Source organism: Scyliorhinus torazame, chromosome 5, assembly GCF_047496885.1.
Source record: "Scyliorhinus torazame isolate Kashiwa2021f chromosome 5, sScyTor2.1, whole genome shotgun sequence".
Taxonomy (NCBI): Eukaryota; Metazoa; Chordata; class Chondrichthyes; order Carcharhiniformes; family Scyliorhinidae; genus Scyliorhinus; species Scyliorhinus torazame.
The window spans coordinates 176,584,692-176,656,780 of NC_092711.1; the positions used below are offsets into that span (position 1 = coordinate 176,584,692).

At 49.3% G+C, this 72,089-nt stretch overlaps 3 protein-coding genes and 1 long non-coding RNA gene across 4 annotated transcripts in view; 1 reads left to right on the forward strand and 3 right to left on the reverse strand.

The window, feature by feature from the left end:
• LOC140422432 (uncharacterized) overlaps positions 1-1,316 on the reverse strand; it is a 5,646-nt gene extending 4,330 nt beyond the window's left edge. Inside the window, exon 1 of the mRNA XM_072507447.1 lies at positions 1,007-1,316. The gene's annotated coding sequence lies outside the window, so the exon portion shown is untranslated. The remainder of the gene's footprint in view (positions 1-1,006) is intronic.
• An 8,336-nt stretch (positions 1,317-9,652) lies between these two features.
• LOC140418061 (uncharacterized) lies at positions 9,653-10,802 on the forward strand (the record flags this gene model as incomplete). The annotated part of the gene is made up of 1 exon (XM_072501488.1): positions 9,653-10,802. A coding segment is annotated over one exon (903 nt), but the record flags the coding sequence as incomplete, so codon positions are not given.
• Positions 10,803-19,250: 8,448 nt separating this feature from the next.
• LOC140422462 (uncharacterized) lies at positions 19,251-43,300 on the reverse strand. Its single transcript, XR_011947478.1, has 2 exons — positions 43,132-43,300; positions 19,251-20,132 (listed from the first exon to the last, which is right to left on the reverse strand). It is a non-coding gene; the product is annotated as an uncharacterized lncRNA (long non-coding RNA).
• Positions 39,339-43,137, reverse strand: LOC140422427 (uncharacterized). The gene is made up of 2 exons (XM_072507442.1): positions 42,710-43,137; positions 39,339-41,835 (listed from the first exon to the last, which is right to left on the reverse strand). Exon 2 carries the CDS (start codon positions 41,479-41,481, stop codon positions 40,327-40,329), a length of 1,155 nt encoding a protein of 384 aa, XP_072363543.1. The 5' UTR covers positions 41,482-41,835; positions 42,710-43,137; the 3' UTR covers positions 39,339-40,326.
• Positions 43,301-72,089: the final 28,789 nt, after the last annotated feature.

Below are 72,089 nucleotides of genomic sequence, written 5' to 3' on the forward strand. Positions count from 1 at the left end.
GGATAAAGAACGTAGATATGTGACCATTAGAGGTTCGATGCATGGAGATGTTGTTTCAATAATGAATGTTTATGGACCCCAAATTGCTCCCGGAATTAATTACGAAGGCTTTTGTGAATTTTGCAGAGGTGGCTTCAACTCACATTTGGCGACTTCAACTGCCACTTAAATCCTCTGGTAGATAAGCTCCCAGTAACCAACCCCCCCACCCCTCCCCTCACTTCAAGCTAGGGTGTTGGCCTCAGCTTGTGAGGAGGTGTTATGTGGATGTTTGGAGGACTTTGCACCCGAGTGGTGGAGATTTAACCTTCTTTCCAGTCCCACAGCAATGCCGTACTAGAATCAATGACTTTTTTGTGCCGAGGACGATTCTACGGTATTCTCCTGCACCACAGGGAATATTTTCATTTTCACATCCCCCCCCCCCCCCCCCCCCCCCACCCCCACCCCTCACTACCCCCACACCGCCCTCCACCCCCCACCCCCACTGGAACTTTTACTCGAGAAAGTGGAGGTTTGGTGCCTTCCTGACAAGAGGTACTTCATTTACTACACATTTTAAGGAAGAGTTTGAGTTCTTCCTTTTCTTTAACTTGGCCCCTGGTATTTCCCCCTCCAGACGTGTGAAGTTCTTGAGCAAATACAAAGGCCAACTTTGGAGCGATTTTCTCTGTGTGGCTTGGTGGAAGGAAAAGGGCCATGAAGACGGAGGAAATAAACAAGAATTTCGGGAATTCTATGCAGGATTATACAAGTCTGAGCAGTCTGGTGATGTGTTGGCGGGTGTGGAGCATTATTTCTGTTCCTTGTGACCATCCTTTTAGCCAGACAAATAAATGTGTGAAGCTGAGGGAGCAAAAGATGTCAATGTCTTTGAGAGAGAGAGAGAGAGACCTGGGCCAAGCTTTGCAGAGTCTGCACCCTCCCTGGATTCTCTTCCTTTCCCTTCAGTTGCTGCAAGTGACCAATTGAAGGTGAGAACGAGAAAAGAAAGTGTTTTACTCACAGATGTTGGAGACAGGAAGAACTTGTGAAGTTCAATCCAGCAGTTATACAAAGCCCGCGCTGATCAGCTGGAGGACAAGAGTCCTTCCGGTCCTCCAACTCTTTCTTTCCATTGGTCAATAGCTCAGGAAAAAGGTCAGGAGGCGGGCTATCCTTCGCACATGCGCAGTTCCCCCTCCCTTGGACATGCGCAGTCGTGGGCAGGAGGCGATCACCGATTGGCATCTTGCTCTGGCCGTCAGCCGGTTGCCTGGAAACCTTGTTTCGAGGAGGTTCTGTTGTCGGTTTTTTTCTCCCTTGTTCAGGGGGCGGGCGAAGCAACGGGTGGGGGCGGGGAGCGCCGGGCCTGCGCACTGGAACCCGATGACGATAACGTGGAATAGAGTAATTCCTATTGGTTGATTCAGGCAGGGCGCCATTGTGATGTCACAGCGGAAGTGAAGGAAAAACCTTTCCTGTCGCCAACATCTGTGAGTAAAACACTTTCTTTTCTCATTCTGACCTTCAATGCGTCACTTGCAGCAACTGAAGGGAAAGGAAGTGAATCCCGGGAGGGTGCAGACTCTGGAAAGCTTGGCCCAGGTCTCTCTCTCTTTCTCTCTTAAACACATTGACACCCTTTGCTCCCTCAGCTTGACACATTTATTTGTCTGGCTAAAAGGGTGATTTCTTTCCCAATGTTCACAATTAAAGGGCTGATTTCCCCTGGAGATGGCTGACATTTAAGAGACAGTAAATTAATATCAGACAGAGATATGTCTGGTATTTTTAAATGGTACAGATTAGATATATTATTTATGGTTCTGTAATAAAATACATTTATTGTTATTTCTGGTTGTGTTATATTGTACTGTCGCTATTTATATATTTCCAGTCATCTCTTCCCTCAGAGGGTTGTTAGTCTCTGGACTTCTCTCTCACAGGGACCAGTGGAGTCGGAGTCACTGAATATATTCAAGGATGAGTTGGACAGATTTTTAATATATATATATTTTTTAAACCATTTTTTAAATAATGAATGCAACAGACGAACAGAAATATTGATGGAAAATGGGGATAGTGTAGCACAACTGATACTGCCGCATAAATACAAGCAACACATTGCAAAATTAATTTGTGCAGGATATTTTAGGGACTGGAGCTGCTATATGAAATGCCCGATTCATTGAACAACCAGTTAACAGGTTAACATCGTGAGTGGGGAAAGAGGGTAAGATTATATAAAAACAGAAGAATAACAATGCAGGGCGCATACCCCAAAATATTACAAAACAGACTAACAGCATAGTCAAATTAAAATAACATAGATGACACAGAATCTCGATAGTGCAGAAGGTTCTTCTTCAAGTCTGCACTGACCCTCAGAAAAAGCACTCCCTGAGGCATACACCCCACAATATTCCCATAATCTAGTGCATTGATCATCGTCAACCCACCTAACCTAACACCTTTAGACACGAAGGGGCAATTTAGCATGACCAAGCCACTTAACTGCACATCTTTGGACTGTGAGAGGAAACCAGAGCACCCATGCAGATATAGGAAGAATGTGCATCTCCACGCTGACAGCTACTCAAGGAGTCAAACCTAGTGCTAACCACTGTGCCTCACTGTGCCCTACTCTGGGCTCAGTTGAATTGAAAGCCCTGGAGGAGCAAGCCAGTCAAATTGGAGCACATGTATTTGAGCTAGGGGTCTCATAATTTAACAGATGCATCAGACTTAGAATGAAGTACAGACATTAAAAATTGCAATGGGATACATTCCGTAATCAGTCTATGCCAGTTTTGGATAGAGGGATAACTGGCTGGTCTGCTTCCATATCGAGCCTGATGGATATTGGGTCTATCCTAACCAAATTCCGGATGAACCTAAGATGAGAGGCCAATTGATAAAGCCTGATATTTGGGAGACACAAACCTCCCTTAGCTCCTGGTGATTGGAGCTTAACAAACTTGAGGTGAAGTTTATTTTTGTTCCAGATAAATGTACTAATCATTTCATTAATTTCCTTAATGACTCTGGTCGACAGCAGTATAGGCCACTTCTGCAGAGGGTAAAACAGTCTGGACAACACATTCATTTTAATGAAGGCGATCTTCCCTCACCATGAAATCGGAAGAGCCGACCACTGGGCAAGGTCCCACCTAATAGTCACTATCAGCTGTGGAAAATTAGTCCCTTATAGCTGTCTGAAAGAGGGGGACATCGACATTCCCAGACATTTAAATCCCAAGGCGGGGGCATCTGAAAGGGAACTTAGCAAGAGGAGGAGGCTTACCCTTCAACACCCCCCTCCTCCCACCAGCATGGCCTCTGACTCAGTAAAATTCATCTTCTCACCAGAGAAGTCACTACATCTATCCACAATCGGGTACAGCTGTTTAAGATGAACATTTTGCTGTGGTTTTTATTTTTATCTCCGTGCCTAATGGTCTTTTTGCTGAAATTGTTCTTTATGGGGGTGGATTGGTTGGTTTAATCGTTTGTATGGGCAGATAAGTTGGCAAGGATTAGGAAGACGGTGATTCAGAGAGGGCAACAGTCAGGGGCTTGGCCCTGCTGAACCTGTTATACTATTATTGGGCGGCGATCGCAGAGTAGGCGTGGGGTAGGGGCAGGGAGATGGAGCCTTTGTCGGCTTACATTAAAGGGTAGGTGGGGTTAATAGGTTACAGGGAGAGGGTGGAGACATGGGGTGCTCTTTCAAAGAGCTGGTGCAGACTCGATGGGCCGAATGGCCTCCTTCTGCACTGTAGGGATTCTATGTTCTATCATTTCAAGGAGCTGGTTATCGTCAACTGCTAGCGGGGAGGGAAGGGAGTGAGGTGGAGAGGTTGGTTCGGGAGTTGGGGTGGGTTTAGGGGTTTTGTGTTGGTTTTACTTTGTAATGTTATGTGTTGTAAATGTTAAAATCTGAATGAAAATACTTTTTAAAAATCTATCCACTACTCCAGGACTGAAACACTGGGGTTCAACACAAACTGCAGCCCGTCCTCTGCACACACAGTGATTTGTGCTGCCTCACCCCACCCTCCAGGCCCGATATCAGAGGATCCGATCTAATAGCCTCTGGCAAGGGCTCAGTGACCAACGCAAACAGCAAGGGGGACAGAGGGCAGCCCTGTCTAGTTCCTCTCTGAAGCTGAAACTTCGACACCCTTAAACCATTGGTGAACACCGCTGCTACCAGTCTGTGATATAACAATTGAATCCACTCAATATAATCCTCACCCAACCCGAAGCCTCGCAGCGGATACACCAGATAATTCCACTCAACTCGAGCAAAAGCTTTCTCTGCATCGAAGGAGATCACCAGCCCATCCAATGCATATTTCTGAAAAGTCTGAATCACATTCAGCAACCTTCCAACATTGTCACTGGAAAATCTTCTCCGTATAAACCCAGTCTGGTCCTCCCGCATGATTGTCGGAAGGATGTCCTCCAGCCTTATCGCCAAAACATAAGATCGCAGTTTCAAGTCAACATTCAAAAGAAAGGGAACTTGTGACGGGGATGTGCTGAGTAGTCACACATCAGGTGGCTCTCCTCCATACAACAGAAAAATAGGCACTGTCGGCCGAATTTAGCCGCAAAATCAGACTTAAACATCCCCTCACCCTCAACAATAGTGCGGACAACAAAATGCCAGAAAGCAACAGCTCGAAAGGCTGCAGGGTCACAGAAACTGCGGCAAGGGACAGGAGCGGCGAGCAAGCGGGTCGGCGGCCCCACGAGGCGAGGGGTCTCCAGTCTTCCCGACAGAGGGAGACCGGCGACCCAGAAAACAAGCCCCCCCCCTCCCCCCGACCAGGCGATGGATGGAGGATGTTCCTAACCAAGGAATTTAACGCAATGAAGGATGACATTAAGGCTGAGTTAAGGGTGACGGTCAAGCTGGCGGAGGTGCTAGCCGCGATGCAGAAGATGCTCAATGGCATGTTGAGGAAACTGGAAGCCCGGGGAGCACAGTTCGAGAGCTGGAAAAGATCGAGGACCAGTAGAATCGGTCAAGGAGATAGAACATTCAGATAGTGGGTCTGCCAGAGGGGATTGAGGGCAGGGACCCAATCGAATACGTGGCCCAAACGCTGGGCAACCTGATTGGGAGGGACAGCTTCCCCAAACCGCCAGAGATCGACAGGGCTCACAGGTCACTCCGACTGCGTCACCTCGCAATGAACAGGGGAGCCAGCTCATAGGAGGGAGGGGGCGAGGGCAGCAGAGCGCAGGAGATGGTGAGGAGGAGACAGCAGGGGCACAAGCAGAGCGGGCGTAGGAGGGGGTCAGATCGATCCTGGGGGGGGGCCACACACCAGCGGGAAAGCTAGTGCCAGGAAGTACGGGAGAGAGCGGGACTGCGGCACATCTCCCACTGGGAAGAGAGCATCTGGGAGGGGGGGGGGGAGCAGATAGAGGGGGGATACAGTGGGGTGGGGGGGGGGGGGGGCAGATAGGGAGGAATACGGTGGGGTGGGTGGGAGAATAGAAGAGGGGGGATACGGTGGGGTGGGGGGGGGGGGGGAGATGGAAGAGAGGGGATACGGTCTGATCATGAGAGGGGGAACTTCACAACTGTTCACAGGATCCATTGACTGACAGATCAGTCCCAGAACAGGGAAAATGACAGACATGGCGAGGGAACTGGGAACGTTCATGGGGCAGTGGATCCCTGGCGGTTCATGGAGCAGATGGGGCAGTGGATCCCTGGTGATTCTTACACCCGGATGAGAAGGAATTCCCGTTCTTCTCACCAGTACACAAGGTCTACACTCGCATCGGCTTCTTTGTTGTGGGGAAATCGGTGCTTCCAGAAATAGTCAGAGCGAAATAATCCATGATTGTAATCTCAGACCACACTCCACATTACATGGATGTGAGGTTGGAGATGGGCCAAGCCCAATGCCCCACATGGAGGTTGGACACGACCCTCTTGGCCGACAAGGTCTCCTGCCAGAAAACATCACCGGCCATCGGTAAGTACATCACTAACAGCCAGAACGGGGAAGTCTCACCTTCCACATTCTGGGAGGCACTGAAGGCTGTGATTCGGGGAGAAATAATCACCAAAAGGCTCGTAGAGACAGGGAAGAGAGAGCGGTTAGGCAGCAACTGATCAACTCCAGTCTGGAGGTTGACAGACGATACTCCGAGGCCCTGACCATAGAGCTTCTGCTGGAGAGGAAGAAGCTGCAAAAGAACTTTGACCTGCTCCCCACCAGGAAGGCAGTGCACCAACTCCGCCAGGCACGAGGGACCTTTTATGAGCACAGAGAGGGCTCGCCGCCTGCTGGTTCACCAGCTGAGAAAGAAGGCAGCCACGAGGGAAATATCCCAGGTAAAGGATAACAGAGGCAGACTGGTATAATAATCTTTATTATTGTCACATGTAGACTTACATTAACACTGCAATGAAGTTACTGTGAAAATCCCCTAGTCGCCACACTTCGGGTACACTGAGGGAGAATTCAGAATGTCCAAATTAACTAACAGTATGCCTTTCGGGACTTGTGGGAGGAAACCCGCGCAGACAAGGGGAGAATGTGCAGACTCCACACAGACAGTGACCCAAACCGGGAATCCAACCTGGGACCCTGGCGCTGTGAAGCAAAAATGCTGACCACTGTACTACCGTGCCGCCCAACCATAGCCGTCCTGTAGCCCAACCAAAAAAGGTCAACCAAGCATTTGAGGCCTTCGACAGGGGACTGTACACCTCCGAGACCCCCCTCCTCCCCGGAGAGAGTTCGGAATCATCTTGGGCTACAAACTCAACCTGGGCAAAAACAAAGATTTCCCGGTGAGGGGGAGGGGCAGAGCTGGAGGGCCTCCCAGTTAAAATAGCCCAAAACAAATCCCGCTACCTGGAGATCCAGGTTTCCCACGAGTGGACACGGATCCACAAGTGGAAGCTGACCAGTCTGGCGGAGGAAGTCAAAAATGACCCACAGAGATGGGATGGATTCCTGCTTTCCCTGGTGGGGAGGATGCAGATGATCAAGATGAACGTACTGCCCAGGTTCCTCTTCCTGTTTCGATCCTGACCGATCTACATCCTCAAGGCCTTTTTCCATTCAATAGATAAGGTGATTATGGCGTTTGTGCGGAGGGGCAAGAATTCAAAAATCCTTAAAACAGTACTACAATGGAGAAGAAACATGGGAGGCCTGGCCCTCCCGAACTTGCAATACTATCACTGGGCAGCCACGGCCGAAAGAGTGAGGAGATGGGTAAAGGACCCAGTCATAGAATGGTTGATGATGGACGAGTCCTCACGTACAGGAATGATCCTCCGGGCCCTCGCCACGGCAACACTCCCATCCCCGCCAGCACCAGTCCAGTGGTGGTAGCTACCCTGAGAACCTGGAACCAGATGTGGCAGCATTTCAGTCTGACCGATGTGTCCATCATGGCCCCCATCTGCAGCAACCATAGGTTTGCACCAGCCATTCTCAACACCACCTTCAAGAGGTGGAGACAGGATGGGGGAACACTGATGGTTAGGGACTTTTACACGGGAAATAGACTAGCGACCTTAGAGGAGCTGGCGGAGAGACTGGACCTACCAAACCGGGATGAGCTCCAGGTCAAAAACTTTCTCTGCAAGGAGACACCAGCACACCCAGGAACCCTGAGAAGTACAATGCAAGAGGAGTTACTGGACGCAGACAGTCTGGGGAAGGGAAACTGTGGGGACCTGTACGGACAACTCTTAATAAGGATACGCTCCTTACTTGACCAAAGCCAGGAAAAATGGGAGGAAGAGCGAGGGACGGAAATAGGGTGGGGACTCTGGAGCGAAGCACTGAACGGGACCAACAACACCTTCTCCTACGCAAGGCTAAGCTTCATGCAGCTGAATGTTGTGCACAGAGCGCACCTGACAAGAACCCGAATGAGCAGGTTCTTCCCGGAGATGGAGGACAAATGTGAATGGTGCCAGCGGGGCCCGGCAAACCATGCCCACATGTTCTGGGTATCTGGGTATGCCCCAGGCTAGTCGAATTCTGCACAGCCTATTTAGAGGCAATGTCCATGGTTATGAGGGTGGAGCCGGGCCCACAAATGGCAGTCTTCAGGGTATCGGATCAGCCAGAACTATTCATGGGGAAGAGGCTGGACGCCCTTGCCTTTGCTTCTCTAATCGGCCGCTGGAGAATCCTGCTCGGCTGGCGATCAGCAGCACCACCCACAGCTCAGACTGGCTGGCAGACCTATCGGAATTTCTCCACCTGGAGAAGATCAAGTTCACCGTCCGAGGGTCAGAGGATGGTTCCCACAAAGTGTGAAGGCCATTCACCAACTTGTTCCAGGACCTGTTTGAAGCCAGCGGCCAATGGAACACTGGGGAGGGAGGTGGGTGTACGGGAGCCAACGGGATCACAGGGAGCAGGCAGGAAAAGGGATGTGGGGGGGTGAGGCTACTGGGAAAAGGAGGGAGAGGCCAGAAACCAACTGACACAGAGACCAGAGAGCCGAGAACAAAAACACAAGAAGAGGAACCCCCAAGGGAAGGTTTAAAACAGGACAGGGAGTGCGCGGGGTGGAAGGGGGGAGGCCCATCAATGGGGGGGAAGGGAGGGCACCGTCCACTTGTAAATAGCAGATAACTCCCATTGTACAGTGAAGGGCCCAGGAAAGAACCCAGAAACGACGAGTGAAGGGGGCAGAGGGGAGGGACGGGAGATGGGGGGGACCGGCACAAAGGAAATTGACATGCACATTGTAATCGGCAGAGTTACCCTGACTGCTTGGATAGTGTATAATAAGGTTTGCCACAAGTCTGCGACTCAATGAAAAAGAGGTGATAAAATCTGCCCCATCCAATCCCGCCTCAATTTAAAGTGTTCCTCATCATCCAGATGTGTTTCCAGTAATAAAACTATATTGACTTTCTCCTTCAGAAAGGAGAGGCTCTTTTTCCTTCTGATAGGGTGATGGATGCCCCGTACATTCCCTGAGAAAATTTGCAGATTAACTGCCGCCATTAGTTAGGCGACAGAGAGAACAGGAACAGATTTTCACGCCACAATCGGGCGTGCGCCATTACCCCTCCTCCAACTCACTTTACACCAGAGGCACCAAAGTCTCCCCAAACTGCTCCTTTCACAGATAAAAGCTCCGTCTGTACCAGAGTAGGATAAAGTCAACAGCACATAAACCGTCCCAAAAGAACAAAAATACAAAAGAATCACCACCACAATAGATCCAAGGGGACATTCCTCAATAAGATTGAGGACCCGGAGGATTAACCCCACGGCCAGACTGTCGTTACCCTCAGGATACCTTCTCCAAAATGAGGAGAAGTAAAGTAACTTTTTATAAATTGTTTTTACAGGATATTAGAAGAGGAGGAATTACAGACAGAAATCTCAAACATCACGTCTCAATCTGACTGAATCTCTCAATTCCTTGGCACTGAATATCACTGGACTTTGAATCGAGAAGGAGAAATGTTTGTCTTTTCTGTCGGCTTCAAAACATCAGTGTGACTAGAAAAGCACCGAGACACACGCCCGAGTGAGGGTGTTCCAGAGCGTTGACTGTGGAAAGACTTTAACCAGTTACGCAGCCTCAAAAAACATCATACCATTCACAGCGGGAGAGACGTTACACGTGTTCTGTGTGTGGACGAGGCTTCAACTGATCGACAAACCTGGAGAGACACGAGGAGACCCCCACCCTGGAGAAACGGTGGAAATGTGTCGATTGTGGGAAGGGATTCAGGGCCCCATCTCAGCTGGAAGCTCATCGGCGCAGTCACACTGGGGAGAGGCCATTCACCTGCTCTGTGTGTGGGAAGGGATTCATTCGGTTATTCGCCCTGCAGAAACACCAGCGGGTTCACACTGGGGAGAGGCCGTTCACCTGCTCTCAATGTGAGAAGGGATTCGGTGATTCATCCACCCTGCGGATACATCAGCGAGTTCACACTGGGGTGAGGCCATTCACCTGCTCTCAGTGTGAGAAGGGATTCACTACTTCATCGAGCCTGCAGATCCACCAGCGAGTTCACACTGGGGAGAGGCCGTTCATCTGCTCTCAGTGTGAGAAGGGATTCACTCAATCATCGGACCTGCGGAGACATCAGCGAGTTCACACTGAGGAGAGGCCATTCACCTGCTCTCAATGTGAAAAGGGATTTACTCGGTTATCCAGCCTGCTGACACACCAGCGGGTTCACACTGGGGAGAGGCCGTTCACCTGCTCTCAGTGTGATAAGGGATTCACTAGTTCATCGAGCCTGCTGGCACACAAGCGAGTTCACACTGGGGAGAGGCCATTCACCTGCTCTCAGTGTGAGAAGGGATTCACTCAATCATCCGACCTGCGGAGACATCAGCAAGTTCACACTGAGGAGAGGCCGTTCACCTGCTCTCAGTGTGAGAAGGGATTCACTCAATCATCGGACCTGCGGAGACATCAGCGAGTTCACACTGAGGAGAGGCCGTTCACCTGCCCTCAGTGTGAAAAAGGATTCACTCAGTTATGTCACCTGCAGAGACACCAGCGAGTTCACACAGGGGAGAAGGCGTTAACCTGCTCTTAGTGAGAGAAGGTATTCAGATATCCATACACACTGCAGGAACACTAGCGAGTTCACACCTGGAAGAAGCCATTCACCTGCTCTGAGCAGGGGAGACATTCAATGAACCGTCCCAACTCCGGAGACACTAGCGAGTTAATTCTGGGGAGAGACCATTCATCTGCTCTCAATGTGGGGAAGGGTTTTGTGATTCATCACACCTGTTGTGACTCCAACAAGTTCACAATAAATTACAGATGTTGGCTCTGTTGTTATTGTTTCTGCTCTCACTGACATGCAGGACTGCATTTTGTTCATTCTGACATCTGGTGAATGGTGATGATTGGAGGGTTTCTTTCTGCTGGACTGGCCGGTCTAACACCTCTGCCTCCGGTGGGCTGACCATTTTTGAGCCTCGTTGCGATTACCTGGTTCCAAGTTTGACGAGGAGCACAGAATGAAAAGGTGTTTGCACGTTGGAAGATATTTAGTTCCCAAAGCAGCCACGTTGCCATGAAGATGGGGTCTGGTGGTTACAGGGTTCTTTTGTCTAATTTATCTGGGTGTTTCTCGCAGAAGGAAACTGTCATGGTATGAGGGGCAAGTTGTCTGTGATAGATTGGGAAATTACAAGAAACATATCACTGTAAGTGGCAACGCAGGTGGATAATGGTTGGGGCATAAAAATTGGCAAGTCATGCTGCAGCTGTACAGAACCTTAGTTAGGCCACACGTGGAATATTGCCTACAATTCTGCTCACCACATTACCTAAAGGATGTGGAGGCTTTGGAGAGAGTACAGAGGAGGTTTACCAGGATTTTGCCTGGCCTGGAGGGTATTAGCTATGAGGAGAGGTTGGATAAACTCGGATTGTTTTCACTAGAGCGACGGAGTTGAGGGACGACCTGATAAAAGTTTACAAAATTATGAGTGGCACGGACAGAGTGGATAGTCAGAAGCTTTTTCCCAGGTTGGAAAAGTCAATTACCAGGTGACATAGATTTAAGGTGCGAGGGGCAAAGTTTAGAGGAGATGTGCGAGGGACATTTTTTACACAGAGGGTGGTGAGTGCCTGGAACTCGCTGCCGGAGGTGGTGGTGGAAGCAGGTACGACAGTGACGTTTTAAGAGGCATCTTGACGAATCCATGAATAGGATGGGAATAGACGGATACAGACCCTGGAAGCACAGAAGGTTTTAGTTTAAACAGACATCATGATCCGAGCAGGCTTGGTGGGCCGAAGGGCCTGTTCCTGTGCTGTACTGTCCTTTGTTCTTTGTTGTTCTTTGTATGACGATAGACAATAGATAGGCAACCACTCGCATTTTATTTACATAAAATATAGATTCCTTTCAGAAGCAAAAGTGAAGCTATCGTGGCGAACAAGAAAAGTTAAAGATTCCATTAGATCAATGGAGGGGACAATATAGTAGGGAGCCTGAGGATTGGGAACTTGTTTTAGAATTCAGCAAAGGAGGACCAAGAATCTGATAAAGAGAAAATAGAATATGAGAGCAAATTGGGGAGAACTGGAAAAGTTCCTATTGGAAAAGATTAGCAAAGACAAAAGGGTCCATTCCAGGCAGAGACCGGAGAGTTTATAATGGGTAATAAGGAAATGGCAGAGAAAATAAACAACAGTGTGTCTGTCTTCACAGAGGAAGATACAGAAATTGTCCCAAAAACACGAGAGAACCAAGGGACTAGTGAACACGAGGAACTGAAAGAGATTAGTATTAGTGAAAAAGCAGGACTGGAGAAAATCATAGATTATCTTAGAATTTACAGTGCAGAAGGAGGCCATTCGGCCCATCGAGTCTGCACCGGCTCTTGGAAAGAGCACACTACCCAAGGTCAACACCTCCATCCTATCCCCATAACCCAGTAACCCCACCCAACACTAAGGGCAATTTTGGACACCAAGGGCAATTTATCATGGCCAATCCACCTCACCCGCACATGTTTGGACTGTGGGAGGAAACCGGAGCACCCAGAGGAAACCCACGCACACACGGGGAGGATGTGCAGACTCCGCACAGACAGTGACCCAAGCCGGAATCGAACCTGGGACCCTGGAGCTGTGAAGCAATTGTGCTATCCACAATGCTACCCTGCTGCCCATAATGGGATTGAAAGTTAATAAATCCCCAAAAGCTTCTCTCCATCCCAGAGTGTTGACAGAGGCGGCTGTAGTGGATACATTGGTTGTCATCTTTCAAAATTCTATAGATTCTGGAATGGTTCCTGCAGATTGGAAGGTGGTAAATGTAACCCCACTATTTAAGGAGAGAGAGAAAACGGGGAACCACAGACCCATTAGCCTGACATCAGTAGGAGGGAAAATGCTACAATCTATTATAAAGGATGTAATAACATACAAATTAGGAGCAGGAGTAGGCCACTCGGCCCCTCAAACCTGCTCCACCATTCAATAAGTTCCCGGCTGATCTGATTGAAACCTCAACTCCACAGAGGCTCCTTATAAAATAAATCTTGGGAGATCGTAATAATATTCTTTATTATAATCATCTTTATTATTGTCACAAGTAGGCTTACATTAACACGGCAATGAAGTTACTGTGAAAATCCGCTAGTCGCCACACTCCGGCACCTGTTCAGGTAACGGAGGGAGAATTCAGAATGTCCAATTCAACTGACAAGCACGTCTTTTGGGACATGTGGGAGGAAACCGGAGCACCCGGAGGAAACCCACTCAGTTTTGGGGAGAACGTGCAGACTCCGCACAGACAGTGACCCCAGCAGGGAATTGAACCCGGGTCCCTGGAGCTGTGAAGCAACAGTACTAACCACTGTGCCTCCATGTCACTGTGTCAGTTATGGGGAACAAGGAAATGGCAGAGGAGTTAAACAGATATTTTGCATCAGTCTTTACGGTGGAAGATACTTCGAATATCCCATTAATACTAAAGAATATGGCGGAAGCAATTAAATACCATCGTTGGAGAAGTTGTATTGGACAAACTCATCGAATAAGATTAGTCCCCTGGATGGCTGCATCCTAGGATCCTAAAAAAAATGGCTACAGAGATAGTGGGTGCATTGATTGTAATTTTCCCAAAATCCTTGGATTCTGTAGAAGTCCCAGAGGATTGGAAAACTGCCAATGTGACAGCCCCCCAATTCAAAATGGGAGGGAGGAAAACAACGAGACATTCTAGGACGAATAGCCTAACATTTATTATTGAAAAAATGTTGGAATCAATTATTAGGAAGTAACAGCAGCACATTGAGAAAATCATAATCTAATCAAGCAGAGTCAGCATGGCTTTGTGAAAGGGAAACCGTGTCTGATTAATTTATCAGAGTGTTTCAAGGAAGTCTCAACCAGAGTGGATAGAGGGGGACCAGTAGGTGTGTTGTATTTAAACGTCCAGAAGGCCTTTGACAAGGTATCTCAAAACGTTAAGGCATGAGATAAGAACCCATGGTGTTGGCATGGATAGAGAATTGGCTAATGAGCAGGAAACAGAGAGTGGGGATAAGGGGTTCTTTTTCAGGTTGGTGACCTGTAACCAGTGGGGTTCCACAGGGATCAGTCCTGGGATCGCAACTGTGTACAATTTATATTAATGACTTGGAGGAAGGAAGTGAATGTACTGTGCCCAAATTTGAAGACAAAAATAGGTGGAAAGGCAAGTTGCAAGGGGGATATAAACAGTTTGCAAAGAGATATTGAGAGGTTGAGCAAGTGGACAAAAAGTTGCCACATGGAGCATAATGTGGGAAAATGTGAAGTTCATTTTGGAAGGGAGAACAAAAGAACAGTATTACTTAAATGATGAAAAACTGCAGAAAGCTGCAACACAAAGCGACTTGGGAGAACTTCTGCACGAAACATAGAACTGCCTGCCTCTGAAGTTGATGGTAGCAGTGATTTAAAAATATGTTTCTGGAACATACCTCTTCATTCACCTGAGGAAGGAGCAGCGCTCCGAAAGCTAGTGACATCGAAACAAACCTGTTGGACTTTAACCTGGTGTTGTAAGACTTCTTACTGTGCTCACCCCAGTCCAACGCCGGCATCTCCACATCTTAAAAATGAAAAACATTCAGAGTATCCAGTTTTTTCCAATTAAGGGGCAAATTAGCATGGCCAATTTACCTACACTGCACATCTTTTTGGGTGTGGGGGTGAGACACACACAACATGGGGGGGAATGTGCAAACTTCATGCGGTCAATGACCCGGGTCCTTGGCGCCGTGAAGCAGCAGTGCTAACCACTATGCCGCCCTGACGGTAGCAGAGATGATTAACAATTTCAAAAGGAAATTAGATATGTACATGAAGTAAATAAACTTTCAGGGGAACAGGAATATCAAGGGGAAATGGTCCTGATTGTATCAGTCTACTGAGTCGGAATGGACAAGTTACTGAATGGACCTGTTCTGTGCCATAATGACTCTGGGCGGGATCCTCCATTTCGCTGGCAGCGCACTCACGCCCGCGGGTTACCCAATGGCATGGGGGTGCTCACAATGGGAAACCCCATTGGCCGTCTGCCCGGACAGAGCATCCCGCTGCCAGCGGGGGTGCACCACAGCAGAAAACGGGTGTAGCGGAACAGAGAATTCAGATTCTATGTCTGGAAATATATAACATAGCTACAGTACTATATTACAATACTAGAAATATTAATAAATATACTTTATTCCAGAATCCAAAAAGAATCTGTACCATAACAACACGAGACATATCTCTGTCCGACATTAATTTACTGCCCCTTAAATGTCAACTATCTCTTGGGGAAAGCAGCCCTTTAATTGTGAACATTGGGAAAGAAACCATCCTTTTAGCCAGACAAATAAATGTGTCAAGCTGAGGGAGCAAAGGATGTCAATGTCTTTGAGAGAGAGAGAGGGACCTGGGCCAAGCTTTGCAGAGTCTGCACCCTCCCTGGATTCACTTCCTTTCCCTTCAGTTGCTGCAAGTGACCAATTGAAGGTGAGAATGAGAAAAGAAATGGAAAGAGGGAGAAAATAAAGTGTTTTACTCACAGATGTTTGATACAGGAGGAGATTTCAGTTTGTGTGAAGGTCAAGATTTCAGTCGGAAGTCAGAAGGCGGGTTCTTTCTGCACATGCGCAGTTTCCCTCCTTTGAACATGCGCAGTACCGGGCCACAGGCCCGCGCAGCCGATAGAGCGGTTTCCAGGGCGCGGCAGATTATGGGAACGCCGGGCGCCATTACTCATCCAGAGCCCAGTCTCCAAACGCCTGGTACTGGGATGGAACGGGGGCGAGCGGAGTACCATGTGGGTAGTCCCCTCACCCCTTCCCAGAATCCCCCCCATCCATTTCCTCTTGCAAACACCTCACCCAGTATCGATCCCCTCCCCCCACCATTCACAACTCCCAGGTCCATTGAAACCTGTTTGACCAGGCTCCCATCACACTCCCGTTCACTAATCACCCTACATTTCCTATTGTGGTAATCCCTGCCAGAGCCCCCTCCTCGCCACCCCCTCCTCAGTAACCCAGCCCCACGTGCTCAAAACCCACCTCCCTGAAACCAAGAAACAATACAGAACCACACCCATAAGGAAAAAACCACAACCCCCTACCCCATTCAAGAGTCAGAAACAAAACCCCAATCAAATAGAAAACCCTCAATAAGAGAACACAATCCCCGTCCCACCAACCAAGCCCAAATCCCAACTCTCATCTCAGTCTCAGTCCTTCAGCCTTAACGAACGCCTCCGCCATCTCAAAATAAAAGTCCTTCGAGTTATGAGTGACTCTCAGCTTTGCTGGGTAGACCACTCCAAATCTCACTCTTCTGCCGTACAATGTCCCCTTCACCCGTCCAAAGGCCACCCCCTTCTCGTCAACTACTCCGTCAGATCTTGGTATCTGCATCTACCAACACCTTCCCACTTCATATCCGCTAACTAATGGCATTCTGCTCTTTTACTGCTCTGGTGGGGAATGCCACCCGAGGCTGCACTTCGCATTATTCCTGCACTGAGGATCTCCTCAGTGCAGGATGATATTGGGATGCCATTTTTAAATGGTGTCCCGAGCTCTTGACCACCTGACTCGACTCCTGGAACCCCCAATGTCCCAACTCACCTATAAGGGTTCCTCGGGCCTCCCCACACCACCGCACATGGGCAGTGCACACCCAGGCTTGATCCCCGGTGCGAGCAAAATGCCAGCCTGACACCTTGGCACTGCCCATGTGGTACCCTGGCAATACCCCTGCCAACCTGACAGTGCTACCTGGGAACTCCAGGGTGCCAGGGTGGAACCTGGGTGGCATTGCCAGGGTGCCTACATGGCATTGCTAGGGTGCGTAGCTCAAAACCTTCTCCTTCACGTGGTAGCTGTGGAAGCAGACTATAACCACCCTTGGTGACTCATTCACTCCAGACTTTAGCCTGAGTGGCCAATGTGACCTGTCCCACTCAGAGCGGAGGGTTCTCCCCCCTCCCCCATCAACACAGCAAAAATCTTTGCAAAGTACTCGGTTGGCCTCAGGCCCTCCGCCCCTCAAGCAGGCCCACCATTCCCAAAGATTGCCTCCTTGACCAGTTCTGCAGGTCCCCTACCTTAGCTCTGAGCCTTTTGTTGACCTCCGTCACCCTCCGTCACCGCTCCTCACCCATCGAGGTGACCTGGTCACTGTGTTGCGACAGTGTCCCCTCCACCCTCTTCAACTTCTGTCCTCGCTCCCGCACTTCGACAGACGTCTTCATCTCTGCCGTCTTTACCAGGGCAATCGCCTCCTTCACCCACTCTAAAGTGAAGCTGTCATCCCCCTCCGAAGCACCTTTAAATACTTGGCAAACAGCCTTTCCAACTCCACTGTAGCGATAAGACCCTGTTTGTGCTAAAATGACTGATTGCAGCCACGATGGGAAGCTTTTGGTCAATTTGAAATGAGGCCTGGTACCTTTTGACTGGTGACCTATTTAGAGTCTGCAATGCACTGATGGAAAAGATGGTGAAATGCCGAGCAGAACCTGAGTTGACACCTTTAACTACAATGTCTGAAGAATGGATCTATGGTTAGAAGAAAGATGTCATTCAACAGTTCGAAGTAGAGTAAATTTGACCTGTCTGGGACACGGGTCAGAAGGAGTATAAGGACCAAGCATCGAAGATTCCGTTTCAGCGACGACCGAGGATTGGTCGGGACAAATGGGTAATGGCTCAGAGAATAGAACAGACCTCCAAGAGGAATGTGGCCAATTCAGTTCAAAGGGGTAATATCTACTTATGTCTGAAGCTCTGACATCACCTTGGTCAGAGTTTCCACGGTGAGGGGAGCGGCCCCACCCGATGACCCAGTCCTGCCAGCTTCCTTCCTGCAGGACTCACAGCAGCACTCGCTGGTGGACCTTCACTCGCCCCCTTCTTTCCAGCACCTTTCCTCTGGGACTTCGACATTCGTCGGCATCCTTATGACTTCCCTCAACAACTCATCTAAAAACTGACCCAAAACTGGGCATAAACATCCAAAAATCAGAGACTCTCGCAGGAGCCACCTAATGTGCGACATCCACCAACGTGTTGTCACCGGAAGTCCCCGGAATGAACAATATCAATATGATACCAGCATCTCCATATTAATGACAGGCCATTCATCTGCTCTGTCTGTGGACAGAGCTTCTCTCAGTCAGGCAGCCTGCTGGCACTGGGGAGAGGACATTGGAAAATGTTCCAGGAGTGGGATGGAATTCAGCCAATCCTCCAGCCTGTTGACACACCAGTGAGTTCAAACTGGGGAGCTGCTGTTTCCATGTTCTTTGTGCAGATAGAGAGTCACTCACTCATCCCACTTCCTGACACACCAGCGACTTCATATTTGACTGCAGGGGTTGGACTCTGCTGAGGGAAATATTCACTCTATCTGAGCCCCTCAGAATTACACACAACTCAATTCAATCTCCCCTCAGCCTCCTCTGTTCCAATGAGAACAACCCCAGCCTCTCCAATCTTTCCTCATCATTAAAATTCTCCATCCTGGGTAACATCAGCCTCTCTCGTGTGATCACATCCTTCCTGTAATGTGGTGATCAGAAATGTCCACAGTGCTCCGGCTGTGGTCTAACTGGTGTTTGATCCAGTTCCAGCACAATCTCCCTGCTCTTATATTCTCGGCCCTCTGCTTCCAAAGGAAACTCTCCCACCTGCCTTCCTTCTTTTAAATACAAATGTCGAGTAACCAATCATTTTTTTCAATTAAGGGGCAATTTATTGTGGCCAATCCAGAACCCAGCGCATCTTTGGGTTGTGGGGCAAAACCCACGCAAACAAGAGTGAATTTCTATTAATTTCATTTCATTTTTCATTTTCATTTCATTTCATGCGCAAACTCCACACGGACAGTGGCCCAGAGCCGGGATCAAACCTGGAACATCGGTGCCGTGAGGCAGAAATGCTAACCACTGTGCCACCGTGCTGCCCCCACCTGCCTTCCTAAGCATTGAAGAGAGAGAGAGGCAGCTGAGAGAGACAGGGAGAGAGAGGCAGCAGAGGGAGAGAGAGGTACCAAAGAGAAGAGAGGAGCACCAAAGACTGAGACAGGAGGGAGAGAACAGAGAGACAGAGGGCAAGAGAGGCAGCAGAGGGAGAGAGGGGCACCAGAGAGAGGAGTGCCAGAGACTGAGAGAGGCAGGAGGGAGAGGAGAGAGAGAGTGGGAGAGACCCTAGTCAGTAACAAAAATAAGGAATGAAATTGAATTCAGACACATCTGCATGAACTGACACCACTTTATTCACAGATTAACAGAGTAATCACTGTACTTGAATCAATGTTATTCACTTTTGGAATTGAATGAATTAAGGGTCAGATTAACTATCACAATAACCCGTATCAGATAGGTCTGTTTAATACAGAACAGGGTTAAACCCAGTGTCCAATATTACAGGTCTCTGTGGCTGTTGGATGCCTGGTTTCACTGTACAGCTGACAAACCCACAGCTTCAGTTAACTTGTCTACCCAGGGTCTGTTTATAAACCCTCATCACAACATATTACCTGGTTAGCTATTGTATATATCATGGTCGGACAGCTCACTCAAAACTCAACCAGAAACTATGGTTCTTCTTTCTGCTGATTCCAGCTCCTACAAGGGGTCACAGCATCTCCAGCCCTCAGCTCTGTTACTGGGCTGTCATTGACATGAGCAATAGAGAGACAGAAGTTGCCTGAGGCTTAAATGGGAAGTTGAAACTTGTGACTCAAGACCAACTGTGTAAGATCTCTGAAAAGATCAGTAACTTCTAAAGATAAATTCTAAACAAGTGAACAAACCAAAGAATCATAAGACAAAAACTTCAAGTTTATGACTTTTACTGCAACATACAAACTAGAAGCAACAATGCCTAAACACTATTTTTATAGGGAACGTATCCCTTAAACTATAAATAGAATGTTGCCCTCTTACTTTTAACACAATCAAAAATCACACTCCATAGTTACATCGCTGAAGTTGTCACTCAATTCTCCTGGAACTAGTCCAATGTGATTCTTCGTTCCTGTGTTTACTTCCATTCTGTTCCTTCGCCTGACTGGCAATCCTTAACCCCAGAAGTATCTTTTGCAGTGATGGTTCTCCTGATGATATTCAGGTCCTGATAAATAATAATAATCTTTATTGTCACAAGTAGGCTTACATTAACACAGCAATGACATTACCGTGAAAAGCCCCTAGTCGCCACATCCTGGCGCCTGTTCGGGTACACTGAGGGAGAATTCAGAATGTCCAAATTACCTAACAGCACACATTTCGGGACTTGTGGGAGGAAACCGGAGCACCCGGAGGAACCCCACGCAGACACGAGGAGAACATGCAGACTCTGCACTGTGACCCAAGCTGGGATTCGAACCTGGCACCCTGGAGCTGTGAAGCAACAGTGCTAACCACCGTGCCACCATGCCGCCCAGCCTCGCATAACCAAGTGACTCTTCCAAATCCTGAAGTAAATCATCATCTAATATCCTGTAAAACAAATGGAAATTAAGAACAGACAATTCTAGTTCCTATGAAATATTCTTTCCTCTCTCATTCCTCAAAAGCTGTAAATCGCCATCCAACACACTCTCCCTCCATTCTCACTCTGCTGTAATATTCATCCTCCTAATTCTCTAAAGGTGCTGATTCAGGCTGACTGACAGATCCCTGCTCCCCGTCTTGGAGAGGCCTGAAAATCTCCATGCAGACTGCCAGACAGAAATATGTCTATATTACTGAACTCAAAATGTGTGCAACACACAGACTGGATTCACTTCCTTTCTCTTCAGTTGTTGCAAGTCACCAATGTCCCCCCAGAATGAGAAAATAAATGGAAAGATAAAGTAGACTTGGAGCGGCTGCTGCCTCTTTGTGCGGCCATCTTACGATAAGAGGCAGCAAATTCAAAACAGAGTTGAGGAGAAGCTGCTTCTTCAAAGGGCTGTGAATCTGTGGAATTCACTACCCCAGAGTGTGGTGGAGCTGGGACAGTGAACAAATTTAGGGAGGAGTTTGACTTTTAATCGGGTTGAAGGGTTATGGAGAACTGTCAGGACAGTGGAGTTAAGGCCAGGATGAGATCAGTGATGATCAAATGGCGGAGCAGACTCGATGGGCCAAATGGCCTAATTCTGCTCCTACTGATGAAAGGGGGAGACATTGATTTGCTCCCAGATGTTGCCCAGAGGAAGAAGTTTTCGTCTGACTCATTGTCCAACCTCCATATTGTGACATCACAAAGATGCTCGTCCTCTAAATCAGCCAATAGGAAATAAATCCGCTCCGCTGAGACGTCACTGCATTTGAGCGCAACCGCCCGGTGCGCGGATACGGAGCCCCTCCCCCGTCCATTTTTCCCCCTCCCCGACGCACCCTCGACACAAGGTTTCCAGGCAACCGGCTGACAGTTCCAACTATCGATGATTCCCTCTCCCCCGACCCGGGACTGCGCATGTCTCAGGAAGAGGGGACTTTGCGCATGTGCAGAGGGTGCTCACCTCCGCTGACACCGCTGAGTTGTGACCAATGGGAAGATTGGAGGACAGGAAGGACCCTGTTTCTCCGCCAATCAAAGCTCCTCCATTGTCTCAATGCGGAAGCTGGACATGGAGGTTTCTGCCCAGCAAAACTGTTGTTCCCCCAACCCTGAATGAGCTTGATATGCACACAGACTCCTGTCTCCAAAATCTGTGAGTAAAACACTTTCTTTTCTCCCCCTTTCCATTTCTTTTCTCATTCTCACCTTCAATTGGTCACTTGCAGCAACTGAAGGGAAAGGAAGTGAATCCAGGGAGGGTGCAGACTCTGGAAAGGTTGGCCCAGGTCTCTCTCTCTCTCTCTTAAAGACATTGACATCCTTTGCTCCCTCAGCTTGACACATTTATTTGTCTGGCTAAAAGGATCGTCTCTTTCCTCATGTTCATAATTAAAGGGCTGCTTTCCCATTCAGCTGCACTGTGTGTGATAAGGGATTCACTCAGTTGTCCACCCTGAAGCGACACCAGAGCGCTCACACCGGGGAGAGGCCATTCATCTGCACTGTGTGTGATAAGGGATTCACTCAGTTAACCAACCTGCAGACACACCAGCGACTTCACACTGGTGAGAGGCCATTCATCTGCACTGTGTGTGGGGATTTGCTCAATTATCCAGCCTGCTGAAACACAATGTCACTCACACCAAGAGCAGGCCCTTTAAATGCTCTGACTGCAGGAGGGGTTTCAACTCCTCACAGCTACTGATGTCCCACCAGTGCATTCACACGGAGGAGAGACCGTTCAGCTGCTCTCACTGCACAAAGAGGTTTAGATCCTCATCCAACCTGATGAAACACGAGCGCGGTCACACCGGGGAGAGCCCGTTCACCTCTCCGACTGGGAAAAGATTCACTCAGTCATCACTTGCTGAGCCACATTGTCACTCACACCAATGAGAGACCCTTTAAATGCTCCGACTGTGGGAGTGGGTTTAAAAGCTCACAGTTACTGATGTCCCATCAGCGCATTCACACTGAGGAGAAACTGTTCAACTGCTCTCACTGCACAAAGACGTTTAGAACATAACCACATTGCGGAGACACCAGCGAGTCCACACTGGGGAGAGTTGATACGCCTGCTCTGATTGTGGGGAGAGATTCCGTGGTTCATCTGCCCTGTTGACACACCAGTGAGTCCAGACTGGAAAGAAGCCATTCACCTGCTCTCACTGTGGGGAGGGATTCACTCAGTCATCCAACATGCTGAGACACCAAAGGCTTCACAAGTGATGACGGGTTAGATTTTGCTGTTATTCCTGCTGTTAATCACATCCAGGACTGAACCTGGAGTGGATGGAGGGGTTTGCCTCCTCGTCAACACCTCCTGGTGCTCGGATGTGGCGACTCTGGCGAATTATCGCTCGCCTGACCTGGAATACCCGACTGTGAAGTACCGTCCATACTACCTTCCACGGAGTTCACTTCTGCCATCATTACGGTGGTCTACATCCCACCCCAGGTGGAGGTGAAGAAGGCACTTGATGAATTGTACACCGCTATAAATAACAATGAAACAGAATACCTGGCGGCCTTGTTCATCGTGGCCGGGACTTTAACCAGGCCAACCTCAAGAGTGTACTGCAAAAATTCCACCAACGCATCTCCTCTTCAAAAGCTCACCGCTACTGATGTCCCACCAGCGCGTTCACACTGAGGAGAGACCGTTCAGCTGCTCTCACTGCACAAAGAGCTTTAGAACCTCATCCAACCTGATGAAACACGCGCGAGGTCACACCGGGGAGAGCCCGTTCACCTCTCCGACTGGGAAAAGATTCACTCAGTCATCACTTGCTGAGCCACAATGTCACTCACACCAATGAGAGACCCTTTAAATGCTCCGACTGTGGGAGTGGGTTTAAAAGCTCTCGGGTACTGATGATCCACCAGCGCATTCACACTGAGGAGAAACTGGACAGCGGCCCCACATCCCTGACCACTGCTACACAAACATCAAGGGCGCCTGATGATCCATCCCCGACCGCACTTCGGAAAATCGGACCACAAGACGGTGCTCCTTCTCCCGGCATACAAGCAGAAACTTAAGCGGAGAATCCGGTTAAGAAGGTCGTGCAGTGCTGGTCTGAGGCAACAGAAGAGCTCCTACGTGACTGCTTGGAGTCAGTGGACTGGCCCATATTCAAGAACTGAGCAGCCAACCTAAACGAGTATGCCAGCACCGTCACAGACTTCATCAGCAAGTGTGTAGAAGATTGTGTGTCAAAGAAGGTAGTACGTACATTACCCAACCAGAAACCGTGGTTTAATCGGGAGATTCACTCCCGACTGAAGGCCACGTCTGAGGTGTTCAAGGTAGGTAACCTTGACCTATACAAGAAATCTATATATGACCTCCGCAAAGCCATCAGGGACTCCAAGTGACGATACCAAACTAAGCTAGAGTCACAGACTAACGACCGGGACTGTCGTCGGTTGTGGCAGGGCTTAAACAACATAATGGGCTACAAAGCAAAGCCGAGTAGAATCTTCAGCAACAGTGCACCCCTTCCCGACAAACTCAATGCATTCGATGCTTGTTTCGAACAGAAAACCAACAAACTGTTGTCAACTGCCCCAGCAGCCTTGGACACACCCATACCCACCGTCACAGTCTCTGAAGTCAGAGTGGCCTTCTTGAAAGTGAACCCTGGGAAAGTGATGGGTCTTTTTAAAAAAATATATATTTTATTAAAGTTTTTCAATCACAATTTTTTCCCCTTACACATCAAACAAAAGAAAAATTAAAAGTACAAGTAACATGATAACTACAATCTAACAATGAGTAACTAACTAACATGGTAAACTAACCAAATAACATAAAATGAAACTCCCCCCCCTCCCAGAACCCAAACATCTTACCCCTCCCCCCCTCCCTCCCCCCCTCCCCCCTCCCTCCCTCCCCCCTCCCCTCCCTCCCCCCTCCCCCCTCCCCTCCCTCCCCCCTCCCTCCCCCTCCCCTCCCCTCCCTCCCCCTCCTCCCTCCCTCCCCCCCCTCCCTCTCCCTCCCCCTCCCTCCCCCCTCCCCCCCCCTCCCTCCCCCGGGTTGCTGTTGCTGGTCATCTATCTTCCCTCTAACGTTCCGCTAGGTAGTCGAGGAACGGTTGCCACCGTCTGGTGAACCCTTCAGCCGATCCTCTCAGCGCAAACTTAATCTGCCCCAGTTTTATGAACCCCGCCATATCGTTCATCCAGGCCTCCAGTCCGGGGGGTTTCGCTTCCTTCCACATGAGTAATATCCTACGTCGGGCTACTAGGGACGCAAAGGCCACAACATCGGCCTCTTTCGCCTCCTGCACTCCCGGCTCATCCGCAACTCCAAATAAAGCTAACCCCCAGCCTGGTTTGACCCGGACCTTCACCACCTTCGAGATCACTCCCGTCACTCCTCTCCAATACCCCTCCAGTGCCGGGCACAACCAAAACATATGTGTGTGGTTTGCCGGGCTTCCGCTGCACCTCCCACACTTGTCCTCCACTCCGAAGAACCTGCCCAACCTTGCTCCCGTTATGTGTGCTCTATGCAGCACCTTAAATTGGATCAGGCTAAGCCTGGCACACGAGGAAGAGGAATTTACCCTGCTTAGGGCATCAGCCCACAAACCCTCCTCAATCTCCTCCCCGAGCTCTTCTTCCCATTTTCCTTTCAGTTCGCCCACCATCTCCCGGTATATCTCTGACACCTTGCCCTCTCCGACCCACACCCCCGAAAGCACTCTATCCTGGATCCCCTGTGTCGGGAGCAACGGAAATTCCCTCACCTGTTGTCTTGTGAACGCCCTCACCTGCATATACCTAAAGAAATTTCCCCGGGGCAGATTATACTTTTCCTCCAGCGCTCCCAAGCTCGCAAACATCCCATCTATAAATAAATCTCCCAATCTCCTAATTCCCAACTGGTGCCAGCTCTGGAATCCTCCATCCAGCCTCCCTGGGGCAAACCTATGGTTGTTCCTAATTGGGAACCCCACCAAGGCACCCAGCACACCTCTCTGTCGCCTCCATTGCCCCCAGATACTTAATGTTGCCGCCACCACTGGGTTTGTGGTAAATTTTTTTGGTGAGAGCGGTAGTGGCGCCGTCACCAGCGCTTCTAGACTCGTCCCTTTACAGGACTTCATTTCTAGTCTTTTCCACGCCGCTCCCTCTCCCTCTATCATCCATTTACGAATCATCGCCACATTGGCGGCCCAGTAGTTGTCGCCCAAATTCAGCAGCGCCAGTCCCCCTCTGTCTCTACTACGTTGTAAGAACCCCCTCCTTACCCTCAGAACCTTCCCTGCCCACACGAAGCTCGTGATGCTCCTGTCTATTTTTTAAAAAAAGGCCTTAGTGATCAGTATAGGGAGACATTGGAACACAAATAGGAACCTCGGGAGGACCATCATCTTAATTGCCTGCACTCTGCCCGCCAGTGACAGCGGCTGCATGTCCCACCTCTTGAAGTCCTCTTCCATTTGTTCCACCAGTCGTGTCAGATTAAGTCTGTGTAAGGTTCCCCAGCTCCTGGCTATCTGAATCCTCAGGTATCAAAAGTTTCTTTCCACTCTCCTTAACGGTAGGCCATCTATCCCTCTACTCTGGTCCCCAGGGTGTATCACAAAAAGTTCACTCTTTCCCATGTTAAGCCTATATCCCGAGAAATCTCTGAACTCCCTCAATATCTGCATGACCTCTGTCATCCCCCCCACTGGGTCCGCTACATATAGCAGTAGGTCATCCGCGTAGAGTGACACTCGGTGTTCCTCTCCCCCTCTAATCACCCCTCTCCATTTTCTGGAGTCTCTCAGCGCCATGGCCAGTGGTTCAATTGCCAACGCGAACAGTAATGGAGATAGCGGGCATCCCTGTCTTGTTCCCCTGTATAGTCGAAAATACTCCGATCTTTGCCCACCCGTGACCACACTTGCCGTTGGGGCCCCATAGAGGAGTTTGACTCAGCTAATAAAACCCGTCCCCGAACCCGAACCTCCTCAGCACCTCCCATAGATACTCCCACTCCACCCTATCAAATGCCTTCTCTGCATCCATTGCCGCCACTATTTCTGCCTCCCCCTCTACTGGGGGTATCATTATCACCCCTAATAGCCGTCGCACGTTGACATTTAGTTGTCTCCCCTTTACGAATCCTGTCTGGTCTTCGTGCACCACCCCCGGGACACAATCCTCTATCCTCGTTGCCAGCACCTTTTACTAGCAATTTGGCGTCCACATTTAGCAGTGAGATAGGCCTATAGGACCCGCACTGCAGCGGATCTTTATCCCGCTTCAAAATTAGCGATATCGTCGCCTCCGACATTGTCGGGGGTAGAGTCCCCCCCTTCTCTGGCCTCGTTAAAAGTCCTTACCAACAGCGGGGCCAGCAAGTCCGCATATTTTCTATAAAATTCCACCGGGAACCCATCTGGTCCCGGGGCCTTCCCTGCCTGCATGTTCCCCAGCCCCTTGGTAACCTCGTCCACCCCAATTGGTGCCCCCAGGCCTTCCACCTCCTGCTCCTCCACCCTCGGGAACCTTAATTGGTCCAAAAACTGCCGCATCTCCTCTTTTCCCTCCGGGCGTTGGGACCTATAAAGTCTTTCGTAAAAGGTCTTAAACACCTCGTTTATCTTCCCTGCTTTCCGCACCGTAGCTCCCTTTTCATCTCTAATTCCCCCTATCTCCCTCGCCGATGTCCTCTTTCGCAGCTGATGGGCCAACAGGCGACTAGCCTTTTCCCCATATTCATATCTCATCCCCTGTGCCTTCCTCCACTGCGCCTCCGCCCTCCTAGTGGTCAGAAGGTCGAACTCCGTCTGGAGGAGTCGTCTCTCCCTGTATAGTCCTTCCTCCGGGGCCTCCGCGTATTCTATATCCACCCTTAAAATCTCCCCCAGTAATCTTTCCCTTTACTTGGCCTCTATTTTCCCTTTGTGGGCCCTGATGGAGATCAGCTCTCCTCTGACCACCGCCTTTAGTGCTTCCCATACTACTCCCACTCGGACCTCCCCGTCGTCATTGGCCTCCAGGTATCTCTCGATACATCCCCGCACCCTTCCACAGACTCCCTCATCCGCCAGCAATCCCACATCTAATCGCCAGAGTGCACACTACTCCCTCTCCTCTCCTAGTTCCAGGTCCACCGAATGTGGGGCATGATCTGAGACAGCTATGGCTGAATACTCAGTTTCTTCCACCCTCGAGATCAGCGACCTTCCCAAAACAAAGAAATCTATCCGGGAATACACCTTGTGAACATGGGAGAAGAAGGAGAACTCCTTGGCCTTCGGCCTAACAAATCGCCATGGATCCACTCCCCCCATTTGGTCCATAAACCCCTGAAGCACCTTGGCCGCTGCCGGCCTTCTTCCGGTCCTAGATCTAGATCTATCTAACCCTGGGTCCAACACGGTGTTGAAGTCTTCCCCCCATTATCAGGTTTCCTACCTCCAGGTCTGGGATACGTCCCAGCATCCGCTTCATGAATCCCGCATCATCCCAATTCGGGGCATATATGTTAACCAACACGACCTCCGTTCCCTCCAGTCTGCCACTCACCATCACATATCTGCCTCCGCTATCTGCTACAATGCTCCTAGCTTTGAATGATACCCGTTTCCCCACCAGTATAGCCACCCCTCTATTCTTTGCATCCAGCCCTGAGTGGAACACCTGTCCCACCCATCCTTTCCTTAACCTAACTTGGTCCGCCACCTTCAGGTGCGTCTCCTGAAGCATAGCCACGTCTGCCCTCAGTCCTTTCAAGTGCGCGAACGCTCGTGCCCTTTTAATCGGTCCATTTAGGCCTCTCACGTTCCACGTGATCAGCCGCACTGGGGGGCTACCTGCCCCCTTCCCGTGTCGACTAGCCATCACCCTCTCTAGGCCAGTCCCACGTCCCGGTTCCGCGCTCCCACCTGTTCCCCAGGTGGCGCATTCCAGCCCCGACCACCCTTTCTTTAACCAGTTCCTCTTTGATTTCTGCAGCAGCAACCCAGTTATCCTACCCCCCCCCACCCCGCTAGATCCCCATCTAGCGTGATTGCTCCCCCCATATTACTTCCGAAAGTCAGCTGACTTCAACTGACCCCGGCTTCTCCCGCTCACTCCTTGACCCCCCCGTGTGGGGAACTCCCATCAACAATGCGCCTATCTTCCTGCCATCACCTTTCTGGCGCGGGAACAAGGACAGTAAGCCCCGTATTCTCTATAGTTGTCCCGCCCCTTGTGGCGCAGCGCCCTCTACCGCCCCTCTCCCATTCCCCATCCCCCGCCTATGTCTCTTCTTTCCCCCCACCGGCGCCCACATTTCTTAGTGTCCCCCCCTTCCCAATTCACATCCCTATATACATTGACAGTGTCATTTCCCCTCTAACATCAGTCCCTCAGTTCCGATCCAGTTTCTCGTTTTTAATAAAGGTCCATGCTTCTTCCGCCGTTTCGAAGTAGTGATGTCTCTCCTGGTACGTGACCCATAGTCGCGCTGGCTGCAGCATCCCGAACTTCACCTTCTTGTGTAGCACCTCCTTGGCTCGATTAAAACTCGCCCTCCTTCTCGCCACCTCCGCACTCCAATCCTGGTACACCCGTACCACCGCATTCTCCCATCTACTACTTTGTACCTTTTTGGCCCATCTCAGAACCACTTCTCTACCATTGAAGCAATGAAATCGCACGATTGTCACCCTAGGTGGTTCTCCCGCCTTTGGTCTCCTCGCAGGGACCCGATGAGCCCCCTCCACTTCCAAGGGGCCCGAGGGGGCCTCAGCTCCCATCAGCGAGCTTAGCATCGTGCTCACGTAAGCCCCGCAGTCCGCTCCTTCCACTCCCTCGGGGATACCCAGGATCCGAAGGTTCTTTCTCCGTGCTCTATTTTCTAGGGCTTCAATTCTTTCAATGCACTTTTTGTGGAGCGCCTCGTGCGTCTGCATTTTGACCGCCAGGCCCAGGATCTCGTCTTTGTTATCCGTCACCTTCTGCTCCACCACGCGGAGCTCCGTCTCCTGGGTCTTTTGTGCCTCCTTAAGCCCCTCAATTGCCTGTAGCATTGGGGTCAGCACCTCCTTCTTAAGTAGCTCCACACACCGTCTTAAAAATTCGTCTTGGTCGGGCCCCATGTCGCCTAGGCTTTCTCCGCCGCCATCTTGCTCCTTTTTTCCTCCTGTCCCTATCCTCGAGGATTCTTCGCGATGTAGCCGCCGCCGACATTTTTCTCTTTCGTTGGGGGGGACTCCCTGTTATCTCACCCCACACCGGGTTCCGTCTTGAAAAAATTCCCCGCTGGGGCTCTTAAAAGAGCCCGAAGGTCCGTTTGAGCTGGAGCCGCCGAAACGTGCGGCTTAGCTGGGCATCGCCGCAACCGGAAGTCTCGAAAGTGATGGGTCTTGACGAGATCCCTGGTCGTACACCCAGATCCTGCACGGACCAACTGGCAGGTGTGTTCGCGGACATCCTCATCCTGTCCCTACTCCGTTCCGAGGTTCCCACCTGTTTCAAGACTACCATCCGGTGGCCTTGACATTGATCATTGTTAAGTGCTTCGAGATGCTGAATACATCAACTCCATACTCCCAGCATTCCTTGATCCACTGCAATTCGCATACCACCATAACCGGTCCGCAGCAGACACCATCTCCCTGGCCCTATACTCGCCCCTGGATCATCTTGACCACAAGGTCTCCTACGTCAGACTCCTATTCATTGACTACAGCTCCACCTTCTTTTTTTTTTTAAATACTTTATTGAAAATTTTTGGCCAACCATCACAGTACATTGTGTATCCTTTACACAGTAATATCACAATATAAATAACAATGGCCAGTTTTATAAACAAGAAATAAATAATATATAAACAAAAAAACAAAACAAAAACAAAACTAAATGGCAACTGCCTTGTCCCAAATAAATAGTCTCCAAAAATATGTTTTCACCGTCCAATATACAATTATCTATAACAACAACCTATACATATTATACTTATATATTAACATCCCTGAGAATCTCTCTGGTTCCTGCCCCCCCCCCCCCCCCCCCCCCGGGTTGCTGCTGCTGTCTTCTTCTTTTCCATTCCCTCTATCTTTCTGTGAGGTATTCGACGAACGGTTGCCACCGCCTGGTGAACCCTTGAGCCGACCCCCTTAGGACGAACTTAATCCGTTCCAGCTTTATAAACCCTGCCATGTCATTTATCCAGGTCTCCACACCCGGGGGAACAGCTCCACCTTCAACACCATAATCCCAGCCAAGGTCATATTGAAACTCCAAAATCCTGGGCTTTGCTCCTCCCTCTGCAACTGGATCCTCGACTTCCTAGTACATAGACCACAATCAGTAAGGATAAACAACAACAACTCCTTCATGATAGTCTTCAATACCGAGGCCCCACAAGGCTGCGTACTTAGCCCCCTACTACACTCATGATACACACACGACTGTGTGGCAAAATTTGGCTCCCGCTCCATCTACAAGTTTGCTGATGACACAACGTAATGGTTCGGATATCAAACAACGATGAGACAGAGTCCAGGAGGGAGATAGAGAACCTAGTGGCATGGTGTAATGACAACAATATCTCCCTCAATGTCAGCAAAACTAAGGAGCTGATCATTGACTTCCGGAAGCAAAATATTGTACACACCCCTGTCTGCATTAATGGGGCTGAGGTGGAGATGGTTAGCAGCTTCAAATTCCGAGGTGTGCACATCACCAGCATTCTGTCCTGGTCCACCCACATCGACGCTACGACCAAGAAACATATACTTCCACAGGAAACAAAGGAAATTCAGCATGTCCACACCGATTGCCACATGGGTGGCATGGTTAGCACAGTGGTTAGCATTGTTGCTTCACAGCGCCAGCGTCCCAGGTTTGATTCCCGCTTGGGTCATTGTCTGTGCAGAGTCTGCACGTTCTCCCCGTGTCTGTGTGGGTTTCCTCCGGGTGCTCCGGTTTCCTCCCACAAGTCCCGAAAGACATGCTTGTCAGGTGAATTGGACATTCTGAATTCTCCCTCCGTGAACCCGAACAAGCGCCAGAGTGTGGCGACTAGGGGATTTTCACAGTAACTTCATTACAGCGTTAATGTAAGCCTACTTGTGGTAATTATGAAGATTATTATCATTGACTTTTACCAATTTTTACAGGAGCACCATAGAAAACATCTTATCTGGCTGCATCACAGCTTGTGTTATGGGCCAGGGTTTAGAAAACTCCAAAGTATATCATGGAGTTCACCTGACCTACAATTGTTTATTGATTTTGGTTCTGATGAGCACAAGGGCTGCCTTTCAGGGGTTATTCAACAGAGGCCTTCACCACTTTTAATCAAAACAAGCTTTATTCTACAAATTTAGTTACCATTTTATAAACACACACAGTAAGCATTTTTATCAATTACAAGCATAAATACCCCACACAGCTACAGTAATCTATGTATAACCCTTAATAAATTCCCCCCTTTAACTGTTCCAATTTAATAACAAGATCCCATAAACCAGTACCTCCTTTTCAAAGGTGTGGCCCAGCACACAGCACTCAAGACCTGGTTTGGATGCTCTTGTTTCCTTTCCAAAACAACAGGTTTGAATTCCTTCCAGAAAGCAATTGTTTATTTTCAAGTTATCAAGCAGACTAGAAACAGCTTTTAAAATGAAGATAGAGAGACAGGCCAAAATACTCCTCTTTCTGAGTACAGCAGCCAAAAATGTGAAAGCGAAAGCAAAAAACTCAGAGCCACAAAACAGCCCCAAACCAAAGCAGAAGTAAAACCAACTCCCAGTGCCACAGCCCAGCTCCACCCAATGACATCACTGAAGCCATGTGATAAGACAAAAACATTTCTGAAAGGGACACTCCCATGACACTTGGTATGGCAACTGCTCAGCCCAAGACTGTAAGAAACTACAGAGAGTTGTGAACACAGCCCAGTCCCTCACACAAACCCGCCTCCCATCCATTGACTCTGTCTACACCTCCCGCTGCTTTGGGAAAGCGGGCAGCAAAATTAAAGACCCTTTCACCGAGGTTATTCTCTTTTCCAATCTCTTCCATTGGGCAGGTGATACAAAAGTCTGAGAACACGTAATAGATTCAAAACAGCTTCATTCCGCTGTTACCAGACTCCTGAATGACCCGTATACTTCACCCGATGTCTACGTATTTAAATTGTGTATTTATCATATGTCCCATGTTTTGTTATGTATAAAATGATCTGTCTGTATTGTACGCAGAACAATACGTTTCACTGTACCTCGGTGCACGTGAATAAATTTAATCAGATCAAACTTTGTTCATTCTGACACTTGGTGAAGTGGGAGAGTCGGAGGGTTTCTTTCTGCTGGACTGGCTGATCTCACAACTTTGCTTCCAGTGGGCTGATGCCCTTTGAGCCTGGGAGAGCACATTTCCACTGAAATGATCCACAAAGGCTGGAGTACATTTATTTTATCCTGGATAGTAAAGAGTGTTATTCCCCCCACTACAGGTGGATCTAAAAGAAACCAGATGGGTTTTTACAACTATCGACAATGCTTTCATGGTCATCGATGACTTTTAATTCCAGATTTTTAATTAATTTAAATTTCACCATCTGCCGAACCTGGATCCCTATTGCATTACCCTGGGTCTCTGGATTACTTGTCTGGCTATTGTTTTCCGAGATGTGTTTTGTGAGAGATGAAGTCACTATAGCCAATAAGTGAGATATTTTCGAGTTGTTTCCTTTACGTCCTGTACTTTCCCACTAACTTACAGACAAAACAGCTGCAACTGTACTGTGTATACGTGTGTTATTGTAACTACTCCTAGAGATGATTCGGTTCGCTGAAGCATTCCCTGCATGTTTGTAATAAAGATTCCCAAACTTTAACCAACTCTGGGCTCCGAGTGACATTTGTCCCACAACAACCTGGTGTCAGGAACAGGATCCACTGACGGCTCTGATTAAAGGAAAGTCCCTGTGGACAGCAGATACCGGGGTGAGTATTGTTTGTTTTATACCACCCGTGTTTAGTTCAGTCTGACTGACCACTGGGGACTCCTCAAAACCTCAGGGAGCTGTTTCTGGTCTGTTTCTTTGACATTCATTCAATGTAATTTCAATAACTGGAACATTTCAGGCAGGGAATTGTCGGTTTTATACCAAGGATATGTTTGGGGGCGATACTGAAGTCCCCGTGACCGAGAGGGGTTTGTAGCTGCCAAAATATGAGGGGATAAAGCCGTACTGGAGGTGAAACAGAAAGAGTTCGGCAGTTGGACAGAGTAAGGCGTGTGTTCAGAGGTCCCAGATAGGGGTCAGCCAGCATCATCACATCGATGGATCTGCACAGACAAGGTCCAACCGGATGGCACTTATAAGGCCCAAGGTGAGGTTAGTGGCGCAGGGATTTGAACAAGCTTTGCGAGATAAAGAGGTCAGAGTGGACTTGCCCACAGCGGGAAAGGTCATTTTGAAATTTCTTTGGCCCTTTTCGTTACATTTTCCCGGAACTTTCAGTCAAGAAACATAAAAGCTGCATTTGCGCTGGGGGATCACCTCCAGAGGGTCAGTGTTTCTGCAACCTCCTAAGGTGCCAGATGTACGGAAGACTTTGGAAGTTCAATAAGTTTGTCTATGTTTTGAACGATGTTTTGAACAATATTTTAGAGTGTATGGCACTTCTCAGTTAGATCAGTTTTGTTCAAGTCGGGTTGTCTCTACCTGAAGGCAGAAGCTGCCGTGCTTTATTGGTACCATGGCAGGAAACTCTTGGGCATCTTTATGATGCATGTTGATGACTGCCTATGTGGTGGTACTAGTGAGTTCCAAACCAATGTCACGGACAGGATCAGAACAACATTTAAGGTTGGAGTCAGGCTTCTGGGACCTTTAAATAAATTGGATTGGAAATCGGGCAGTGTGGGTCTGACGTGATTTTACATCAACAATCTCACGGAGACAGTATGAACCCTGTCACAGTCAATGGGGCCGGGGCCTCACAGAAAGATGAAGATGTTTCCAAAGCTGGGACTGAGCTGCTGCAAAGTTGAATTGACGAATGGGGCCCACAGGCAAGGCCGGATACAAGTTTTCGAGCTGAGTTCTGTAATGAAACGTCCACAGGTCGAGGATATTTAACGGGCGAACAAAACATTAAAAAATACAAGATAGAGAAATGTGCATTGAAATTTCCATCTTTGGGTGAGCCGCAAAATATAAAATGGATTTCTTTAGTGATGCCTCACTCGGATGAGCCTGGCTCAGTGTCTGTACACTGAGTGATGTTGAAGGATCTATTTCAGCAGAAGAACAAACATTTCTCATTCTAAATTCAAAGGTCGATGATATTCAGCTGCCATGAATCGAGTGACTCTGTCACATCTTGATGTGATGTTTGGTGTGAAATTTCTGTCTGTAACTCCTCCCCTTCTAATATCCTGTAAAAGTTTACAAAAGCCATCACTGTTAGTGCAGGATACCCAAATGAAATGTGAAATTCGATCCTATTGTAAGATCTGGGTTTGGCTCCAATCTCAATTGTAACACTCAAATTACACGTCAGACTGTGTTGTGAAACTTACCTGCAGTTCCTGACTAGTTACAGACGATTCCAGGTACAAGAATATTGTCACAGAATTTATTAAGTTAATTAATTGTAATAAGTACAAAATCACAATAATTAACAAAGGCAGTGGATCAGTCCGTTCACTCTGGATCACCAGCTCTCAGCTTCCAGGTGACTGTGGAGCTGTCTCTTGTTCTATTGGCTGAAGTCTATCCTCTTGCTTCATGTTGTGTTGGGCATGGAGCTCCAGAGAATTGTAGCTCATTAACCCTTTCTAGTACCTACCTCTACGCATGGCTGGTAATATCCTGTGATTCTGATTGGCCCAAGTAGCCCATGATCAGTCCCTGATTGGTTAAATGGGATACGATCAATGTCTGATTGGTCTCTGAAGGATATTGGTCACCTTGCTGATGTGTGATGTCACTTTCTCATTGTGGTGTCACTTCCTCATGATTAATATTCGTCAGGCTCATCGTCCTAACTGATACCATAGCACCACTGAATCCCTACAGTGCAGAAAGAGGCCATTTAGCCCCTCAAGTCTGCACCGGCCCTCTGAAAGAGCACCTTATCTCGGCCCACTCCCCCACCCTATCCCCATAACCCCACCTAACCTGCACACCGTTGGACTGTTGGAGGACACCGGAGCACCCAGAAGAAACCCACGCAGATACAGGGACAACGTGCAAACTCCACACAGACATTGACGCAAGGCCAGAATTGAACCCAGGTCCCTGGCGCTGTGACGAGGTTGTGCTCGCCATTTGCCACCGTGCTGAGATGATACATCTTCAGGTGTCATGTGTAACTTAGTGATTGCCAATGACTGAAGCAAGTTACTTAAATACAAATAACTGAAAGTGCACAAGATACACAAATTTAAACTAATACAGCAATTCCTACTGAACACAGAAAATAAATTTGTAACGGTGATCGGTGTGCTAAAGTTCGAGTAGCAAGATACACGTTACAAAATATCATTTTCTGTTCATAAATTACATGTTCACAAGAAATAAAAGTCCCAGAAACGACATAACTACAACACCATTACAAAAACTGATAAAACAACAATAATGGAGAAAATCTGTTGTACAATTTGAAGGAAAGTGACTATTTTGCAATAAGTTAAAAAGCAAATACAATTTAAGACAGCATTTCTCTAGCATCGACACGTAGTAATAATAATAATCGCTTATTGTCACAAGTAGGCTTCAATGAAGTTACTGTGAAAAGCCCCTAGTCGCCACATTCCGGCGCCTGTTCGGGGAGCCGGTACGGGAATTGAACCCGCGCTGCTGGTCTTGTTCTGCATTACAAGCAAGCTGTTTAGTCAAATCCTGCAATAACAGAGATTCTCATTCATCATTAGTCTTGTGGTAAAACCATAAAATTAAACCTACTTTGGCCGAAGACAATATGGCACAAGTCACTTGTCAAGGACGAGTGCACCTGAATACAGAGACTCAGAGTGAGATACCGTATTGAGTGAATTGATTCATACACTTTGATTCTGTGATAACTGAACATAACTAAAACCGAACTATTAAAATGAATAAACATTGACTGACATAATAATCTTTATTGTCACAAGTAGGCTTGCATTAACACTGCAATGAAGTTACTGTGAAAAGCCCCTAGTCGCCATATTCCACCGCCTGTTCAGGTACACAGAGGGAGAATTCAGAATGTCCAAATTACCTAACAGCAGGTCTTTCAGGACTTGTGGGAGGAAACCGGAGCACCCGGACGAAACCCACGCAGATACGGGGAAAATGTGCAGTATTATGATCACTGTTACATAGATGCTCCATCACCACGTATTTATTGATTAAGCCTGTCTCACTGCACACGGAGGTCTCGGATAGACTGCTCCCTGGTTGGCTCCAGAAGGAACTGCTCCAAGAAATTCTCCCCCAAAATCTTTATTAACCGATGTTCCAGGCTATCTCTGCCTATCTGACTCTCCCAATCTATATTCGATTAAAGTCACCCATGATTATTGTGGTACATTAATTACAAGCCTTATTTAATACTTCCTGTACACTCTACCTACAATGTAACTACTGTTAGGAGGCCCATTAACTACTCACATGAGACCTTGTAACTTATTATTTCTTATCTCGAGCAAAGCTGATTCCACACCCTGAACTGTCAGGCGAAGTTGATCTCTCAGTACTGAACTAATGTAGTCCTTTATGAACAGGAGCAATCCCATCATCTTTTCCGAGCTTCATGCATTCCAATATGTCAAATACCCTTCAACATTTAGATTCCAGCCTTGGTCACCTTTCAAACAAGTCTCTGTAATGTCTATCAGGACACACATTTATCTCTATCCGTGCTGACAATTCTTTTTTTATAATTTAGAGTACCCAATTCATTTTTTCCAATTAAGGGGCAATTTAGCGTGGCCAATCCACCTACCCTGCACATCTTTGGGTTGTGAGGGTGCAACCCACGCAAACATGGGGAGAATGTGCAAACTCCACATGACAGTGACCCAGAGCCAGGATCAAACCTGGGACCTCGGCGTCGTGAGGCAGCTCTGCTAACCACTGCGCCACCGTGCTGCCCCATCTGCGCTGACAATTCATCCAATCTCTGTCAAATGCTGCGTGCATTTTCAAGGGTTCAATAATCCAATAGGGATTTCAAGTGAAACCTCTTCATCCAGCGAGTTGTGAGAATGTGGATCTCGCTACCACAGTGAGTGGTTGAGGTGAACAGCATGAATGCTGCATGAACAGCTGTATCTTGAGAGGGAGAAAGGAATAGAAGGATATGCTGCTGGGGGGAGATGAAGAGGGCTGGGTGGAGGCTCACGTGGAGCATAAATACTGACAGAGACCAATTGAGCTGACTGGCCTGGCCCTGTGCTGTAGACTCAATGGAACAGAGACAAATGTATTTATTTTAGATCCACCTGATAAAACTTTTTTCTTGGGATGGAGGCATTTGTTACCCATTCATAATTGCCCTTGAACTGAGTGGCTTGCTCGGTCATTACAGTGGGGGACAGTTAAGAGTCAACCACATCTGTGTGTCTCTGGAGTCACATGTGGGCCAGACCGTGTAAGGATGGCAGATTTCCTTCACTAAAGGACATTAGTAAACAGATGGGTTTTTACAACAATCAACAATGATTTCATGGTCATCATTAGACTTTTAATTCCAAATTTTTATTGAATTCAAATTTCACCATCTGTCCTGGTGGGATTCGAACCCCAGAATAATACCTGGGTCTTTGGATTACTAGTCCAGCGGCAATACCACTAGGCCACTGGCTCCCCCATACAATGCAGGATAAAATAAATGCAAAGTCATGAGACTGTCCAGAATGTACCTGTTGTATAGAACCTTGGTCAGACCGCAGCTGGAGGACTGTGTGCAGTTTTACTGCCCTTGTCGCCAGAGGGAAAGGGCAACAAAGGTTCACCAGACTTGTTCCGGGGATGGCAGGACTGCCCTTTGAGGAGAGATTGGGGAAATCTGACCTGTGTTCTCTAGAGTTTCAAATAATGAGAAGTGACCTCAATGAAACCTACAAAATCCATAAAGGAATAGACAGGTTGGGTACAGGTGAGGTGTTTCCCCTGGTTGGAGAGTCTGGAACGAGGGGACACAATTTCAAAATAAGGGGGAAGCCACTTAGGACGGGTCTTGGAGGAGACATTTCTTTACTCAGAGGGTTGTGAATCTTTGGAATTCTCTATCCCAGAGGGCTGTGGGAGCTCAGTCACTGAGTGTGTTTAAAGCAGAGACTGACAGATATCTAAATACCAATAACACAAAGGGATATGGGGATAGTGTGGGGGGAAAGGCATTGAAGTGGTTGATCGGCCACGATCGTATTGAATGGTGGAGCAGGCTCGACGGGCTGAATGGCCAAGTCCTGCTCCAATGTTGCAAAGGTAGGTAGGTAAGTAAATTGTGAAGGGGACACAAGGAGATTACGAAGGGATATAGATAGGTTACGTGCGTGGGAGAAGATCTGGGAAATGGAGAACAACGTGGGAAAATGTAAAATTTTCAATGTTGGCAGAAAGAATAAAAAAGCATTTTATCGAAATGGTGAGAGATTGCAGAGCTTTGAGATTCAGAGGGATCTGGGTGTCTAAGAGCATGAATCATAAAAGGTGAGTATACAGGTACAGCAAGTAATTAGGAAAGCTAATAGAATGTTATTGTTTATTGTGGGGGAATTGAATACAAAAGTAGGTTATGCTTTTGTTAGCATGAATGAATCCAAAAGAATCCCTCGACATTCAGGTCTGCTTCAAACATCAAACAGTTTATTGTTGTAACACCGGCGGGGAGTAAGTCTCTGGGCAAAGGCAGATACCTCTCCACTAAACAAAGGGAATCATCATTTTTTATACAATTTCAAATAGTTAGTCAGCCCAACTCAGCCGGACACGATCCAATCACAATAATTATAGACTGCACACATTGACTGGTAGATCCAATGAAAGTGGTTACTGGGCAGCAGGGAACTGCGTGATCAGCTCATGGACAGCTAGGGGGTTACTCATGAACTCATGATGCCTTCCAGACCACCTCATCGACCGTCCTTGGGTCTTGAGTATACATAACTCCCTTATCTTAACCCTGTTCCTGGCTGGTACCATTGTCAGAATTCCGGAAGAGCATCCCCCTTTGTGAGAGAGAGAGAGCTGACTGGTGGTGATTTAATCTGAGGGTCACCACACCTCAGACGAGGGGCAATGTTGAGGAGGCAGGGCCTTCATGGATGACCTCAGCCGGTACGGAGTAGAACCCACGCTGTTGGTGTCGCTCAGTATCACAAACCAGCCTTCCAGCCAACTGAGCTAACCAATCCCCTGAAATATTAGTTATTGCCTGTCTCCCATCACACCATTTAATGTTGTTTCTCAGTCCATGTCAGACAACCTGCCCCCATACCTTGATCATTGTCTTCTGCGAGAAACACAGAGATAAATTAAACAAAAGAACCATGTACCCTCCATGGCCCATCTCCATGGCAAGGTGGCATGCTTTAGGGGGATCCAAACAGAAATGGGAAGGAAACAGCTCCAATTTCCAAACCAACTTTCAATCTGTGATCCTTGTGAAATGCGAAACCAGGTATTCGCAACAAGGCTCAAAGAGCAACAGCCCACTGGAGTCAAAGTCGTGAGACCGGCCAGTCCAGCAGAGGAAACTCTCCAACCATCCCCATTGACCAACTGTCAGAATGAACAAAATGTAGTCCAATCACTTGTGACCTTGTTTGTGTCTCAGCAGCTGCGATGAATCACTGAATCCCTTCCCACATTCAGAGCAGGTGAACAAACTCTCCCCAGTGTGAACTCGCTGATGTGCCTGCAGATGGGATAACTGAGTGAATCCCTTCCCACATGGAGAGCAGGTGAATGGCCTCTCCCCAGTGTGAACTCGCTGGTGTCTCTGTATGTTGGATAACCGAGTGAATCCCTTCCCACACTGAGAGCAGGTGAATGGTTTCTCCCCAGTGTGAACGCGACGGTGTGCCGCAGGTTGGATAACAAAGTGAATCTATTCCCACACTGAGAACAGGTGAATGGTCTCTCCCCAGTGTGAACTTGCTGGTGTGTCTGCAGGCTGGACATATGAGTGAATGTCTTCCTACACTGAGAGCAGGTGAATGGCTTCTCCCCAGTGTGAACGCGCTGGTGTGTCTGCAGGTGGGATAACCGAGTGAATCTCTTCCCACACTGGGAGCAGGTGAACGGCCTCTCCCCAGTGTGAACTCGCTGGTGTGTCTGCAGGTTGTCTAACCGAGTGAATCCCTTCCCACACTGAGAGCAGGTGAATGATCTCTCCCCAGTGTGAACTCGCTGGTGTATCTGCAGGCTGATCAACTGAGTGAATCCCTTCCCACACGGAGAGCAGGTAAACGACTTCTCCCCAGTGTGAACTCGCTGGTGTATCTGCAGGTTGGATGAGGAAATGAATCCATTCCCACACTGAGAGCAGGTAAACGGCCTCTCCCCAGTGTGAACTTGCTGGTGTATCTGCAGGTTGGATGAGGAAATGAATCCCTTCCCACACTGAGAGCAGGTGAACGGCCACTCGCCGGTATGAACTCGCTCGTGTATCTGCAGGCTGATCAACTGAATGAATCCCTCCCCACACTGAGAGCAGGTGAATGGCCTCTCTCCAGTGTGAACTCGCTGGTGTGTCCGCAGACTGGATAACTGACTGAATCCTTTATCACACTGAGCGCAGGTGAACGGCTTCTCCCCGGTGTGAACTCGCTGGTGTGTCTGCAGGTCAGAATACTGAGTGAATCCCTTCTCACACTGAGAGCAGGTGAATGGCCTCTCCCCAGTGTGAATGCGTCGATGAATCTCCAGCGCAGATGGGACTCTGAATCCCTTCCCACAGTCCCCACATTTCCATCGTTTCTCCATATTTTGGGTCTCCTCGTGTCTCTCCAGACAATCAGTTGACGCCTTGTTCACACACAGAACACGTGTACGGTCTCTCCCCGCTGTGAATGGTGTGATGTTTTTTCAGGCTGTGTATCTGGTTAAAGCTCTTTCCACAGTCAGTGCTCTGGAACACTCTCAGTCGGGTGTGTGTGTCTTGGTGCTTTTCCAGTCATATTGATGTTTAAAATCTTCTCAAGTTGACAGACGAGGCAAACATTTCTCCTTCTAGATTCAAAGTCTGATGATGTTCAGGCCCTGATGAATCGAGTGACTCAGTCTGATCGAGACGTTTAGTTTGAGATATCTGTCTGTAATTCCTACTTTTCTAATATCCTGTAAAAACAATTTACAAAAGACATCAGTGTCAGTACAGGACAGAAATTCAGAATGGACGGGGACTTTGGTTGCGACATGTCGGGAGCGGCCGCATATGAGGCAGCTCTCATCAGGGGACTTTGTTTTCCATCTTTTTCACTCTGCATTTGAGGGGGTTTGGGGATATTTCAAATTCGTCAATGGGATAAAGCTCCCATACTGTGGCAATGTCCAAGAACCAAGTTTGAAGAAGCCAGCGGGCAAAGAATCAAATCTGTTTCAGATTCTTTTCCAGGCTCATTGGAAACAAAATGGCGGCACCCCCTGCCGAAGCGAAAGTTATAGTGTCTTCAGTTGAGATGCTCATGGGCATCTTGGCAACAGCCGACTATCACCGAGGATCTCCCTATATCAATCGAGGAGCCCCCAGCTCCTATTCGATTGATATTGGCAAAAATGGACGAAACGGTAAAGGGTTGCAGGGCACGGGGCAGCTCTTTCGATGAAGTGTGGAGTGAGACTGTACAGGGTCAACACAACCTCCTTGTGTGTTAGGTGGAGCTTGACTCAGTTCAAGGTGGTGCACAGGGCACATCTGACTAGGACTAGGTTGTGTGGTTATGTTCTCGGGGATGACAGACAGGTGAGCTTGGTGTTCTCGGGTCCGGCGAATCATAAAAGGTACCATCTTTTTAACCAGACAAATAAATGTCAAGCTGAGGGAGCAAAGGATGTCAATGTTTTTAAGAGAGAGAGAGACCTGGGCCAAGCTTTGCAGAGTCTGCACCCTCCCTGGATTCACTTCATTTCCCTTCAGTTGCTGCAAGTGACCAATTAAAATCAGAATGAGAAAATAAATGGAAAGGGGGAGAAAATAAAGTATTTTACTCACAGATGTTGGAGACAGGAGGAAGTATCAGTCTGGGTAAAGCTCAATATTCATTCACACAAAGCCCGCGCTCAGAATGGCAGGAGAGCCAAAGTCCTTCCGGTGGCCCACTCTTTCCATTGGTCAGCATTTCAGCGGGAAGTCAGTGGGTGGGCTCTTCTCTGCACATGCGCATTACTGGTTGACGCATGCGGCATTGTCGGTGTTTGGAGCATGCGCATTCGGATTAATGGGCCTGTTCGTTTTGGAGAGCCCGAGCGAAGTGGGTGGGAGGATTTGGAAATACTCTGTGGAGCCACAAAACCCTGATGAATAGTTGTCAGCTCCCTGATTCTGGTTCGGGAAATTGTTTCCCAGGTCCAGGCTCAAGTTAATGCCCAAATTAATTGATGGGGAGGGGAGAACAATAATGTTAGACCCCGCACCTCATTCACTCTGACTGGCTGAAGGACCGAGCGGCTGTCTCCGTCCTCCAGCCCCGCCCCTCATTCTTTCTTCATTGGCTGGAGGACCGAGCGGCTCTCTGAGTCCTCCAGCCCCGCACCTCATTAACTCTGACTGGCTGGAGGGCCAAGCGGCAGTCTCAGTCCTCCAGGCCCGCCCCTCATTGTCTCTGATTGGCTGGAGGACCAGTCGGCTCTCAGTCATCCAGCCCCGCCTCTCATTCACTCTGATTGGCTGGAGGACCAGTCGGCTCTCAGTCCTCCAGCTCCGATCCGTTACCTGGAGACTGGGCAGCGCATTCCCAACGTAAGGTATTCAAATTCCGGCTCCAAAATCACACCCTGGCGAGTAGGCCGTGAATCCCCAAGGAAAGGTTTTTTCATTGAGCTCCGAAAATCCGGACCTCTCAGTCCACTCCCTGGAAACTAGGCCGTGAATCCCCGAGGAAAGGTCTTTATACTGACTGCTCCGAGACTCTGCCCCTCCAAGTCCGCTCCCTGAAGACAGGGAGAAAGAGGCGTTAGAGACTCGGTATTGGGGAATGAGAGAGGAAAGAATGTTCTCCAGGAACTAGAATTGTCTGTTCTGAATTTCTATCCTGTGCTGACAGTGATGTCTTTTGTAAACTCCTTTTACAGGATATGAGAAGAGGAGGAATTACAGACAGAAATCTCAAACGTAACATCTCGATCTGACAGAGTCACCAGATTCCCTGGGATCTGACTATCATCAGCCTTTGAATCTAGAAGGGAAGAAGAACTGTTTGCCTAATCTGACAGCCTCAAAAGGATTTTAAAAACATCATTGTGACTGGAAAAGCACTGAGACCCCCTGCACCCCCCCCCCCCCCCCCCCCCATGAATCAACATTGTGCCATTCACAGCGGGGAGTGACACGTGTGAACGAGACTTCCAACTAATTTTCTGACCTGGAGAGACACAAGGAGACACAAAACATGGAGAAACCGTGGATATGTGGGGACTGTGGGAAGGGATTCAATGCACCATCTCAACTTGAGATTCATCGACGCATTCACACCGGGGAGAGGCCGTTCACCTGTGCTCAGTGTCGGGAGGGATTCACTGTGTTATCCCGCCTACAGACACACCAGCGAGTTCACACTGGGGAGAGGCCGTTCAACTGCTCAGGGTGGGAAGGGATTCACTCAGTTATCCCATCGACAGACACACCAGCGAGTTCACACTGGGCATAAGCCATTCAACTGTTCAGTGTGGGAAGTGATTCACTCAGTTATCTCACCTGCGGAGACATCAGCACATCAGCAAGTTCACACTGGGGAGAGGCTGTTCACCAGCTCTCAGTGTGGAAATAAATTCTCTGAGTTATCCAGCCTGCAGACACACCAGTGAGTTCACACTGGGGAGAGGCCTGAGAAAGATGGAAAACAAAGTCCCCGGATGAGAGCTGCCTCATATGCGGCTGCTCTCGACATGTCGCAACCGAACTCCCCGTCTGTTCTTAATTTCTGCTGTACTGACACTGATGTCTTTTGTAAATTGTTTTTACAAGATATTAGAAAAGGAGGAATTACAGACTGATATCTCAAACTAAACGTCTCGATCAGACTGGGTCACTCGATTCATCAGGGCCTGAACGTCATCGGACTTTGAATCTAGAAGGAGAAATGTTTGCCTCGTCTGTCAGCTTGAGAAGATTTTGAACATCAGTATGACTGGAAAAGCACCAAGACACACACACCCGACTGAGAGTGTTCCAGAGCACTGACTGTGGAAAGAGCTTTAACCAGTTACACAGCCTGAAAAAAACATCACACCATTCACAGTGGGGCGAGACCGTACACGTGTTCTGTGTGTGAACAAGGCGTCAACTGATTGTCCGCCCTGAAGAGACACGAGGAGACCCAAAATATGGAGAAACGATGGAAATGTGGGGACTGTGGGAAGGGATTCAGAGTCCCATCTGTGCTGGAGATTCATCGACGCAGTCACACTGGGGAGAGGCCCTTCACCTGCTCTCAGTGTGAGAAGGGATTCACTCAGTATTCTGACCTGCAGACACACCAGCGAGTTCACACCGGGGAGAGGCCGTTCACCTGCTCTCAGTGTGAGAAAGGATTCGGTCAGTTATCCAGTCTGCGGACACACCAGCGAGTTCACACTGGAGAGAGACCATTCACCTGCTCTCAGTGTGGGGAGGGATTCATTCAGTTGATCAGCCTGCAGATACACGAGCGAGTTCATAGTGGCAAGTGGCCGTTCACCTGCTCTCAGTGTGGGAAGGGATTCATTTCCTCATCCAACCTGCAGATACACCAGCGAGTTCACACTGGGGAGAGGCCGTTCACCTGCCCTCAGTGTGGGAAGGGAGTCACTCAGTTATCCCACCTGCAGTCCCCACATATCCACGGTTTCTCTCAGCCTGCAGACACACCAGCGAGTTCACACTGGGGAGAGGCCATTCACCTGCTCTCCGTGTGAGAAGGCCATCACCACGTTATCCAACCTGCGGAAACACCAACGAGTTCACACCAGGGAGAATTAACTCAGTTGGCTGGATGGCTGGTTTGTGATGCAAAGCGACTCCAACATCAGGGGGTTCAACTCCCGTACCGGCTGAGGTTATCCATGAAGGCCCCACCTTTTCAACGTTGCCCTTTGCCTGAGGTGTGGTGACCGTCAGATTCAATCACCACCAGTCAGCTCTCTCTCTCTCTCAAGAGGGCAAAGCAGACTCTGGTCCTCTGGGACTTTGGCGACTCTTATTTCACACAAATACAACAAACATAGATTCCTTTAAGGAGCAAAAATCCAACAGGAAAAGTGGTGCAACCGTGGCTAACAAGAAATGTTAAAGATTCCATTAGATCAATGGAGGAGACTCATAAAGTGGCCAAAATAGTCGTAAGCCTGAGGATTGAGAACTTGTTTGAGAATTCAGCAAAGGAGGATCAAGAAACTGATAAAGAGAAAATAGAATATGAGAGCGATAAACACAAAAAACGACTGGAAAAGCTCCTATAGGAATGTGAAAAGGAAAAGATTAGCAAAGACCAATGTGGGTCCATTCCAGGCAGAGACAGGAGTGTTTTTTTTTAAATTTAGAATACCCAATTCATTCTTTCCAATTAAGGAGCAATGTAGAGTGGCCAATTCACCAACTCTGGACTTCCGGTGGCGGCTATGAAGGAGTAAGTTGCACATTTGGTGGCTCCCGCTCTGGTCGGACTTTTGGACCTTTCCCCTGGACTTTTTTCTGGTTTTAAACAGTAAATTCAAAGGCTGAATCAATTGCGCACCGTTTCCACGTATTCGTGTATGGAGCAAAGAACCAGAAGTGCACGAAAAGGCAGAAATAAAAAGTTAGCCAAGAGCTGTGTTGAAGCTGCAGCAGGAGACAGCATGGCCGAGGACGGGACGCCTGGGGTGGCGGCGCTGCGACCATCCGAGCAGTTGATGCAGGTCATCCAGGATGGTTTCGGGGTATAAGCTCAATATGGGGAAGAGCAAGATGTTTGTGGTCCAGGCGAGAGATCAGGAGAGACGACTGCGGGATCTGCCATTCAGAGTGGTAGGGGACAGTTTCAGGTACCTAGGTATCCGAGTGGCGATGGATTTGCGACTAAATAGAATTTGGCCCGGCTGGAGGATCAGATGAAGGAGGGATCCGGAAATGGGATGCGCTCCCGTTGTCTCTGGCGGGCAGAGATTAAACGGTAAAAATGACGGTCCTCCCAAGATTCCTATTCATTTTTCAATGCCTCCCCATCTTCATCCCGCAGTCTTTTTTTCAGCGGGTCAATAAAGTTATTGTGGGCTTTGTGTGGGGGGCAAGTCCCCGCGGGTGAAGAGGGCAATGCTTGAGTGGAGTCGGGGGGATCATGAGCTGGCGCTGCCGAATTTCAGCAGTTATTACTGGGCGGCTAACATAGCCATGGTGAGGAGGTGACTGGTGGGGGGGAAGCCGGCGTGGGTGCGCATGGAGGCGGTTTCTTGCAAGGGCACAAGTCTGGGGGCGTTGGTAACAGCGCCTCTACCATTCCCGCCAGCGCGGTACTCCACCAGTCCGAGTGGTGGTGGCGGTCTGAGAGTCTGGGGGGAGTGAAGGAGACATGTGGAAGCAGAGGGGGCATCGGTGTGTCCCCAAACTGCGATCATCACTGCTTTGCCCCGGGGAGGATGGACGGGGGGGTTACGAATTTGGCGGAGAGCGGGGATCGAGAGGATGGGCGACATGTTTATAGAGGGGAGTTTTCCGAGTATGAGGGCGCTGGAGGAGAAGTTTGCATTGGCGGGGGGAAATGAATTTCGATATCTGCAGGTGCGGGACTTTTTGCGGAAGCAGGTACCAACCTTCCCACTCCTGCCGCTAAGGGGGATTCAGGATAGGGTGGTTTCTAGACGATGGATAGGAGAGGGAAGCGCCTCGGACATATATAAAGAGCTTATGGGATCGGAGGAGACACAGACTGAGGAGCCGAAGCAAAAGTGGGAGGAGGAGCTGGGGGGTGAGTTAGAGGAGGGCCTTTGGGCAGACGCGTTGAGTCGGGTCAACACGACCGCAACATGTGCCAGGCTCAGCCGGATCCAATTTAAGGTCGTTCACCGGCCCACATGACGGTGGCTCGGATGAGCAGATTCTTTGGGGTGGAGGACAGGTGTGCGAAGTGCGCGGGGGGCCAGTGAACCATGTCCACATGTTCTGGGCATGTCCAAGGCTGAGGGGATTTTGGCAGGGGTTTGCCGACGTCATGTCCAAGGTATTAAATACGAGGGTGGCAATGAGTCCAGAGGTGGCGATTTTCGGGTTGTCGCCGGATCCGGGAATCCAGGAGGAGAAAGAGGCGGATGTTCTGGCCTTTGCTTCCCTGGTAGCCCGGAGGTGGATATTACTGGCATGGAGAGACTCAAAGCCCCTGAAATCGGAGACCTGGCTTTTGGACATGGCTGGCTTCCTCTGCCTGGAGAAAATTAAGTTTGCCATGAGAGTCTCACCCGGAGGTGGCGACCATTCGTCAACTTCTTTCAGAGAATTAATCATCAGCAGAAGGGGGGGGGGGTTAGGCTCGCGTTGATTAGGGGGGTAAGTAATTGTAGGACCTGTGGGAGAGGGAGGTGGTATTTGCACGAGGTTAATATTTTCCTTGTTATGTACATTGTTATTTTGTTGCTGTTACAATGCCAAAGAAATACCTCAATAAAATGTTTCTTTAAAAAAAACGGGGGGGGGGGTGGGGAAGGCCCCGGGGTGGCACCAAGTTGAGGTTGGGGGGGAGATTTCTGGGGGGGGGGTGTAAGGATGTTGTGGCTGTTCGCTGTTGCAATGGTTATTTTGTGTTTTTCTTCTTTGTTAAGTATATATTTGAAAATGCCTCCAATAAAATATTTAAACAAAAAGAATCCCACCGCCGGCGAATGGTGCGCCGCCGAGAACCACGCGGCTGGGGAACCGCAGAACCCCACGCCCTATCTCTCTCGGTACATCCAGACCATCTAACTCTCCCTATCTCTGTTACCAATTCCAATCTCTGCAACGATCCCCATCAATCTCACATTTTCCTCCCACTAGAACCCTCCAGTTCTCTTTACGATCCACTAAACCTTCGCCCCTTCTGATCTGAGTTTGTCATTCAGAGGCTACATCCTATATCCTCCAGCTCGTACAACCCTTCCTATCTCTGTGACCTCCTCCAATCCCAAAACTATCCCTATTTCTCCAACCTCATTAAGAGGTATAACCCTGTTTATCGTTGTAATATTCTTCAGTTCCTACATCCCCTCCACCCTCCATAACACCCGTTAGCTCAACTCTTAGATAGCACATCAAATTACAGCAATCTCCTCCAGATGCTGCAACCCTAAAGCCCCTGCAACCCTACCTTATCCCTGAAACCACTTGGACACCAAGTTCTGTGGTAAAGGCAGATACTCGTTCGGTACCAGTCTCCCTCCCTTCATGTCTAAATCCCCTTTCAGTTCCACATTCAGCTCCATGCTCCTTTTACAGCTTTGGGAGCAAAAATAGTGAAGCAGATTATTATTTGAATGGGTGTAAATTGTGAGAGGTGGGTACTCAGCGAGAACTTGGTGTCCTCGTGCATCAGTCGCTGAAAGTAAGTGCACAAGTACAGAAGGCAGTAAAGAAGGCAAATAGTATGTTGGCCCTCATAGCGAGAGGATTTAAGGATTGGAATCGAGATGTTTCACTGCAATTGTATAGGGCATTGCTGAGGCCACACCTGGAATATTGTGTGCAGTTTTAGTATTCTTATCTGAGGAAAGATGTTCTTGCTGTGGAGAGAGTGCAGCGAAGATTTACCAGGCTGATCCCAGGGATGGCGGGACTGTCATATGAGGAGAGACTAAATCGGTTAGGATTAAATTCATTGGCGTTTAAAAGAATGAGAGAGGATCCCAAAGAAATTACAAAATTTTAACAGGATTAGACAGGGTAGATTCAGAACGAATGTTCTCAATGGTGGCCGAGTCCAGAACTCGGGGTCATAGTTTGAGGATAAGGGGTAAACCTTTTAGGACTGAGGTGAGGAGAAATTTCTTCACCCAGAGAGTGGGGAATCTTTGGAATTCGCTAACACAAAAAGTAGTTGAGGCCAAAAGGTAGTTGTGTAATTCAAGAGGAATTAGATATCGCTCTTGGGACTAAAGGGATAAAGGGATATGGGGAAGGCGGGATCAGAGTATTGAACTTGATGATCAGCCATGATCATAATGATGGGTGGAGCAGGCTCGAAGGGCTGAATGGCCTCCTCCTGCTTCTATTTTCTATGTTTCCACCCTGTCACTTTTTAGACGGCAATTGAAGTCTGTTGTGTTGATTTGCATGCTAACTGGCAGTCTCCACCCACAGTATTTTGGCCTCGGAGAAGGCAGTGCTGTGAGCAGAATGTTCTCTGAGACCGAGGCAGTGGGTGGGGCGGTCACAGAGGCTCAGGCCCCAAACAGTAGTGACTGAGGCCGAGGCTGTGAGTGGCTCAGTAATGGGATGAGGGGATGGGAGCAGTGCAGTCACAGAGGCCGTGGCCCTGAGCCGAGTGGTGACGGAGGCTGAGGCCGTGAGCGGCTCAGTGGGGGGCTGGGAGCAGTGGAGCCACAGAGGCTGTGGCCCTGAGCCGAGTGGTGACGGAGGCTGATGCAGTGAGCAGAGCATTCATAAAATCTGAGTCTGTGAGCAGTGTGAACAAAGAACAGAGAAAAGTACAGCACAGGAACAGGCCCTCCGGCCCTCCAAGCCTGTGCCGAACATGCTGCCCGTCTAAACTAAAATCTTCTACACTTCCGGAGTCCGTATCCCTCTCTTACCATCCTATTCATGTATTTGTCAAGATGTCCCGTAAACATCACGATCGCCCCTGCTTCCACCACCTCCTCCGGCAGCGAGTTCCAGGCACCCACTACCCTCTGTGTAAAAAACTTGCCTCGTACATCTCCTCTAAACTTTGCCCCTCGCACCTTAAACCTATGCCCCCTAGTAATTGCCCCCTTTTTGTGAGGGCCAAGAAGAATCCAGCACGAGTTTCAAGGATACAAAGAAATAACATTTATTTACAATAACATATAAATACACAACAGCAGCAACCTCACTTGCTGCTTACTCCATCCTACTAGTTCCAAACTAGCCAGCTTTATTTATACAGGGAGTCTGCTAATGATTTCTCCGCCCCCTTCATTGGGGAAGCTCATACTCCCACAGGATTGTGGGATTGTCATTAGTCTCCAGCCAATGGTAAGCAGGCAGGTTATAGCATCACCCCATCCCCCCCCCCCCCCCGAAGTCCAAGGAATCCACCGAAGACCCTGGCGAAGGAGGGCGTCGGACTCGTTTTGCCGCAGGCCGGACACCATTTGCACGAGGCGCTGGATCGGGCGGCGTGTAACGAGACGGAGACCGGCGCTTCCGTGATGAACGGCGTAACGGTTGTACATCCACGGCCCGTGTGCCCGAGGATTCCCCCTCTGATGCGTCCTGTGTCTCCATCTCGGAGTCAGAGTCTGCTGCCTCTGTCATCTCGGCGTCTCTATCTCCATGCGGTTCAGTAACGACCTGCGCAGGCTTTGAGTGAGGCACCAGAGGAAGATTGTGAGGACCATTGTCTCTGGTCTCTGCGGCTGTAGAAATGAGCTCCGGGGGCGGGGAATCTTTGGAAGGGATAGTCTTCTGGACCGAACGTGGTCTACATGTTTGCGCTGGAGACGACCCTGGGCTTGCACCTGGTAAGATATAGGGCCCGTTTGGCGAAAGATTACGCCAGGGACCCACTGGGCACCACCAGCAAAATTGCGAACAAACGCTGGGTCACCAGGTGCAAACTGCCGAATTGGCCGATGCCGAGAAAAACCCTGTCCCTGCCGTTCTTGTGTGCGCCGTACTTTTGGGCCAATGTCTGGGAAAACCATACTAAGGCGGGTGCGAAGTCTCCGGCCCATTAGGAGTTCTGCGGGAGCTACCCCAGTCATCGCATGGGGGGTGGTTCTATACGAAAACAAAAAGTGAGCCAGTCTCGTGTCCATTGACCCGGAAGACTGCTTCTTTAGGCCTCGTTTGAATGTCTGCACTGCGCTCTCTGCCAACCCATTTGAAGCCAGGTGGTATGGGGCAGTGTGGATATGGCGTATGCCGTTCATCTTAATGAACCTCGCAACCTCCTCACTGGTGAATGGAGTGCCGTTATCCGTGACCAGCACCTCAGTGAGGCCATGTGTACTAAAAGACAAATGCATCTTCTCAATTGTTGCGCAGGACGTTGTCCCCTGCATCTTATGCACCTCTAGCCATTTAGATTGGGCGTCGATTAATAGAAGGAACATGGATCCTTGAAAAGGGCCTGCAAAATCTGCATGCAAGCGTGCCCAAGGCCGCCCTGGCCATTCCCAGTGATGTAGGGGCACGGCCGGCTGTAGCTCCTGGCAAATGGAGCAGTTTTGGGCCACCTTCTCAATGTCGGTGTCGATGCCTGGCTACCAAACATAACTCCGGGCCAACATTTTCATTTTGGTCACACCTGGATGCCCATTGTGCAAGTCTCTTAGTATCAGTTCCTGTCCTTTTTCCGGCACAATCACACGCGTCCCCCACAAGAGGATGCCGTCTTCCACGCTGAATTCTGACAGCTTGGAGGAAAATGCCTGCAACTCGCCTGGGAGCTGTCTCTGCTGCCCACCATACAGGACTATGTGTCGAACCTTTGACAGGACTGGCTCCGTCTGGGTCTACTCATGGATTTGTGATGCCGTGATAGGCAAGGTGTCCATAAAATTTAGGGTTGCAACCATCTCACCAGTCGTGGGGGTTGACATGGGGCCAGTCGATAAAGGCAATCGGCTCAGTGCGTCGGCATTTGCTATCTGCGTTCCTGGTTTGTGCTCCAGAGAATACTCGTATGCAGCGAGCAACAAAGCCCAGCGCTGGATCCGTGCGGAAGCAATGGGCGGAATTGGCTTATCCTCTCTGAAAAGTCCCAGCAGAGGCTTATGATCAGTCACGAAAGTGAAGTGGCGGCCATACACGTACTGGCGGAAACGTTTCACCGCAAAGACCACTGCAAGGCCTCCTTCTCAATCTGCGCATACTTTTTTTCCGCTGCAGTCAATGTGCGGGAGGCGAAAGCTATCGGCCGCTCGGCCCCGTTCTCCATCTTGTGGGACAGGATGACCCCAATACCATACGGGGATGCATCACATGTGACAAGCAAAGGCTTTCCAGGATCATAGTGGGTTAGTAACCCGGACGACGACAATTGTTGTTTTACCCGCCGGAAAGCAGTTTCTTGCGGCTGACCCAAACCCAGGTGTGATTTGTCTTTAGCAGAAGATGCAACGGGGCCAGCGTAGTTGCCAGATTGGGGAGGAACTTCCCGTAATAGTTTACGAGGCCAAGAAAAGAACAAAGATGCGAATTGTCAGTCGGGGCGGGGGCCTGTTGAATTGCACGCACCTTCTCTGCGACGGGGTGCAAACCTTCGTGTTCCACCCGATAACCCAGGTAGACTACTTCCTTTGCCTGAAAGACGCACTTTGTGCGACGTAAACAGACACCAGCCTCCGAAAAGAGTCTAACGACAGCCTCCAGATTTTCCAAATGCTCCTGCTCCAACGTCCCTGTGATCGAAACGTCATCTAAGTAGACAGCGCCACACGGTAAACCTCTCAAATGCCCTCCATAACGCGTTGAAAAATAGCGCAGGCAGAGGATACTCCAAAGGGCAAACGTGTACATTCATACAGGCCCCGGTGTGTATTAATCGTTACATATGGTCGGGAGGCAGGGTCCAGCTCCAACTGTAGGTCGGCGTGACTCATATCTCATTTTGTGAACGAGAGTCCACCTGCAAGCTTTGCGTAGAGATCCACTATGCGAGGCATTGGATATCGGTCGAGTAGGGAAGCCGTGTATTCACTGTAAGTTTATAGTCGCTACACAAGCGAACTGTGGCATCTGGCTTCATTACAGGTACAATTGGTGCTGCCCAGTCAGCGAAACGGACGGGCCTGATAATACCCAAAGTTTCCAAATGAGTGAGCTCCCCTTCTACATTCTCGAGCAAGGCGTAAGGCACCGGGCGCGCCCGGAAATAGCGCGGCGTGGCTCCTGGTTCGACTTGGATACGGGCTACGGCCCCTTTTATTTTCCCCAAACCGGGCTGGAATACATCTGGGTATCGTCCTAGCACCTCAGTCAACCCTCCAGAAACTGTTTGGAGGATGTGCTGCCACTGCAAGCGCAAATGGCGCAACCAGTCCCGACCCAACAGACTGGGCCCATGGCCGCGCACCACGATAAGTGGGAAACACCCCTCCTGGCGTCTATAAACAACAGGGGTCATCGTAGTTCCTGCGCTGTCCAATGGTTCCCCCGTGTAGGTGGCCAACCTGGCCTGTGTGTCGGTTCATGTAAGGGTCTGTATACCATGCTTGATGCGGTCCAATGTCCTCTGGGCGATCACGGAGACCGCTACGCCAGTGTCCAACTCCATCTCAAGCGGGTGACCATTGACCCGTACTGTCACCTTAATGGGGGCCACACGGGGAGCTGCCACACAATGGAGCTGCAGGCAGTCGTCCTCCGTCTCCACGTCCTCAGGAGTAGTCGCCGCAGGTTCATCCACATGGAAGGTACGGCCCCTGGGCTGGTCCCAGGTTTGGTCGGAACGACGGCCGCGAAGGGGTCGGCGCCTACAAGTCTGACACGGACATGGCTCCTCATCCATTGGTTCAGGAGAAGGCTCCCTTCGGGGAGGAATGTCCGACGGCCACTGGCATCGATCCGGACGTCGTCTCGCCCAAGGTGCTGCAGGAGTGCGGGGGGACGTTTTCGGACAGAAGTGGTAGCGCCCCAAGGCATGCACTTCCATTCTCTGTATTTCCTGCACTCCTCGTTCTGCACTCTCTCGGGACAATACTATTTGAATGGCCTGTTGAAAAGTCAATGTTGGCTGAGCTAACAACTTTCTCTGGCTGGCCGCATTATTAATACCGCAAACCAAACGGTCGCGTAACATTTCTGACAAGGTCTCACCATAGTCACAGTACTCCGCAATCCTGCGTAGCCTGGATAGAAAGTCGGCAAGGGATTCTCCTGGGGTCCTCTCAGCGGTATTAAACCGGTAACGTTGGACTATCGTGGACGGGGCTGGGTTAAAATGCTGCCCCACTAAATTCGCAAGTTCCTCAAGCGTTTTGGTGTCCGGCAAAGATGGGTACGTAAGGCTCCTAATCACCCCAAACGTACGCTGGCCAAAGGCGGTGAGCAATATGACCACCTGGCGCTCATTTTCGGTGATATTGTTTGCCCGGAAATAGTAACGCATCCGTTGTGCATACTGGTTCCAGCTTTCCAGCGCAGCATCAAAAACATCCAAACGTCCGTACAGAGGCATGGTGTAATAGAAAACTACTTCCAACCTGTATCCAACAAAAATCCAGGGAGGTGGCTCAGTAGTGTAGACAGCTATTCACTTTAATTCTCGTCGCAGTTTTGTGAGGGCCACGAAGAATCCAGCACAAGTTTCAAGGATACAAAGAAATAACATTTATTTACAATAACATATATATACACAACAGCAGCAACCTCACTTGCTGCTTACTCCTTCCTGCTAGTTCCAAACTGGCCAGCTTTATTTATACAGGGAGTCTGCTAATGATTTCTCCGCCCCCCTCAATGGGGAAGCTCATACTCCCACAGGATTGTGGGATTGTCATTAGTCTCCAGCCAATGGTAAGCAGGCAGGTTATAACACCCCACTACCCTGGGACAAAGTGTGGTGACAGTGGGTGAGACTTTGAGCAGAGCTGGCACTGAAACAGAGGCCATGAGGGAGCAGACACTGACACTCACTCTTTCTCCCTCTCTTTCTCCCTCTCTTTATCATTTTTCCCTCTCGGTGAGTGTGTGATTGGAGCTGGAAGAAACATTCACATCGATCATCACAACACAAGGAGGCGTGTCGGGTTAAATCTGTAAACATTGAATTTAATATAAACACCTCTAATGCAAGCTAGATCAATTAATTAATTTAAAACCAATAAGTAAACCTAATTAAAAAGTAAACTTAATTAAATACATAACATTAAAATTTGTATTTTACACATTGTATATCGATGAACAAAGGCAAATTATATCAGTAAACATTTTAAGTTTGTCTAAATACAACTACATTTGTATGAAGAAATTGGATTAAACACAAGTTGAATTTGAGCAAATAATCTGTTTCAGTGGAGCGTTTATCCATGCTGCTGGTCTCCCGCTCGCTGTCTCACTGCTCCGTTATCCTCCTCGCTGATCGAGCGATCGCTGCTCTCACCGCTCCGTTATCCTCCTCGCTGATCGAGCGATCGCTGCTCTCACCGCTCCGTTATCCTCCTCGCTGATCTAGCGATCGCTGCTCTCACTGCTCCGTTATCCTCCTCGCTGATCTAGCGATCGCTGCTCTCACTGCTCCGTTATCCTCCTCGCTGATCGAGCGATCGCTGCTCTCACCGCTCCGTTATCCTCCTTGCTGATCTAGCGATCGCTGCTCTCACCGCTCCGTTATCCTCCTCGCTGATCTAGCAATCGCTGCTCTCACCGCACCGTTATCCTCCTCGCTGATCTAGCGATCGCTGCTCTCACTGCTCCGTTATCCTCCTCGCTGATCTAGCGATCGCTGCTCTCACCGCTCCATTATCCTCGCTGATTTAGCGATCGCTGCTCTCACTGCTCCGTTATCCTCCTCGCTGATCTAGTGATCGCTGCTCTCACCGCTCCGTTATCCTCCCCGCTGATCTAGCGATCGCTGCTCTCACTGCTCCGTTATCCTCCTCGCTGATCTAGCGATCGCTGCTCTCACCGCTCCGTTATCCTCCTCGCTGATCTAGCGATCGCTGCTCTCACTGCTCCGTTATCCTCCTCGCTGATCTAGCGATCGCTGCTCTCGCCGCATTTTTCTGCTTACTGCTGGTCTCCGCAACGTTTAGGGAAAAGGGAAAATAAGAACATACAAGAATTAGATAAGCTCTGGAAAAGAACAGGAAAGAATCGAGAATAAAAACACTTGGGACCAATTTCAAGGGATTTAGAACCTATTCCGGATTAATTGCAACCAACGATTGGCAGCAAAACTGTAACAGAACAGTGCTCCCCTTCTAGAGATTAAATACTTCAGGCACCGTCAGTGTTTATTCGTACAAGAAGGAAAAGCAGGACAACTCGTTGAGCTCCCAGGATGATAAAAGAACTGAAGTGTAAGATGAAGCAGAAATAGGGTGGCTAACGTCAGCTTAATAATCAGGTGAAAAGCAAGATCATGGCTGATCTGATTGTAACCTCAACGCCACATTCCCAGCTGCCCCCAACAACCATTCACGTTGCTACTTGTCGAGAATCTATCCAGTTAGCTGTAAATATATTCACCGACTCTGCTTCCACTGCCTTTTGAGGAAGAGTGTTCCAATGACACATCCCGCTCGGAGAGAAAATACTTCTTCTCAAATCTGCCTTAAGTGGGCAACCCCTAAAGTTACTTGTATCCTTTCGAATGAACAATGATACAATTCTGTTCAATTCATCAGCCAGCTCCTTATTTTCCATTATCAATTTTTCACTCATTTTCTAGAGGACAAAAGCTCACGGCATTCACACATTTCACAGAGCAAACCCCAGACAGCACACAGCCATGTGGCCAAGGAGACCTGCACAGTGATTCAGGGATGCCGACCTCACCAGACTGTTGAACATGGTGGAGTCCACATAGGATAAATTGTTCCTCCAAGTGGTTGGAGGGTCAGCCACAGGTCAGCCAGTGCCGCCTGGGAGGCAGTGGCAGCGGCCATCAACTCAGGGGGTGTCACCAGGAGGACCGACACCCAGTGCCGCAAGAAGATCAACGACCTCCATCGGGCAGCAGGGGTGAGTTAGCATCCGCCACCTCGCACCAGTCTCACACGCCACCGCGGCTGCACCCCCTTATCCTCACGGCCCTGTGGTTTGCACAGCACCCCCACCTCCAGTACACCTTGGCACCAACCTGCGCACCCCACCCATCATCAGCAGCGGTGCCCATGCCTGTCACCCGCCACAGCTCCCCCTTCCACTGCCACTGAAGCTTTTATGTGGCTCACATTGCCCTCTCTGTCCCACAGGAGAAGTTGGCCCATAACAATTAACTCTTATTTTGTAAGAGTGCGCAGAAAGAATGATTCACTCCAGGAGTGACATCATAAAAACTACGGCTTGGCTATTGTTAAACAAAACTTTATTCTGAATCAGAATATTAAACTAGCTTTAACTTTAAACCTAAACTGAACAAGGTGCTGGGATGGCACTGCCGAGCCAGCAGGAGCACTGCCTGGTTGCCAGGGTTGCAGTGCAAGGGTGCCAGCTGGACAGTGCATAAGGCGAGAAAGGGCCCAGATGTTCAACCATCTTGTGGATTTAGTAAAGAAACATTACGACCCTAAACTGTCCGTAAACCTGTAGCGTTACCGATTCTACACGGCTGGGACGATCCCTGGGAATACCAGGACAGAATTCCCAATGAAAGCTCTCATGTGCCACACTCACCAGCAACTCGACATTCAGCAAGGACATTCTGGCATCTCTAGACAGACACAAAACCCGAGAAGTACTGGGCAAACCTTCCGGGAGGACGACAAATGTCAGCCGCAAGATTGCTGCAAGTGTGGCCAAAAAACATGAGCCAGTCAGAGCTGTCAGAATGAGCAATACTAAACTGCATCATCATCCCTACGGTGTCCCTGATAAAGATTACACTCTTGGTCAATGGCCATTCCCGAGAAATAGAGGCGGATACGGGAGCTGACGTCTCCACCGTCGGGGAATAAACATTCCGACATCTCCGGATGGGCATCTTGCCCCGAGCCCTGCGAGACTCCAGGGCCACGTTGGCCATATATACAGGGGAACCTTTGAAGGTTATGGGGATCACAATGACTCCGGTTACCTGTGAGCAGCAGACAGCCTCGATACTACGATCCTCGCCCCGGCCCCAACAGTGTCTAGGAAACTGGACCAAAACCCAATATTTTAGTTTATTTTGTAAGAGTGTGCAGAAAGAATGATTCACTCCAGGAGTGACATCATAAAAACTACGGCTTGGCTATTGTTAAACAAAACTTTATTCTGAATCAGAATATTAAACTAGCTTTAACTTTAAACCTAAACTGAACAAGGTGCTGGGATGGCACTGCCGAGCCAGCAGGAGCACTGCCTGGTTGCCAGGGTTGCAGTGCAAGGGTGCCAGCTGGACAGTGCAAAGTTGACTGCATACCAGGGATAAGGCCAGAGGGCGACCCTGCAGCTACCCTGACCACCCTGGAGTCTCTGATGACCCCCCTGGGTGCCGTTCCGCCTGGTCCACCCCAGGTTGTCTCTTCCAAGGGGCGAGAGGGAGCTTGCCCATAATATGAGGGTGGAGGGAGGGTTTGAAGGGAGGGGGAGTACAGGGCCCGTAAGTAGGGAGTGGGTGATGGGTGGGGGTCCTGAAAGGGAGACAGTGCTCTTCAAAATGGCAGCCCGATCTCTGAGTTCAGCTCCCCAGTGCCAACAGAAATTCTGGGCATGATCTTCCGGCCTCATTACACCTGTGCTCAAGCGTAACGAGGCCGGGAAATAGTGGGCGAGGCCAAAAACAGTAACCGCGCCAGGTGCCAAACAGTTTGCGATGCAACCGGCCTGCTCCCGTCGGTGAATTCGGAATCCCGCCGTAGCGTGGCAGAAACCAACTATCACCGATTTAAGGCCCATTTCCATACAATTAACGAGAGCCACCTGTCATCCAACGGCCTCCTGTCATTTCCCGGCCTCCCCAGCAAGTGGTCACGCCGGCGCCCATTGACACTCCTTTTTCAAAACGTGCACCTGGCAGAAGGGTTTCCGTGGGGAGCCGAGAAGGGGAGAAGCAATCTTTGTGCACAGGAAAGAGACCGGGGAGGGGGGGGCTGGTCTTGCCACCCCAGTACTCGGCGGGGGGTGGGGAACCCTCGGCTGGGGGTGGGCCACCATGGGAGGGTGGAGGGGAAACGCTGGGGGGGCAATCCCTCGCAGCGCCACCATGCCAACCCTTGAATCCCAATCCCATGTGTCGTGCCAAGTGGCGCCATGTAGCATGTGGGAGTCATTGCACTCGTATTCCAATCGAACCTTGATGCCCGGAGACTGTGTGGGGGTCAACACCACACACGCAGCAGCCAACATCCGAACACCCAGGGGCTGGGACACAGCTCCGGGAGATGATCACGGCCGGTGGGTGGGTTGGTGCCAGGGGGAGGGGGGATTGTCTGGAGAGACGGGCAAAGTGGTCCGGGGGTCAGCCCGCATTGCGGAGGAAAGTGACAGAGGCATCAAAATGTTTGTGCAGAGAGTTGTTTAATGTGCTGCACAATATCCCATTTCCGAGAGAGCCCCCCCCCCCCCCCCCCCCCCCCCCCCCCCAACCCTCCCGACCCCACTCCCTCATCACCCTCTACCTGGCCCCTCCCCCCTACCCCAGTGCCCTCTGATCCTCAACGTGCCTGGCCCTCCGAGCTCTACCTCGGCGAATCAACTGGCGAGCCGGCATTCGGGGCGGAAAGCACTATTGGGAATGGGATATTGTCCAGGGCCTCTGCGGATCTTCTCTTCAACTTCGGCTTTCCAACTTCTGACGCGAACTGCTGAGCGTTCAACGATGTTCCTGGTGTCTGAAGCGACTTGACTTTTTTTCAGTCCTTTCTTCACTGCATTCTCTCAACAGAATGTGTCAGTAATGGTCTCCGAATAGACTGCTCACTCTCAGTGTCACGCGGGAACTGCAAGCGTAAACGTCCGGTTAAATTGTAGGTCTCTGAGACCAACAGCGATTCCAGGTCAATGTTGTCCATTCCTCTCGCTGTGGTATTGTCCATTATGTCTCCCTCAATGTTGCTCAGCAGTGAGTCATTCTCACCGCTGCTCGGGAATTGCACGAATAAAAATCCGGAGGACCTGAAGCTCCTAGCGTCCGACGCGGATTCTAGATCGATACTGTCCATTTCTTCATCATCTATGAAGAAGATGGGGTATTGTCCACAGTGGCTCCCTCAGTGTTGCTGAGCAGTGAGGTTTGGTCCTCTGGATGATGATCGATGGCAACAGAGGAGACCTCACCGGCAGATCTGTCTTCCACATCACTACTGACATTGACGCTATTTTCCTGCAGTTCAATTTGGCATTCAATGTCATCAAGATTAACAGCTGGAGTAAGAGATTCAACCATTGGTTCAGGTGCGCTGCTTGTCCACGTCGATCATTTTACAGTCTCTCACACCTTCGCTGATCTCCAGGGAAACTCCCAGATCCTGCTGGTCATTCTGGCCGCTTGGTACCAGGATCACCCTCCTCCACAACAGCTGACCTTTGATCTCTGACATGAGGGCCTGGAGGTTCAGCTCCTCTTCTGGCTGTTCGGTTCCAACTTCGATCTCCTCTGCAGACACAACAGCAGCTGAGGTATTTTGACTGTTGACACATTGTGCCTGATCTCCACCGGGGATAATTTCTACAGTATTCACTTCATCAATCTTTGCGATAGAAACGGAACAAACTGCTCCGTGTATCTTACCATTTGCCCAACAATATATAATCCACGTAGTCACGATCATTGTTCTGAGTGCTTGGATAAAATGTTCACTCTTAGCAATCGTTTTCTGTGTGAGCAGTTGGCAGGTAGAAGACCAAATCAATGGTAAAGATTCTGTCAACAGCGAGTTAAACTGGGTAACTATGGAAACAGGTGATGCGGGATGACGTAAACAAACACGGTGGGTACCGTGACATCACAGAACTCTGTCACAATAGCATCATACCCGACAGTGTGATGTCACAGGGACCACAATTCCCCAATTTAGAGAATCAAGTCAGGAAGCAAAGAACAAGGGGCAGAATTCTCTGTTTGAGAGGCTAAGTGTAGACACCAGGACTGAATGGGAGGTGTTCCCCGATCCTGATGGGGGCGTGACTGCCGGAGCCATTTAGGACATGCTAATGCGGCAGCATTCACACCACGTGGCACTAATGCAATTTCAAAGCAGGCCCCGAGATTCACGGATACAGAGCTCGAGCTTTTACTGGATGCCATGGAGGAGACGTGGGGCACGCTGTTCCCCGAGGTGGGAAGGAGGTTGTCACCCACAGATGTCAACCGGGCCTGGGCGGAGGTTGCAGAGGCCAGGATCGGATGGTCAGTAACTCGGGACCGAGTGGTTAGTGTCTACCTATATTTTCCAGTTATGGACACAGCGTACTCCCTATCGCCCCCCAAACTCCCCATCCCCCCATACTCCCCATCTCCATACTCCCCATCCCCCATATTCTCCATCCCCCCATAGTCCCCATTCCCCTCCGTACGCCTCCCCGCCCCCCCCCCCCCCCTTCCCGCGATGAACGAAGCACGCAGCTCACAATGCCTCCTCTGTATGAGGCAGGAGAAGTTGGCCCACAACAGATGGGAGAATTGCCAGACAGGCGGTGGGGTGCCGGATATCAGAGTCCTCACATCCTACGAGGAACAGGCCCTGGAGGTTGCGGGGGATGACCTGTCACCCGTGAGTTGTTAATGCCATACAGCCTGACCCATCCCTCCCACTGACCACATATGTCCATTCTCCTGCAGGCTCCTCATCTGACGGTGCCGGCCCATTCAGGGTGGTACCCCCCCCCCCCCCCCCAACCCGGGTGTATCGAGACCAATGACCTTCACAATTAGATTACCACTTTGCAGTGGATTGAGCCAAGCCTCACCTTGATGGCTCATCACCGCACTGAAATATATCCAATCACATCCCAGTCTTGACTTGCGAGGAAGTGCAGCCGGGTCCGATGATGAAAATGGAGTAATGGCCTGTGGCAGTGTGACTGTTCTCAGTGTGGCTCCCACTTCTGAACACTTGTGCCCCTCCCTCTGTCAGATCTGGACAAGCTGCCTCCTGTTCCAATGACCAAGTCTCTCTAACACACTGCTGCTGCCTCACAGAGCCAAGGACCCGGGTTCGATCCCGGCCCCGGGTCATTACCTGTGTGGGGTTTGCACATTCTCCGCGTGTCAGTGTGGGTCTCATCCCCACAACTAAAAGCTGTGCAGGGCAGGTGGATTGGCCGCGCTCAATTGCCTCTTTAGTGGATTTTTAAAAATGTCTCTCTAACATTCTCCAACCCCTGATTCTATCCTCAGCTCTTGCAACCCTCCCCATAACTGCAACTTGATACAGAGCCAACGATCCTCAACAACTGCGTCAGCTTCTTCAGCCCTTATTACACTCCCTGGGCGGAATTCTCCATAGCTGACACCAAAATTGGGATCGGCTACAGGGTGGAGAATGGCTTCCGACGCCGGAGTCAGGGCAGGCGCCGGTTTGACGCCGGTTCACGATGCTCCGCCCCCTCCAAATTGGCACCATTGGGACGTGTAGCACACAGAGTCGCAAGGCCGTTGCCACATCATCAGCCGGCCCACCCGCGACGATCCGTCTCCGATGGGCCCAGTTCCAAACGGCACGGGCCACGTGTGGTCCCAGCGGTCGTGAACCTGGTGTGCCGGCTGCGAACAGTGTCCTGCGCCGCCACATTGGGCCAGGATCCGTGCCGCTGGCCGGGGGCGTCTGCTAGGGCTGGAGGGAGTGGTGGGGGGTGGCCAGGGGGTGGGCTGTGGGGTTGAGGTGGGTGGGTATGCAGTCCAGCACGGCCGGCGGCATGTTTTCCAGCACGCCCGGTGCAGCTTGTCAGCCCTGCGCATGGGTGGCCCGGGACCCGGCCATTCTCCAGCCGGTTTCTGCACGATCCATGGGTGCTCCACGTGACGCTGGTGCTAGCCTCTCCCCGGGACCAGAATCGTTGAGGGGTTCGTGCCAATTTTCCCATCGTCAAAAATCTGCAGATCCTCCGTTGGCACCGGCACTTAGCCTCAGGAATGGAGAACTCCGCCCCCTATCTCTATTACCACCTCCAGACCATCGATCTCTGTTCCCAACTCCAACCACTACAACCCTCCCAATCAATTAACATTTTCACCCCTTGATCCCTCCATTTCTCTTTAAGATTCTCCAAACCTACGGCCCTTCTGATCTGCGTTTGTCATTCAGAGGCTACAACCTATATCCTCCAACTCCTACAACCCTTCCTAGCTCTGTAAAATCCGTCAATCCCTAAAACTGTCTCTATTTCTGTAATCTCATTCAGAGACTAGAACGCTCTCTATCTTTGTAATATTCTGCACCTCCTACAACCGGTACAACATCTGCAATACTGTAAGAACACCCCCAGTTGTTTTAAGCTCTTCCTGCTTTGTGTATTCTCTTGTAGCTCTCCTCTGAGATAGCACATCCTATCTCAGCAATCTCCTTCAGATCCTATAACCCTACAGTCCCGACAACCCTACCTACCTCTGTAATCTTCTCCAGCCCCTCCAACCTTCCCTACCTCCCGTAAAATCGTCTAATTCCCCACAATGCACACAGTGCTGTAATCTTCCCCAGCCTCTAAAAATACTCACTATTGTTGTATCTCCTCAATTGCTTTCAAATGCTCCCCTTTGTCTGAAATCCCCAACAGCCATAAACCCCTCTCCATCCCAGTAACTGTCTTCGGTCTCTTAATACCGCCCAATGTCTGTAACCTTCTTGTCAAGCGCCCAGTATTTCATCCTTTATACTCCGTGCATGGTTTGGGTCCTGTTAGGCGGCCTTAAGGGCTCACGGAGTTGGGGGCAAGATGGTTAGAGGAGTGGTTAGAATAGTAATCAGAAACTGGGCATATGGAGAGCATTTCCAAGTTGGCAGACAGGAAACGTTCCGTACCACAAGAATCTGCTGGGTATCGGCTATTTACATTTATATTATTACTTAGAAAAAGAGACAGAGTAACGTATGTGTGATAAACCTCACGAGGACCACGGGGGATCGCTGATTGATCTCCCCATGGGATTTGTAGAATACAAGTTCCCGTGGTGAGTGGGCGGAGGCTGGCCCCACTGGGGTTCGTTCAGATCTTTAAATGTAGCCCCCAGAACCAGACCGACAGTTGCCGATAGTCCAGGGCTGGGATGTTTGTTTTGTGCTGTGATAGCGGTTTTATTTTCAGTTTAAAATGAACCCGTTTGGCCTTTCACTCCGCTCGTCCTGTAATTATTACAATGTGCAAGTTTTCTGATGATACAAAGCTCAGTGGAAAGGTAAGCTGTGGGTGGGTATGGAAACTGCAAAGAGACATGGACAGGTAAATGGAGTGGGCAACAAGATAGCAGATGGAGTATCATTTAGGAAAGTGTGAAGTTATTTACTTTGGTTGTCAGAAAAGAACAGTAATATATTTGTGAAGAGATGAGAAATTTGTATGTTTTGATGTTCATTGGGACTGGGGAATGCTGGGACAAGGAACACAGAAAGTTAGCGTGAAAATACAGCAAACAATTCGAAAGGTAAATGGCATGTTGGCCTTTGTTGCAAGGGAATTGGAGTTCAGGAATAAAGATGTGCAGGACTTTTATAGATCACATCTGGAGTACTGGGTGCAGTATTAGATTGCACATTTAAGAAAGTGTGTATTTGCATTGGAGACCATAATCATCCAATCACATCGTTGATACAACACAGAAGACGGCTATTTGGCCCATCATGTCAGTACTATCTCTCAGAATGGACATTTCAATTAATGCCATTCTCCTGCCTTCTCCCCATAACTTGGCAAATTGCTGCTTTTCAAATAACAATCCTTTTGATTGCATCGTTTGAACCTGCATCACCACATTCTCAGACAATGCATTTTAGACCTACTCTCTGCGGGGGAAAAGATGTTCTCATTATACTTGAATCTTGTAAAACTGTGAACCCTGTGCTATCTAAGTGAATTTTACTTTGATTCACTGAAGGTGGTGTGAATCTTATGGATTTTCTCATTATACTTAGCTCACCAACAAAGTGTCAGTAAATTGGTCCTTGTGATGCGGGTCTGAGTGTGTATTGGGCCTATATTGGGCAGATGATACTAAGCTAAGGAGAATAGTGAATTGTGAGGATGACGCTGAGCGACTTCAGAGGGACATTGATAAGTTGGCCAAATGGGCAGACACCTGGCAGTAGAACTTCAATGCAGTAAAATGTGAGGTAATGCATTTTGGTTGAAGAAACATGGGGAGACAATATAAGCTCAATGGTACAACTTTGAGGGGAGTGCAGGAGCAGAGGGACCTTGGGGTTAGAACATAGAACATAGGAAAATACAGCACAGAACAGGCCCTTCGGCCCACGATATTGTGCTGAACTTTTGTCCTAGGTTAAGAACAAATTAATCTACATCCCCTCATTCTACCGTAATCCATGTACCTATCCAGCAGCCGTTTGAAGGTCCCTAAAGTTTCCGATTCAACTACTTCCACAGGCAATGCATTCCATGCCCCCACTACTCTCTGGGTAAAGAACCTACCTCTGACATCCCCCCTATATCTTCCACCATTCAGCTTAAATTTATGTCCCCTTGTAATGGTTTGTTCCACCTGGGGAAAAGGTCTCTGACTGTCGACTCTGTCTATTCCCCTGATCATAGAATCATAGAATCATAGAAGTTTACAGCATGGAAACAGGCCCTTCGGCCCAACCAGTCCATGCCGCCCAGTTTTTACCATTAAGCTAGTCCCAGTTGCCCGCACTTGGCCCATAACCCTCTATACCCATCTTACCCATGTAACTATCTAAATGTTTTTTAAAAGACACAATTGTACCCGCCTCTACTACTACCTCTGGCAGCCCATTCCAGACACTCACTACCCTCTGAGTGAAGAAATTGCCCCTCTGGGCCCTTCTGAATCTCTCCCCTCTCACCTTAAACCTATGCCCTCTAGTTTTAGACTCCCCTACCTTTGGGAAAAGATGTTGACTATCTACCTTATCTATGCCCCTCATTATTTTATAGACCTCTATAAGATCACCCCTAAGCCTCCTACGCTCCAAGGAAAAAGTCCCAGTCTATCCAGCCTCTCCTTATAACTCAAACCATCAAGTCTCAGCAACATCCTAGTAAATCTTTTCAGCACTCTTTCCAGTTTAATAATATCCTTCCTATAATAGGGTGACCAGAACTGCACACAGTATTCCAAGTGTGGCCGTACCAATGTCTTGTACAACTTCAACAAGACGTCCCAACTCCTGTATTCAATGTTCTGACCAATGAAACCAAGCATGCCGAATGCCTTCTTCACCACCCTGTCCACCTGCGACTCCACCTTCAAGGAGCTATGAACCTGTACTCCTAGATCTCTTTGTTCTATAACTCTCCCCAACGCCATACCATTAACTGAGTAGGTCCTGGCCTGATTCGATCTGCCAAAATGCATCACCTCACATTTATCTAAATTAAACTCCATAATTCTTATAAACCTCTATCAAGTCGTCCCTCATCTTTCTCCGTTCTAATGAGAAAAGGCCTAACACCCTCAACCTTTCCTCGTAACACCTACTCTCCATTCCAGGCAACATCCTGGTAAATCTCATTTGCACCTTTTCCAAAGCTTCCACATCCTTCCTAAAATGAGGTGACCAGAACTGCACACAGTACTTCAAATGTGGCCTTACCAACGTTTTGTACAGCTGCATCATCATCTCACGGCTTTTAAATTCAATCCCTCTGCTAATGAACACTAGCACATCATAGGCCTTCTTCACAGCTCTATCCACTTGAGTGGCAACTTTCAAAGATCTATGACCATAGACCCCAAGATCTCTCTGCTCCTCCGCATTGCCAAGAACCCTACCATTAACCCTGTATTCCGCATTCATATTTGTCCTTCCAAAATGGACAACCTCACACTTTTCAGGGTTAAACTCCATCTGCCACTTCTCAGCCCAGCTCTGCATCTTATCTATGTCTCTTTGCAGCCGACAACAGCCCTCCTCACTATCCACAACTCCACCAATTTTCGTATCGTCTGCAAATTTACTGACCCACCCTTCAACTCCCTCATCCAAGTCATTAATGAAAATCACAAACAGCAGAGGACCCAAAACTGATCCCTGCGGTACGCCACTGGTAACTGGGCTCCAGGCTGAATATTTGCCATCCACCACCACTCTCTGACTTCTATCAGTTAACCAGTTTGTTATCCAACTGGCCAAATTTCCCACTATCCCATGCCTCCTTACTTTCTGCATAAGCCTCCCATGGGGAACCTTATCAAATGCCTTATAAAATCCACGTACACTACATCCACTGCTTTATCTTCATCCACGTTCTTGGTCACATTCTCAAAGAATTCAATAAGACTTGTGAGGCAAGACCTACCCCTCACAAATCCGTGCTGACTATCCCTAATGAAGCAGTGTCCAGATGCTCAGAAATCCTATCCCTCCATACCCTTTCCATTACTTTGCCTACCGCCGAAGTACGACTAACTGGCCTGTAATTCCCAGGGTTATCCCTATTCCCTTTTTTGAACAGGGGCACGACATTCACCACTCTCCAATCCCCTGGTACCGCCCCTGTTGACAGTGAGGACGAAAAGATCATTGCCAACGGCTCTGCAATTTCATCTCTTGCTTCCCATAGAATCCTTGGATATATCCCGTCAGGCCCGGGGGACTTGTCTATCCTCAAGTTTTTCAAAATGCCCAACACAACTTCCTTCCTAACAAGTATCTCCTCTCCAACAATATGGCCCCTCTCATTTGTAAATACTGAAGAAAAGTACTCGTTCAAGACCTCTCCTATCTCTTCAGACTCCATACACAATCTCCCGCTACTGTCCTTGATCGGACCTACCCTCGCTCTAGTCATTCTCATATTTCTCACATATGTGTAAAAGGCCTTGGGGTTTTCCTTGATCCTACCCACCAAAGATTTTTCATGCCCTCTCTTAGCTCTCCTAATCCCTTTCTTCAGTTCTCTCCTGGCTATCTTGTATCCTTCGAGCGCCCTGTCTGAACCTTGTTTCCTCAGCCTTACATAAGTATCCTTCTTCCTCTTAACAAGACATTCAACCTCTCTTGTCAACCATGGTTCCCTCACTCGACTATCTCTTCCCTGCCTGACAGGGACATACATATCAAGGACACGTAATATCTGTTCCTTGAACAAGTTCCACATTTCAATTGTGTGCTTCCCTGACAGCCCATGTTCCCAACTTATGCACTTCAGTTCTTGTTTGACAGCATCGTATTTACCCTTCCCACAATTGTAAACCTTGCCCTGTTGCACACACCTATCCCTCTCCATTATTAAAGTGAAAGTCACAGAATTGTGGCTACTATCGCCAAAATGCTCCCCCACTAACAAATCTATCACTTGCCCTGGTTCATTACAAAGTACCAAATCCAATATGGCCTCTCCTCTGGTCGGACAATCTACATACTGTGTGAGAAAAGCTTCCTGGACACACTGCATAATCACCACCCCATCCAAACTATTTGATCTAAAGAGTTTCCACTCAATTTTTTGGAAGTTGAAGTCACCCATGACTACTACCCTGTGACTTCTGCATCTTTCCAAAATCTGTTTCCCAATCTGTTCCTCCACATCTCTGCTGCTATTGGGGGGCTATAGAAAACTCCCAACAAGGTGACTGCTCCTTTCCTATTTCTGACTTCAACCCATACTACCTCAGTAGGCAGATCCTCCTCCAACTGCCTTTCTGCAGCTGTTATACTATCTCTAATTAACAATGCCATCCCCCTAATCTTATTGAAACATCTATAACCAGGAACCTCCAACAACCATATCTGCCCCTCTTCTATCCAGGTTTCCGTGACGGCCACCACATCGTAGTCCCAAGTACCGATCCATGCCTTAAGTTCACCCACCTTATTCCTGATGCTCCTTGCATTGAAGTATACACACTTCAACCCATCTCCGTGCCTGCAAGTACTCTCCTTTGTCAGTGTTACCTTCCCCACTGCCTCACTACATGCTTTGGCGTCCTGAACATCGGCTACCTTAGTTGCTGGACTACAAATCCGGTTCCCATTCCCCTGCCAAATTAGTTTAAACCCTCCTGAAGAGTACTAGAAAACCTCCATCCCAGGATATTGGTGCCCCTCTGGTTCAGATGCAACCCGTCCTGCTTGTACAGGTCCCACCTTCCCCAGAATGTACTCCAATTATCCAAATACCTGAAGCCCTCCCTCTTACACCATTCCTGCAGCCACGTGTTCAACTGCACTCTCTCCCTATTCCTAGCCTCGCTATCACGTGGCACCGGCAACAAACCAGAGATGACAACTCTGTCTGTCCTGGCTTTTAACTTCCAGCCTAACTCCCTAAACTCGTTTGTTACATCCACACCCCTTTTCCTACCTTCGTCGTTGGTACCAATGCGCACCACGACTTCTGGCTGCTCCCCCTCCCCCTTAAGGATCCTGAAGGCACGATCCGAGACGTCATGGACCCTGGCACCCGGGAGGCAACAAACCATCCGAGAGTCTCTCCCGTGCCCACAGAACCACCTGTCTGTACCTCTAACTATTGAGTCCCCTATAACTACTGCTCTCCTAATATCTCCCCTTCCCTTCTGAGCCCCAGAACCGGACCTCGTGCCAGAGACCCGGTCACTGCAGCCTACCCCTGCTAGGTAATACCCCCCAACTGTATCCAAAGCGGTATACTTATTGTTGAGAGGAACGACCACAGGGGATCCCTGCACTGACTGCTTCCTCCTCTTCCCACCTCGAACTGTTACCCAGCTACCTTTGTTCTCAGGTGTAACTATGTCCCTGTTGCTTCTATCTATCATCCCCTCAGCTTCCCGAATGACCCTCAGTTCATCCAGCTCCAGTTCCCTAACACTGGTCTGTGAGGAGCTGGAGATGGCTGCACTTCCCGCAGGTGAAGTCAGCAAGGACACCGGTGGTCTCCCTTACCTCGGACATTCTGCAGGAGGAACATTCCACTGCCCTCGCTGCTATCAACTCTACTTAGTCTCCCAGTAAAAATGAAAGAAAAAATAGCTTACCTGCTCACAGCACTGAGTCTTTTTTTTTTAGGTTAGAGGAGGCGGGAGGGTGGGAGACACTACACATGTAATGTCTCTGGTTTCCTCACCTTTCAAATTTATTGGGTAATACAACCTTCCCAGGTCTCCCCACGGCCGACTTCCGGTTTCCTGCTCCGAAAAAGTAAGTTAAAAATCAAAAACACAGCTTAGCTTCCAGCTCTCCCCTCCAAAAATCGCTCCCCTCTCTGCCCGCTCTGCTGGAAGAATGAGCTTCCAGCTCATTCAAGTCCATAATTCTCTGAAGGTGGCAAGGTAGGTTGAAACAGGTGTTAAGAAGGCTTATAGCTGGTGCGGCGCATGGGCTAGAGGCGGGCCCAAGAAAGGGAATGGCTGACCAGCGGGGGGCCTTTGCCCCTTTGTGGGGGGGGCCCTTTGCCCCCCAACTAGGCTGGTCACCTGGAATGTCCAGGGGCTAAATGGGCCGGTAAAGAGGGCACGTGTGTTTGCGCATCTGAGGAGACTGAAGGTGGACGTGGTGATGCTGCAGGAGACACATCTTAAAGTAGTGGATCAGGTCAGGTTGAGGAAAGGTTGGGTTATCAGGTTTTCCACTCAGGGCTGGATTCAAAGACAAGAGGGGCTGCGATTCTGATTAACAAGCGGGTGGCATTTGAGGTGGGGAGGATAGTCTCGGATGTGGGAGGCCGATATATCATGGTTAGTGGCAAGCTGCACGGGATGAAGGTAGTGCTGGTCAACGTATACGCGCCACATTGGGACGATGGGGATTTTATAAAGAGGGTGCTGGGGAAGATTCCAGACCTGGAATCGCACAGACTGATTATGGGTGGGGATTTCAACACGGTTATTGATCCAGGCCTGGATCGGTCATGCTCGAGAACGGGCAAGGTGCCAGCAATGGCAAAGGAGCTGAAAGGGTTCATGGAGCAGATGGGGGGGGGGGGGGGGGGGGGGGGATCCATGGAGATTTAGGCAGCCGAGGGCCAAGGAATTTTCTTTTTTCTCCCACGTACACAGGGTGTACTCCCGAATAGATTTCTTTGTTGTGGGCAGGGCTCTGATGGCGGGGGTGGTGGACACAGGTTATTCGGCGATTACGATCTCAGACCATGCTCCGCACTGGATGGACAGGTCACTATGGATAGCAAGCAGCACGCGCAATGGAGGTTGGATGTGGGGCTGTTGGTGTGCGAGAGGTTGAGGAAGTGCATGCTGAACTACCTGCAGGTAAACGACACGGGGGAGGTCTCAGCAGCGGTGGTCTGGGAAGCGCTGAAGGCAGTGGTGAGCTGATCTCGATCCGGGCTCACAGGGACAGGACGGATAGGGCAGAAACGGACCGACTGGTAAAAGAGATTCTGCGAGTGGATAGGAGGCATGCGGAGGCTCCAGAGGTAGGGTTGTTAAGGGAACGCCGGAGGCTGCAGGCGGAATTTGGTTTGTTCACCACAGGAAGGGCAGTGCAGCAGCTCAGAAAGGCGAAGGGGGTGATTTACAAGC

Bases quoted from the DNA above. Each gene is read 5' to 3' on its own strand.
- LOC140422427 (XM_072507442.1), bottom strand. From the start codon at position 41,481: ATGGAGAAACGATGGAAATGTGGGGACTGTGGGAAGGGATTCAGAGTC.